Source organism: Oncorhynchus clarkii, chromosome 9, assembly GCF_045791955.1.
Source record: "Oncorhynchus clarkii lewisi isolate Uvic-CL-2024 chromosome 9, UVic_Ocla_1.0, whole genome shotgun sequence".
NCBI classification, from domain to species: domain Eukaryota; kingdom Metazoa; phylum Chordata; class Actinopteri; order Salmoniformes; family Salmonidae; genus Oncorhynchus; species Oncorhynchus clarkii.
The window spans coordinates 14,778,873-14,850,961 of record NC_092155.1 but is presented as its reverse complement, the minus strand read 5'-3'; the positions used below and the strand labels follow the sequence as shown (position 1 = coordinate 14,850,961).

Genomic DNA, 72,089 nt, shown 5'->3' with positions numbered 1-72,089 from the left:
GCGCTTTTGACACTCCCACTCCTTCCACACGCCCACCACTTTCCTTTCGACACACCCACTCGCCCATACTCCAGTTGCCATATTGGGATGTAGTTACCCCCTTCCGTATTCATTGCAGTGTGTAATGCAGTGTAGACTAGTTTGTTTTACAACATCCCAGCAGGGCAAAGGACTCGGGGCTGAGACAAAATCATTCAGGGCGGAAGGCCCGAAAGCCAGAGTCTGGTGACATCAATGGTGCCTGTCAAGAAAATAAAATGTATATATATAAGTTTTATATACGTAATTTAGATGTATAATTTAGATAAATGCTCAATTTCCGTTGGGGAGGTGGCTTGTGATGATTGTTCGACAAGAAAGCTCAAGGCCCTGAAGTCCTGTCTGGTGTGTCTCACCTCTTACTGTGAGACTCACCTGGAGCATCATCAGAGAGTGGTGAATCTGAAGAGACACAAGCTGATCGACCCAGCGGAGAACCTGGAGGACAGAATGAGTAAGAAGCACGAAAGACTCCTGGAGCTGTTCTGTAGGACTGACCAGATGTGTGTGTGTTTTGTTCCCCCCGAGACAGACCACAAGTCTCATGATACTGTGCCCATTGAAGACATGGGAGCACACCAGAAGGTGAGATTTGTTGAAACCACACAGTTAACATTTATTTTTCTGCAAAAACTGTTTATTAAATTGATTTATTTCAATATTGTCTGTCTATAGGGTGAGCTTGCGGCCGCTAAAGCAGAGGTTGAAAAGATGGTCCAGGTCAGACAGAAGAAGGTGGATGAAATCAAACACTCAGTGGAGATCAGTAGGGTAAGTCTTTAGAAATGTCATCATAAAAAAATAATATCACCAATTCACAATGTCAATGTAATCAATGGGAAAATGGGTATAACAATTTAATCAGTTAATAAATAGTGTGTAAACATCTTTCCATTACATCAGAAAAGTACAAACAAAGATATTGAGGACAGTGAGAATCTCTTCACCAATCTGTCGCGTTCGGTTGAAGAAAGACGAACCAATCTAAAGCAGGTGATGGAGGCGATGCAAACAGCAGCAGAGAAAAGGGCTGAAGGGCTCGTCAATGACCTGGAGCAGGAAATCACTGAGTTACAGAGGAGAAGCACTGAGCTGGAGCAGCTCTCACACACTGAGGATCACCTCCACTTCCTACAGGCCAGTATCACTCTCAGTGGTTGATGTCAATGTATCAGAAGACTGCTATACATATCTTCATGTAAATAGCTTTCTGATCTCCTTTGCTGTATACTTACCTGGCCCTACGTGCCCCTCCACTCACCAAGGACTGGTCTGAGATCTGTGTGTACTCTGATCTGTGTGTTGGGACAGTGAGGAGGGCCTTGTCCATCAAAGTGGAGATATTCAAGAGAGTATTGAAAACACTTACAGACTTACAGTGTTGTTTGTAGTGTAATTGTTGAAAATAACTTTTACCTTAACTTCTGAATGTCAAGCAAGCTTGATCAATATCATTTTTTTTCAGAACTGAAGAGAATGAAAGGGTTCAAAGGTGAGAGGATACATTCTTGAACAACTACATTTAAATCAGATTATTGATTGTACTCAGCCATGAAAATAATAATTTTCAATTTCTTTCCACAGAGGACGTCACCCTGGAATTGAAAAGTCAGTGGCTATGTCTATCTGATGGTGGCAAACGTCTCAAAGGCACAAAAAACGCCCAGGTCTTATCCAACAACCCAGAGAGGTTTGACATCTACACCATAGTCTTGGGGTAGAAAGGCATTAACTCTGGATGTCATTACTGGGAGGTTCAGGTGGGCCTAAGAAATGACTGGGATGTAGGCATTGCCAAGGAAACAGTTAACTTCTTGCTCCTACTTGAGACGCAGATGTACTCTTTCACAAAACATTTCAAAATAATTTTGTAATCCAACTTTAGGTATTAGTAAACGTTTATAATTTATCAAAATGATTACAGGGCGATGTGTATTCAATAGCTCCTCGTCTTCAAATCAATGGCTGCCAATGTGCACATTCAAAACATCCTGGTGGAGACCGGAAGAAATTGAATCCAGTTAGTTGGATTTACCAAGAAAAAAGTCCCTGGAAAATGACGACAATGGCGACATCGTGTGGAATCTGTAGGAATTGCATGCAGGTCCATAATTAATTTTGTGCCCTTTTAACAACCCATGAAAGTGACGCATGGAAATAATTTTTAGCTTTCAGAGAGCAGTTTTTCTTGCGCTTTTCGATGAAACACACGATCTGTTATAGTCACAGCCGTGATTTAACCAGTTTTAGAAACTTCAGAGTGTTTTCTATCCACACATACTAATCATATGCATATACTATATTCCTAGCATGAGTAGCAGGACGCTGAAAAGTTGCGCGATTTTTAACAGAATGTTCGAAAAAGGAAGGGGTAGACTTAATTAACAGGAAGGAAGAGGTTCAAATTAACTCAGCGCATGGGTTCTTTGCACTGGGAAAATATGGATTTGATTATAAGGTTCATTCCTCCCCCCTTAAGAATCTTTATCTGAACCCCAGGCCTAGAAAAATTGGGATCTATGTGGACTATGAGAGGGGTCAGGTCTCCTTCTACGACGTGGATGAAAAATCTCACATCTACTCTTTCACAAACCAGTCTTTCACTGAGAAACTCTACCCTTACTTTTACGTGTATAGCAAGGCCAAAAAGTCAGAGGCATTGGTCATTTCCTGCATGGAGTAGTCCAAATGTGCCTCCCTTTAATCGACAGTGACAAGGTGTGTCCTCACCCTTTTGATTGGGTGAGGAGATCACCAATGAGTGTGCCACTTTACAGCACACACACTCACACACTTGTTGTGCCACCGTAGGCCTAGGGCTTGACTTTATATTCTCCTCCTTAAAGGACTGGTAGGTGACATTAGCTTATTATTATGTTTTAATATTATATGAATATCACAAGTATTCATAAATTAAAGTGTTAATATAATACTTTTCATTTTTGTTGTTTTCTACACTGGTGCCATGCTGTATATGCCTGTAGAAGGAGTGTTATACTAGGAGCCAGAGACAGATAAAGCTGCAGAGGTTCTGTCATGTCCTGACCTTAGTTCCTTTTTTATGTCTCTGTTTTAGTTTGGTCAGGGCGTGAGTTGGGGTGGGCATTCTATGTTGTGTTTTCTAGGTTTTCTATTTCTATGTGTTTGTCCTGGTATGATTCCCAATCAGAGGCAGCTGGCAATCGTTGTCTCTGATTGAGAACCATACTTAGGCAGCATGTTTGCCCTCTATGATTTGTGGGTAGTTGTTTTCTGTTGTGTGTCTGCACCAGCCAGAACTGTTTCGGTCGGTCGCGTGGTTATTTTTGTGATTTCAGTGTTCATTAAATAAATATGGACACATTCCACGCTGCACCTTGGTCCTCTCCTTCCAACAGCTGTTACAGGTTCTCAAAGAATGCGGTTGTCTTACACAGGTTTTCCATCAGAAATATATAAATATTAGGACGAGCAATGTCGGCGTGGCATTGACAAAAGTTCAGTAGCATAGAACACAGTATATCCATATGAGATGAGTAAGCACTATGTAAACATTATTAAAGTGACTAGTTTTCTGTTATTAAAGCAGACAGTGATTCCATGTCTATGTACATATGGCAGCAGCCTCTAAGGTGCAGGGTTGAGTAAGCGGGTGGTAGCCGGCTAGTGATGGCTATTTAACAGTCTGTTGGCCTTGAGCTAGAAGCTGATTTTCAGTCTCTTGGTCTCAGCTTTGATGCACCTGTACTGACATTACCTTCTGGATGATAGCAGGATGAACAGGCAGTGGCTCGGGTGGATGATGTTCTTGATGATCTTTTTGGCCTATCTGTGACATCGGGTGCCGTAGGTGTCCTGGAGGGCAAGCAGTGTGCCCCCGCTGATGCGTTGGGCAGACCGCACCACCCTCTGGTTACCATACCAGGCAGTGATACAGCCCGACAGGATGCTCTCAATTGTGCATCTGTAAAAGTATATGAGGGTCTTAGGGGCCAAGATTGATTTCTTCAGCCTCCTGAGGTTGAAGCGGCATTGTTGCGCCTTCTTCACCACACTGTCAGTGTGGGTGAACCTTTTCAGAATGTCATTGATGTGTACGCCTAGGAACTTGAAGCTTTCCACCTTCTCCACTACGGTCCTGTCGATGTGGATAGGGGCGTGCTCCATTTGTTGTTTCCTGAAGTCCACAATCAGCTCCCTTGTTTTTTTTACGTTGAGGGAGAGGTTATTTTCCTGGCACCACCTCGCCAGGGCCCTCAGGCTGTCTCGTCATGGGTCATAGGTGAACAGTGAGTATAGGAAGGGACTGTGCACACAACCTTGTGGTGAACCTGTGTTGAGGATCAACAATATGGAGGTGTTGTTTCCTACTTTCACCACCTGGGGGCAGCCTTTCAGGAAGTCCAGGATCCAGTTGCACCGGGAGGGGTTCAGACCCAGAGCCCCGAGCTCAATGATGAACTTGGAGGGTACTATGGTGTTGAAGACTGAGCTATAGTAAATGAAAAGCATTCAGACGCAAATATTTTCATCTTGTACAGATGGGATAGGGCAGTGTACAGTGCAATGGCGATTTCATTGTCTGTGGGTTTATTTGGACGGTAAGCAAATTGAAGTGGGTCTAGAGTATCAGGTAAGGTGGAGGTAATATGATCCTTAACTAGCCTCTTAAAAGCACCGCATGATAACCTGGTTGTAATGCTGGTGAGTTACCGTCACTCTTATATCCATATTCTTTCAGTCTGTATGTAATAACACAAAACACACAAAAAACGAAGTACTGCAAAGTTGCTCAGGAGCAGAGCTGCCATGTCTGTCGGCGCCATCTTCCTAATAGGCCTATGGAATGTCCAGGAAAATGTAGTCTACTGTCTAGATGGGTTACATGGAAACTTAAATCTGGACACTGACTGTATGTCTATAACCTCTCACATAGCCTTATTAAAAAAATTAATAAATTAATGAAAATTATACATCAAATGTAGGCAGAATTTGGACTTGGGAACAGGAGTGGAGAAATGTGATTTATTTAATTAAGAGAATACAATGCTCAGTTTGACACCAACTGTAGAGGTGCAGTCTTCATCATAAAAGCTGATAGTATTTCAACCACATAAAGTAGGCTATTTGTATTTGTATTAAAGATCCCCATTAGCTGCTACCAAGGCAGCAGCTACTCTTCCTGGGGTCCAGAAACTTTAAGGAAGTTATATATACTTTAAATATTACATGACATTACATTTCCTAACACTTTACCCAATACATTTAGTGTGTTCCCTCAGGCCACTACTCCGTTATCACAAATTTTCAATACAACATCCATGTGTACGTTTGTGTAGAGTGCTTGTCTTATCATCTGTATGTGTGTCTCTTCACAATCTCTGCTGTTCCATAAGGTGTATTTGTATCTGTTTTTTAAATCTGATTCTACTGCTTACATCAGTTACCTGATGTGGAATAGTTACATGCATCCATGGCTCTAAGTAGTACTGTGAGCCTCCCATAGTCTGTTCTTGACATGGTGATTGTGAAGAGACCTTTGGTGACATGTCTTGTGGGGTATGCATGGGTGTCCGAGCTGTGCGCTAGTAGTTTAAACAGACACCATGGTGCATTCAGCCTGTCAACACTTCTTTCAAAAACAATTAGCTCTCCATGTGCATTTAAGGGCCAGCCGTGCTGCCCTGTTCTGAGCCAATTGTAATTTTTCGAGGTCCCTCTTTGTGGTACCTGACCACACGACTAAACAGTAGTCCAGAGCTTGTAGTACCTGCCTTGTTGATAGTGTTGTTAAAAAGGCAGAGCAGAGCTTTATTATGGACAGATTCCTCCCCATCTTAGCTACTGTTGTGTCAACATGTTTTGAACATGACAGTTTACAGTCCAAAAATTTGTCACCTTAACTTGCTCAATTTCAACATTATTTACTTCAAGATTTAGTTTAGGTCAAATCAAATCAAATCAACTCAAATACAATTTTATTTGTCACATACACATGGTTAGCAGATGTTAATGCGAGTGTAGCGAAAAATCAAATTTTATTTGTCACACATACACATGGTTAGCAGATGTTAATGCGAGTGTAGCGAAATGCTTGTGCTTCTAGTTCCGACAATGCAGTAATAACCAACAAGTAATCTAACTAACAATTCCAGGTTTAGGGTTTAGTGAGTGATTTGTCCCAAATAAAATGTGTTCAGTTTTAGAAATATTTAGGACTAACTTTTTCCTTGCCATCATTTCTGAAACTAGCTGCAGCTCTTTGTTAAGTGTTGCAGTCATTTCACTCGCTGTGAAATAGACACACAGGCTACACTCAACGCTAGTGGCATGTCATTAGTAAAGATTGAAAAAAGTAAGGCTCCTAGACAGCTGCTCTGGAGAATTCCTTATTCTACCTGGATTATGTTGGAGAGGCTTCCATTAAAGAACACCATCTGAGTTCTGTTGGGCAGGTAACTCTTTATCCACAGCAGACTATGGTGGATAATGTCAAAGGCTGCACTGAAGTCTAACAAAACAGCCCCCACAATCTTTTTATCGTACATTTCTCTCAGCTAATCATCAGTCATTTATGTAAGTGCCGTGCTTGTTGAATGTCCTTCCCTATAAGCGTGTTGAAAATCTGAAAGTAAAATAGCATTGTATCTGGTCAAACACAATTTTTTTCAAAAGTTTACTAAGGGTTGGTAACAAGCTGATTGGTCAGCTACTTGAGCCAGTAAAGGGGGCTTTCCTATTCTTGGGTAGCAGAAGTACTTTTGCTTCCCTCCAGGCCTAAGGGCAAACACTTTCTAATCATTTGTTCACTTTTTCCAAACTCACTCATGGGTGCATGCTTAATAGTAACTGGAATAAGCAATTTTCAGAAATGTGTCAAGTGCAGCATCTGGTTCCTCCTCATTACACACCACAGACCAACAAACATTATTTATCAACAACATAGGAATCCCTATTGTGTTACCTTTTATTCTTAGACCAGCCTTTGGAACTTTGGTTTTCCTATCTATGGCTGCTATATTGTGATCACTGCATTCAATGGATTTTGATACTGTTTTAAAGCAAATTTCTACAGCATTAGTAAAGATGAGATCAATACATGCTGTTTGTAACTACCCTGGTAGGTTGACTGATAACCTGGACAAGGTTACAAGCTCTAGTTACAGTTTGAAGCTTTTTCTTGAGTGGGCAGCTTGATGAAAGCCAGTCAATATTGAAATCACTCAGAAAATATACCTCTCTGTTGATATCACATACATTATCAAGTATTTCACACGTTATCCAGAGACTGTCTGCTAGACATTGGTGGTCTATAGCAGCTTCCCACCAGAATGGGCTTAGGTGAGGCAGATGAATTTGAAGACATTTCTTCAACAGTATTTAATATGAGATCCTCTCTAAGCTTCATAGGAACGTGGTTCTGAATATAAACGGCAACAGATATTATGTATTGCTACCACTGTATCATCAATCCTGAAATTCCAAGATGGCGTAGCAGTCAGACGTCTATGTCCTGTCGTGTCCCTTGTATATATGGTTTTACATCTTTTTCTTCACATATCTTTACAAATATTTAGCTAAACCTCAACATCTAAATACTCTCCTGCAACCCGCCTCACCCAATGTGGCGTGGATCTGCTTTTTTTTCTAAAGTATTCATATTTACTTCGGATCTGGAATCCCTCAACTGAAGCTAGCCAGCTAACTACCAGCTATCAGTCAGCAAACCATTGCCAGCGGTCATCAGCTAACCTTCAGCTCGGAAAGCTCTCGCCAGTTTGAACAATGTGACTCTAACCAGAGCATAATGGACCTATTATTTTTACCCCCGGATCCCTACCGCAACCTGAACATTTTCATCTGGATCTTCACAACTAGCTAACCGCAATCCCGGATGACTACTCCTGGCTAGCGTTTCCATCCCAGAGCAAGCACCAGTTAGCTTGAAGCTAGCCCGGCCAGGGCTCCTGTGCTACCACCGTAGCAGACTCCTGGGCTACAATATCCGGACAGCTTCTACAGCCGGTATGGGGCATGGAACCCTGCAGATCCCCTACGACTGGAATACCAACATAATCTGCCCGAGGACTCGAACAGGCCCCTCAGGCGCAACGCCCGCTGAAGGCCCATTCTGCTAACCAGCTAGGCCTGCTAGCTACCTAGAGCTACTTGGAACCCTACTAATTCCACGACTGGTCTATCGATGTCACCGCACGAAGAGGCAAAAACAGACTTACCCCCATCGCGACATCCCCCAAAGGCTAACTTTCTAGCCCCTGCTATCTGCTTGCTTGCTAACCCGGTCTGCTAACTGCTAGCTTGCCTGCCCGGTCTGCTAATTACTAGCTTGCCTGCCCGGTCTGCTAACTGCTAGCCCCTGCTAACTGCTTGCTTGCTAACCCGGTCTGCTAACAGCTAGCTTGCCTGCCCGGTCTGTAACTGCTAGCCCCTGCTAACTGCTTGCTTGCTAACCCATTTTAAAAATCTGACTTGTTGGCTAGGTTCACAACGAGTGTAGCTTTAATTCAATACCCTGCATGTGCATTTTGATGAACGTTTGAGTTTTAACGAGTACATTTAGCATTTAGCGTAGGGCATTTGCATTTCCAGGTGTCTACTTGAGACATCTGCGTCTCAAGTAGGAGCAAGAAGTTAAACATCTCTAGAGACTATATCTCTCTCATCATTACTCAATGCCTAGGTTTACCTCCAATGTACTCAGATCCTACCTTGAAAATAAAAGAGCGCCGCACACTCTAGGAGCTCAGATGCAAACATTTTACTAAATTTTTGCATCTGAGCTCCTAGAGTGTGCGGCTCTCTTTTATTCCGCTAGCCAGCACCTCACCTAAATAGGTGTGCGTTTCTTTTTCTTCTAGATCTCACATCCTACCTTACCTTTGTCTGTACACTATGCCTTGAATATATGCTATCTTGCCCAGAAACCTGCTCCTTTTACTCTGTTCCGAACGTGCCAGACGGCCAGTTCGTATAGCGTTTAGCCGCACCCTTATCCTACTTCTCCTCTGTTCCTCTGGTGATGTGGAGGTTAATCCAGGTCCTGCAGTGCCTAACTCCACTCCCACCCCCCAGGTGCTCTCATTTGTTGACTTCTGTAACTGTAAAAGCCTTGGTTTCATGCATGTTAACATTAGAAGCTTACTCCCTAAGTTTGTTTTACTCACTGCAATAGCACACTCTACCAACCCAGATGTCTTAGCCGTGTCTGAATCCTGGCTTAGGAAAACCACCAAAAACCGTGAAATCTCCATCGCTAACTATAATGTTTTCCGCCAAGATAGAACTGCCAAAGGGGGCGGTGTTGCAATCTACTGCAAAGATAGAGAGTAATACAGAACTCTGCAGGCTAAGTATGTACCCAAACAATTTCAGCTTCTACTTCTAAAAATTCACCTTTCCAGAAACAAGTCACTCACTGCTGCCGCTTGCTATAGACCTCCCTCTGCCCCCAGCTGTGCCCTCGATACCATATGTGAATTGATTTCCCCCATCTATCTTCTGAGCTCGTTCTACTAGGTGACCTAAACTGGGACATGCTGAACACCCCGGCCATCCTACAATCTAAGCTTGATGCCCTCAATCTCACACAAATGATCAATGAAGCCACCAGGTACCACCCCAAATCAGTAAACACGGGCACCCTCATAGATGTCATCCTAACTAACTCACCCTCCAAATACACCTCTGCTGTTTTCAATCAAGATCTCAGCGATCACTGCCTCATTGCCTGCATCCGTGACGGGTCTGCGATCAAACGACCACCCCTCATCACTGTCAAACGCTCACTAAAACACTTCTGCGAGCAGGCCTTTCTAATCGACCTGGCCGGGTTATCCTGGAATGACATTGACCTTATCCCGTCAGTAGATGATGCCTGGCTATTCTTTAAAAGTGCCTTCCTCACCATCTTAAATAAGCATGCCCCTCTCAAAAAATGTAGAACTAGGAATAGATATAGTCCTTGGTTCACGCCAGACCTGTCTGCCCTTCACCAGCACAAAAACATCCTGTGGCGTTCTGCATTAGCATCGAATAGCCCCCGTGATATGCAACTTTTCAGGGAAGTTAGGAACAAATATACACAGGCAGTTAGAAAAGCTAAGGCAAGCTTTTTCAAACAGAAATTTGCATCATGTAGTACTAACTTAAAAAAGGTCTGGGACACTGTAAAGTCCATGGAGAATAAGGGCACCTCTTCCCAGCTGCCCACTGCACTGAGGCTAGGAAACACTGTCACCACCGATAAATCCACTATAATTGAGCATTTCAATAAGCATTTCTCTACGGCTGGCCATGCTTCCCACATGGCTACCCCTACCCCGGTCAACTGCCCGGCACCCTCCACAGCAACCCGCCAAAGCCCCCACCATTTCTCCTTTACCCAAATCCAGATAGCTGATGTTCTGAAAGAGCTGCAAAATCTGGACCCCTACAAATCAGCCTGGCTAGACAATCTGGACCCTCTCTTTCTAAAATGATCTGCCGAAATTGTTGCAACCCCTATTCCTAGCCTGTTCAACCTCTCTTTCGTATGATCTGAGATTCCCAAAGATTGGAAAGCTGCCGCGGTCATCTCCCTCTTCAAAGGGGGTGACACTCTAGACCCAAACTGCTACAGACCTATATCTACCCTACCCTGTCTTTCTAAGGTCTTCGAAAGCCAAGTTAACAAACAGATTACTGACCATTTCGAATCCCACCATACCTTCTCCACTATGCAATCTGGTTTCAGAGCTGGTCATGGGTGCACCTCAGCAAAGCTCAGGATTCTAAACAACATCATAATCGCCATCGATAAGAGACATTACTGTGCAGCCGTATTGATCGACCTGGCCAAGGCTTTCGACCTTGTCAATCACAACATTCTTATTGGCAGACTCGACAGCTTTGGTTTCTCAAATGATTGCCTAGCCTGGTTTACCAACTACAGTGGGGCAAAAAAGTACTTAGTCAGCCACCAACTGTGCAAGTTCTCCCACTTAAAAAGATGAGAGAGGCCTGTAATTTTCATCATAGGTACACTTCAACTATGACAGAGAAAATGAGAAAAGAAATCCAGAAAATCACATTGTAGGATTTTAATGAATTTATTTGCAAATTATGGTGGAAAATAAGTATTGGGTCACCTACAAACAAGCAAGATTTCTGGCTCTCACAGACCTGTAACTTCTTCTTTAAGAGGCTCCTCTGTCCTCCACTCGTTACCTGTATTAATGGCACCTGTTTGAACTTGTTATCAGTATAAAAGACACCTGTCCACAACCTCAAACAGTCACACTCCAAACTCCACTATGGCCAAGACCAAAAAGCTGTCAAAGGACACCAGAAACAAAATTGTAGACCTGCATCAGGCTGGGAAGACTGAATCTGCAATAGGTAAGCAGCTTGGTTTGAAGAAATCAACTGTGGGAGCAATTATTAGGAAATGGAAGACATACAAGACCACTGATAATCTCCCTCGATCTGGGGCTCCACGCACGATCTCACCTCGTGGGGTCAAAATGATCACTAGAACGGTGAGCAAAAATCCCAGAAACACACGGGGGGACCTAGTGAATGACCTGCAGAGAGCTGGGACATAAGTAACAAAGCCTAAAAGTACCATTAGTAACAGAGAGCATTTGGATGATCCAGAAGAAGATTGGGAGAATGTCATATGGTCAGATGAAACCAAAATATAACTTTTTGCTAAAAACTCAACTCGTCGTGTTTGGAGGACAAAGAATGCTGAGTTGCATCCAAAGAACACCATACCTACTGTGAAGCATGGGGGTGGAAACATCATGCTTTGGGGCTGTTTTTCTGCAAAGGGACCAGGACGACTGATCCGTGTAAAGGAAAGAATGAATGGGGCCATGTATCGTGAGATTTTGAATGAAAACCTCCTTCCATCAGCAAGGGCATTGAAGATGAAACGTGGCTGGGTCTTTCAGCATGACTATGATCCCAAACACACCGCCCGGGCAACGAAGGAGTGGCTTCGTAAGAAGCATTTCAAGATCCTGGATTGGCCTAGCCAGTCTCCAGATCTCAACCCCATAGAAAATCTTTGGAGGGAGTTGAAGTCCGTGTTGCCCAGCAACAGCCCCAAAACATCACTGCTCTAGAGGAATGGGCCAAAATACCAGCAACAGTGTGTGAAAACCTTGTGAAGACTTACAGAAAACTTTTGACCTCTGTCATTGCAAACTAAGGGTATATAACAAAGTATTGAGATAAACTTTTGTTATTGACCAAATACTTATTTTCCGCCATCATTTGCAAAAGAATTCATAAAAAATCCTACAATATGATTTTCTGGATTTTTTTTTCTCATTTTGTCTGTCATAGTTGAAGTGTACCTATGATTAAAATTACAGGCCTCTCATCTTTTTAAGTGGGAGAACTTGCACAATTGGTGGCTGACTAAATACTTTTTGCCCCACTGTAAACCCATGTGTAATCAGTATAGTGTAACTATACTCATATTAAGTAATGTATAATCAGTATACTGTAGCTATACTCGTGAATTCTTAACTGTGTTATGTCATAAATACACAAACATAAGATACGAGAGTTGCATAAATAAATAGCTTACGAGAAATTAATAAGCCTAGCTATACAATTTAAAACCAATGCTGCTGGTAGACCTAGTTTTATGCAACTAAGGGCTTTATTCAGTCCTTATAGCGAGAGTTACGTGATTACAATTTAAAAACAATGTTCCCACGTTAGCGGAGATTGCATTCACGGTTAACACTGCATATGTCAGCTCAATCGGAAATTACTTTTAAAAAGCTATCGCGCAATCCGTAACGCTTCAATGATACAGATTGAATAGAGCCCCAGGAAACAATTGTACTATATACTTACTAGTAGCAGTAAGCCAACATATTTGTTGTATAATGCAAACAAGTACAGGAAAAGATGATGTTGACAATAATTCACACATCAGTTTTAGGATCATCCCATAACATTTTAGTGTACGAATTCTCCCAGGTGGTGTCAGTGTTTTCCCACTAATATATAGAAGGCCCTTCGGTATGCTCAAATGGATTTTGAGCAAGATAACGAGAATGGCATCAGACAGAACAACTCCAGGTCAAATTTTTGGGAGGAAGAGAATGTGTAAGGATTCCGTAGTGAGGCCAGGTTGGGGTCAATCGGAATTGACGGCAGTCAATTTAGGAAGCAAACTTAAATTACAATTCGAAAATTTGAAAAAAGTCAACTATTTTCAAATGACTTCTCAATAAACTAAAAAGTAGAAACAATTCATTTCAAAAGTTTTTCTATTTTTGAATTTCAAATCAAAATAACCTAAAATTTGAATTGACCCCAAACCTAATGTAGGCCTATTACAGTTTAACATACTTTCATTTACATGATCTAACTATTTCCTTCCTTCCTTCTCTCTCTTTCTCTCTCTCTGGTCAAAGCAGACAGAATGAACATCACTCGTCTCACTGCAATCCTTCTTTTGGCTATCACTCACGTCACTCAAGGAGAGCTCATGCAGCAGTGACCAGAACAACAACAAATGACAGCAACGAGACAATCAGCATCGCTCAGCCTCCCTACAACCGCCGACCATGTCAGAGGACGTGCCACAACAACAACAGTTACAACAACTTTGTCCTTCAACACCAATTCCCGGCATAAGTGGAGAAGGTACCCGACTGACTACATAGCTTATAGATAAAAGACTACAAGTAACGTAAACTCACGTAAACTCGTACATCGCCTTGGTCCGTACAATTGCCCTTATTTTAGCACCCAAAAAGTAATACTTCCAGATCAACTGTAATGTCAATACCATTGTAAAGCACAATTTCTCCCCTTTCCAACAGAATCAATTACATGACCTAAACGCTGCCCGGTTCTGCAATTCAAGCAGGCAATGAGCCCCGTCGGGTCTTTTTAAAAATGTTGGGTGGGGTAGCGAAACTAAGGCGTGATAGTGAGAAGGAGAGATGATGTGTGGGAAAATAGCTTTTTTTCACTCGATCTGTCCAACTTATCACCTTATCGCCTCTAAAATGTAAATAAAACACAATAAAGAGTTTATATAATGTGTCATTACATACCTATTTGAAGGTTTGTGTCGAATTTGAAGCAGGTTTTTAGGGCGGTGATAAGTAAACAGCGGCTTTGGGAATGATGATCGCATGCAATGATGACGCAAAAAATGAGAAGGTAACCCCCCCTTACTGTCCATTTCTTGTTTTTAAACGATGAGAGAAGTGCTACACCAAGTGGAGAGAGATTGTATAACAGAAATAGTTGCTTTATGCATGCTGTACAATACGACATGACACGTCACGATGTAACAGAGGGTCCGTTTTTTCAACTTTTCTCCAATACTATAGAGCCATTACCATGTCGATCAACACTTGAATAGAAACCTAGTTCACACCCCTGATTTTGAAGTCAACACAGTCGCTACAGTCCCATTAGTTTTCTTTGTAGCCTCGTTTGAATGTTGCGGTTGCGCACATTTGCACGGAATGGGGTGAGTTTACGTTATATATTGTTTATTGTGTTTTTTTTTTTTTTTACCTTTATTTAACTAGACAAGTCAGTTAAGAACAGATTCTTATTTTCAATGGTGGCCTAGGAACAGTGGGTTAACTGCCTGTTCAGGGGCAGGAAGACAGATTTGTACCTTGTCAGTTCAGGGATTTGAACTTGCAACATTCCGGTTACTAGTCCAACACTCTAACCACTAGGCTACCCAATATTTGAGGAAAACAGAGAAACTACATGGATTAATAACAGTAAGTGCAACATTAACATCTGGACTAAGATTGCTAGGCTAGCTAAGTGATAGTGAGCTAGCTGTAACTAGTGTTAAATATATTGTTTGAGAAGTTGGGATCATTACCCTGAAACACACTACACCTGAAGAGAAACTGCCTCTGCGGAAGAACCAGTACCAGAAACACGACCTTGACGTCCAGCAGATCTGCAAAGGCCATGGCACCAGCCTGTGGACCCACCAGGGCACGTACAACCGCAACAAGTTGAATCAGCGCCAGGCCGCTTGCTGTGTACACGGTTTACATCAACACGTCCTACAAGAAGTAGGCTAGCATTCATTTTAATGTCCCAGAGGGGAAATTGTCTTAGAGGCAGAGTACTGCTGTAAACAAAATACATTCAACATAATACATACATTGTCTCGTACAGCCACATGCATTATACATATTGCACACATACTGCAGGTCCTCTTGGCTGACGAGTTTCTGCGTGTACTCCCCAGCCTGTTATCGTGGCCTGTGATGTCATCCGTAACCGTTGTCTTCCTGGTTACTTTGAAAGGTATCGCCAGAAGCTGCCTGACAGGAGAGCTCCTCGCTATCGCCCACGTGGCTAACACGGTAACGCCTAGTTCTAGAATTGTTCTTCATAAAATCTGATTTTAAACGTAACCTTAACCACACCTCTAGCTAACGAACAGGAAAATAAAGGTAGCTATATTTGATTATGGATGGTTTTTACACAAATTACTTCAGCTATTTGCTATAGCCCAACAACATCTGACCTCAACACAGAAGCAAGCTATTGATAGCTAGCTCAATTCCAAATGCCAGTCCTACAGTTTCCCACAAAACATGGCTAGCTAGCGAATGTAAATCAGTTCAAAACCAACATCCAACTTATTCAAATTGTCACCTTACAATGCATACAATGGTATTTTGAAACACTATCTAGCTAGCTACTCCATTGTCCAAGCTACGGTATGACACATCTCAAACTGCTGAGAAAAATTTCTAGCCGACGTTACAATTAAACAAACAGCGCATCTGTCTGTTGTGCATTGACTGCAGTGTGCAAATGCATACTTGTTAGCTATTTTTCCCCAACATCGGACACCCCCTAATTTAGGACACTCTAGAGGTTAAAGGATTATATCACATCGAGCTCAACATTTAAATGGACTGGAAAATGAAGGTAACTTTTGCAACTACAGACAACCTTCTAGCTAATTAGCTGACCACCGATTTTCATTGCAATTTATGTACGTTGGGTTTTGAGAGTTTTCAATTTTTTGGGGACACGCTGTATATTTAAACATTTGACTGTACGACAGACCACACATCCTTTAAAATCAAACTTTTTACCTCCTAAATGTAGCTAGCGGATTTCACACAAGTCATGTTTTGTTTTATCGGAAGGCTAGCCAACTATCTAGTAAACACTTCGGATACGAGGTTGGTCACTATTTTTGTATCAAAATTAAACGGACATATCTTGTAATTGAACAAAACAGTAAGGTGGCCAATAATACTGGACATATTTTTTTGCTAAACCGTTTATCAAAAATCTGCTAGTCGTAGTATTTCCACTGAAATGTTAAACATGCTAATTTCTAACACGTTAGCTAACATTTTTACAACACCAATAATCACAAAACATTGATGGCTTGATCACAAGATAACAGTGTTGAAGGTAATATGTCTTAAAAGCTGTTGAATATGCCGATAATACGGGTTGCTACTCTATCATTAGAAAAACTCACCAGTTTTTAACATGCATAACACATTCCGCTACGCTCCTTCTCCTGTCTTCTGGACATTTTAATCCAAATGTGTGCTGATCAACAGTGCCAAATTAACAACTGCGCCATGTGTTGGACATTTGTCAACATCTCTGCCATGCATACCTGTGTGAAGTTGGATACAACAAGGACTAGCCACAATATTGGAATTTGTGGTTCGCTTTCAAAATTAAAGTCCCCCATTGAAAGTAATTCAAACGGATACATATAGTGGAATCATGCCATATTTGAACTAGATAATGATTACCAAGATCGGGGTGTTATATAAATTAAACAAAATGCAATAATTAGTTAATTTCAAACTGTGAATGTAATAGCATTTAGAATTGCATTGGGGACAAACGTACACTGAACATCTTCAGGTATGGATCGTGCACCCATGAAATGGATTATCAGCCTACTCAGTGACACAGAACACAAATGTGTAGAGTTTACACAAATATTAGCATCTTAGTTCTTATTGCAGGACTTTGACTATAAAGCCTATTGTGGGTATTCAACATACATCTTGGACTGTACAGCCTGAGCTAGAGATTGTGCACTCATGACATGGGGTATCAGCATTCCAGTGCCAGTCAGAGAACACAACTATGTAGAGTTTACATAGCATGCCCTGCTGAAGGACTATTATGTCGAATAGGTGGTTGGAGTTCGTTAGTCCCCAGTGCAGTGTTGCTGAGTATACCGGTAGCTAGACCATAGACTGACTGCTGGTTATGTATCTGGTTATATATATTTGAAAAGTTGTATTCAAAAATACCTTGCTTGATAAACTAGTAGGCAAATTTGCCAGCCAAGCATTTACAGCTAGTAGAGTCATTTTGTTTGTGGAAGTGCATTAGCAAAAAGATTAGTCCTTTCTTTATAACAAAATGCAATTTACCATTTGGCTGTCTATTATATCACAGGGTCTCCCCGTTAACCCCACCTCATACGATTGCCTGCTGAAAAACACTTATTTTGTTGATGTAGAATAGACATGAGATTTGAAATGAGTATTTGGTTTAATTTGGCATAAGGATGTAACTCAGTTGTCCTGATACAAGCATCCTATTCTTGTTTAGAGACAAAAAATATTACTCAGACTCAGAAGTGACATATTAACAGTATGAGTAGCATGATGATTAACAGTCATTTGTTGTAATCTTGTCTTATCATCTTTTGTAAACTTTTGTGTTTGAATGTGGACTTGAAACCACAACCCTGGTGCTACCTACTGAAACTAGAATCTAACATGTTTTTTTCAACAAGAATCAACCTCAGTGATCTCATTCACACTAAACTACTTGACTGTAATGCCAAATATCAGGGTTAATGTGTAACTTAGTCTTTAGACTGAATCAGCCTCCAGAGGGAGCCTCTTGACCGTTCATTCTAGAATATGAGTATAGTATGTGATGTCTGGGATGCCAGACTACAATATGAATGTTAGTTGTGTTCTCGTGTGTGTCACTGAAATGCTGATACCATGTCATGGGTGCACAATTGCTGGCTTAGGCTGTACAGTCCAAGATGTATGTTGAATACGCATAGCAGGCTTCATAGTGAGCTGATTTCCCACAGTCAAAGTCTTGCGCTAAGAGCTAAGAAGATAATATTCGTGTAAACTCTACACAGTTGTGTTCTGTGTGTGTCACTAAGTAGGTTGATACCCCATTTCACGGGTGCACGATCCATAGGTTAGGCTGTACGTTGCAATATGAATGTTCATTACTCAAGGGTAGTTCATGGAGCCATCTTCTTAGCCCTTTGACCTCCTCCTCCTCGCTCTTACTTATAAAGTACCTACATTACAGTGGCACTATGCAAAATAGTGTTTTGAAGATCTGTTTAGTCATGATTGGGGCGGCAGGGAGCCTAATGGTTAGAGAGTTGGGCCAATAACTGAAAGGTTGCTAGATCAAATCCCTGAGCTGACAAGGTAAAAATCTGTTGTTTTGCCCCTGAACAAGGCAGTTAACCCACTGTTCCTAGGCCATTGTTGTAAATAAGAATTTGTTCTTAACTGGCTTGCCTAGTTAAATCAAGGTTAAATAAATAAAAAATGACTGCTCATACCTTCACTCTTCAGACTCCTCCAGAGGGAGCCTCTAAACCACATATTTGGAATTGAAGTTATGCAAAAGGTAACTTAATATACAAGTTGTGTTTATTATGGTCTATGCATAGTAAATAAAGGTATTCTAACTTTAAAACCCATCTGCTTGAACCTTAGTTTCTTCAAACCATTTCACACTTTTGTTGGATTCGATTTAACCTGTTGTTGTTTTCTATGATTCCCCATTTCAGCTCAACGTTGGAAGCTCCAGACACATTGATTGCTCAAGGATATCCAAAGTCCATTGATGGTTAAACATTAATCATTGTAATAAAATGCTCAACGGAGAAAAGGAAAGAGTTTAACTTATCTTCAACAGACTCTCCATTTTAAACATGCTGTAGCAGCGTTCAGGTAACAATTTCTATCTATCCATTAATTTATAAATGCATATGATGAGTTTCATTCCATAATGCTATATATCCATTTTCAGAAATGTTGGTAAATTCACTTTTATTGTTTCAAAAATGTTGAAAGAGATTGGTGTGGTGTGTTTTTTCACTATCTAATCATGGCATGGGGTTGTTCAATGACTGACATGTTTTTCTTTAAAATCTATCACTTAATGGTTTCATTCCAGAGAGACAAAACATCATGTTATAAAAATGCTATACAGTATCCGTCAAAAGATTGGACCCACCTAATTATTCAAGGGAGTGTGCAAAGCTGTCAAGGGTGGCTACTTTGAAGAATCTCAAATGTAAATATATTTAATTTGTTTAACACTTTTTTGGTTACTGCATGATTCCACATGTTTTTTCATGGTTTTGATGTCTTCACTGTTATTCTACAATGTAGAAAATAGAAAAATAAAGAAAAACCCTTGATTCAGTAGGTGTGTCCAAACTTTTGGCTGGTACTGTATGTCCGCCTCACTCTGCTAGGTTTTACAAAGTCAATTTGAACAAATAACAAAACATTTGATATGAACTGTACAAATTATACATTTGTGACATTATTTAAATAAAAGTATTCAATATAGTAATATGATATCTGTACGGTATGTAAACCATTTACATTTAACATTTTATCCAGGGCAACTAACAGTAGGTGCATTCCTCTTAAAATAAATAGATGAGAACCTCATTTCACAGTCATATATATATATATATATATATATTTATATATTTGATACAATCATTCCAATCCAGCTAAACAATGGATATACAGATTTCTGAGAAAAAAAAAGAAAATGAATCATACACATCTAAAATCTATCAATACAAAATCTAAGAACAGTAATATTTTACACACACATAAAGTGACCCATAAGATATAATTTCTGATGAAAAAACACCACTTAGAAAAATGTGTAGATATAGAGATAATATATTTAGATATGCTAGTCTTGTCATCTGTTGCAACAGGACTTTTTAGATTCACCACATCCTTGTTTTGGTCTGTAATACATCTCTTCTTCTTTGGTGAGGTTTAACGGTGGTTGGCATCCAATATATGTTGCATTACCACCACCAACTAGACTGGAGTATACAGTATATATTCATTATACTCTGTGATACAAAATGGGAACAGGAAAAAAACTACCATGCCAACTAACCCTACACTCATTAAAAACCCACAATCCTATTCCCCTATATAATCCTACACCAGGCCTACCGCCTGGGAGGACGGAACACTACCACTCATCACCCGCTGCAACGCTTCTGCAGTAAAACTTCTCTGCAGCTGCCACCACAACCTCTACCTTCTATAACTAACGTTCCATTTCTGCAGTAGAGTTGATAACCATGGCTATGGATGCTAAGACCTCACTGAAGCACATATTATTCCTATCACCTCCCATTGGCCTACTCACCGGAATCCTCTCAGTATCCCTCGCCCTGTACCCATCATCCTCTACCACTGCCTCAGCATGACACCTTCTGTACTACTCTGACCCTGGCAACCTCAACCTGCCATTCTCTCACCAGACACATCCAACTGCCAGCATACCTATAACAACGTAATGGGTTCGGGACAAAAGCTGTCACGGGATAACTGACACATCCTAACTTAACTTTGTCGGGTAAAAACTCATCAGGACAGACAGTCTTCCCTGTCACCACGCTCTCCACCAGGTCTGCTTCGCACCAAACGTTGGGCAACACATACACCAGGAATCTTCCATTTCAATTGCTCCTCAACACTTAATGCCACCCAGTTATAACTCCTTTCAATGGCACCATGCTCCGGAGTTCTTGTCCCTAGGCGCTTGGTTCGGAGTGCCCACTCCCTCTGGACAAAAAGACCATCATGAGTCTACCTCAAGTTACTTTCATTGACTCAGAAGTCCCCTACCTCTTCTCCACCCAACCTGACACCACACATGGATCCGCCAGAAGGCAAGGATCCATTCTCTCCAAAGATCTCATTCCAACTCATCCTCATCATCATTGGGACGAGGCTCAACCTCGACCATCTTCACCACACCTGCCACCGCAGGTAATTCATCGTCAGTCTTGACAGATTCATTTTCGTCCTCCACCCAAGTGTTGTGATTTATCCAACGTCCTCACTTTGACTTCGGTATATTTCTTTCTTCCTCAGTTCCCTTTCTGTCGTCAGAATAAATTGTTTTTTTTTGTGAGAAATCAAATGTATATGAATTGCTGTGTTTTCACACATGGATGTCAATGCATAATTCATTTTAAATATCCTCAACGAAAATGTGTGATACAAAGTAAGTTCATGGTATCATGTGATTTTTAAAAATCTTAATATTTGTTTTTGTAGATTAATGAACTGTGCGTTTAACGGGACCTGGATTTATGTTCCCTGTCAGGTGCATCATGGGACCTTTGATTCAGCAAGTCTGTTTGTTAACATTACTCATCTTCTTTAATGCCTGTTCATCTGTTGCAGGTAATTACAATTACAAGTAATATTTTGTCCATGTTAACATTTACCTACACCTACAACTTAAGTATAATAAATGTATGTTTGAGATTGACTGCATTGCGGATCTAAAAATCACCTTGCATCTTAAAAAACAGTAAAATATTATTATATGTACGGTAGATCAATCAGATTTTCCTTGCGTAGCACAAAGCCTTACAAATTCTTGAATCGCTCAAACATTTGTGTCATGTTGTATTCAGCACGGCTTTCTATTAAGTAGGCTTATAGATTTGTAAAACAATGTAGATGTCTATTTCTTTGGTATTAGTGGTATATATAGTAGTATGATATACACTTTTGGTGAAACGTTGTGTAAATGTCTTGATACATGTGCAAATGTCTTGATATGAGCCGCTCTTATGTTTGTCCTTCAGACTGATATTGCAACACTTTCTCGTCTCTCCACTCAGATAAGCAGCTTGTTGTCCCTCCTGACCCTGTAGTTACCTCTGCTGGTCATGATGTCATCCTTCCTTGTCATCTCTCTCCTCAAACCAGTGCTGTTAACATGGAAATCAGGTGGTTTAAGGAAGGAGAATTCGCTAGCCCCCTGTACCTGTATGATGGTGGAAAGGTAACAGAGGGGAAAGGCTATGAGGCTAGAGTGAGTGTGTTCACTCAGGAGTTGGAGAAAGGCAATATATCACTGCTGCTGAATAATGTCATGGCTTCTGAAAAGGGAATCTACAAATGCCATGCCAGCTACATGGACTGGATTCAGGAACTGCCTGTTGTGCTACAGGTTAAACGTAAGTAAATATGAACTTACTCAGTAAGAAGATCATTTTAATCCATTACTGTCTAGTGCAGAATCATCAAAGCAGATCAACAGAATGTAGAGTATTTTATATTTCACAATAGGGTAAAACTATTCTTTCACCTGTTTCTTTACAGAGCAGGGCAGTGTCCCCAGGATCTCCATGAGGAAGCACCACAGAGTGTTCATCCAGCTCAGCTGTAGCTCAGAGAACTGGTACCCAGAGCCTAACATGTTGTGGACAGACAGCAGTGGGAAGGAGATCACCTCAGCAGAGACAGAGAGACCCAAACAGAAGGAGGGGGGCGTCCTGTACTCTATAACCAGTCACATGAGAATAGGGATGGACGAACTGGAGGGGGTCACATGTGTGGTGATTTCACAGTACCAGGGAACCAAGATGGAGTCTAAACTGCAGATGACTGGTGAGTTTAGGAACTGGAATATACTGTAGACCAGGAATTGACAACTGGCAGCCCCCCTTGTGTTGGACCAATTTGACCACCTCCAAAAAATCTAAATTTACTGTTTAGAGATGAATAATAAAATACTGGAGGTGAAATTTATAAACTTGGTTGTGCATCAGCAGTCACTCAATTATCCCATGTCATCTATTTTATTATTTATTTGTAAATTAGTCTAGTAACCAGCTATCTAAACATGTAGTAAGCATAGTTGAATTATTGATTGGCGTGGGGCCTATTGATCATAAAAAACTGCAAACATTTGCCTCCACCTTATGGCAAAATGATCAGTTCTGTTTCTTTGTGGCCCCCACCCTCATCACAGTTGCACACCCCTGCTGTAGACCAATGCCTTTAACAAGTGGTCTATGGGATGTTAATAATGTGTAAAGTTCAGACTCAAGGTACGGCTTATATAAGACAAAGATTAGGTTGGAGTGTGATTAGGTAACATTTGGAAAAATGTGGAATGTTGAACCTTATATAATTTGCAGGACTAATGTATTGCAATGGTAATCAAATCTAATCTTTAACCCTGCTTGTGTTACAGAGGAATTCTACATGAGCAGTCTGCCTGACAGGGTGTATATCTCTGCATTTATGATTCCTGTGTTTCTGGGACTGCTGTGTATTACTGCATCTGTGCTCTCCTTAATCCATCAGAGAAGAGGTCGGTCTTACTTGTTGTTAAAATATGATATCAGGTTATAATTATAGATCACCATGTTTATTAGTAGGTTCTATGATTCAACATTGTTGTAGGCCATTTCAGATGTTATTGGAATTAAATTCCATATACTTTCATTATTGCATGCAATACTGTTGTGCAAGTACTTTGTGCAATGATGACATTATATTTTCACCTCCAGTTGTTCGAGAAAAACTGAAGCCTTTGGGTAAGAACCGATACTGGAAGATGCATTAACTGAGTTTTGTAACACTTTTGAAAACACTAACATCTCAAGTTTCATTCTTTATAAATAAATAAAAAGCAATTGTCAAAAAGGAATTAAAATATCAAGTAATATGCTGTATATAGAACTCATTTACAAATATATATTAATATTATTATTGTTTTTACAATAGATGATATGAATACAAAATTAAAAGCTATGGATCAAGGTATGCAATATTTATATTACCTATATACAGTATTTCCTTAAAATGAATCATTTCAAACTGTTTTAATTCAAACCAAAATAACAACTTTCCTCTACTGTATATTACAGAGCTCATCAAAAAGACAGAGGAACTCACTTATAAGGATAAGTTAATGGGTACGTATTATGTGTTTTACAGTTGATGGACCATTATTTTTTTCACAAGTATTAAAAGTGAATTGATACAGAAACATGATTTTGTATTTTCACAGGAATTACTGAAACAATCCCAGACTCTGGTAACTATCGGCTACTTTCACATTAACGCTGCACAAACCTCAAGTGATTTGTCATCTAAGCATATAATCCATGCAGTTTCTTTTTCATATATACAGTGTGGTACCGAATTATTGACACCCTTGATAAAGATGAGCAACAATGACTGGATAAAATAAATAATTCAGATACTGAGCTATGTTTTATGTTCAAATAAATTGGAAATTATATTATTTTATACTAATACAATTGCTCAGAGAAAGAGATTTTGTTTAAGAACTACTCTTTTTTTTCAAAAATGTAGATGTCAAAATTATTTACACTCCTTTTTTCAATATGTTTCAATACCTAAACCTTGCGAAGATTATGACACTGAGACTATTTCTAAAATGTTTTTTTTTAGTTGGAAAACACATTGGGAGGGATCTCCATACAGAAACCTTCCAGATATTTGATATAGTTCGTCTGGACTTCCCTCTTCAATTCAAACCATAGGTTTTCAACGGGTTTCAAGTCCGGAGACTGACATTGTCGTGTGCTTGGGTTCATTGTCTTGCTGAAAGGTCCACTTGCGGCCGAGTGTCAGCCTTCTGGCAGAGGCAACCAGGTTTCTGGCTAAAATGTCCTGGTTCTTGATAAATTTCATGATGTCGTTGCACCTTAACTTGGGCCCGAAGACCATTGGAACAAAATAACCCCATAACATCAATAATCCACCATATTTTATAGTAGTTATGGGGTTATTTTCTGATCATGAATTCTAATTTCGTCACCAAACCCACCACAGGTGTACGTGGCCATATAGCTCTATTTTCATGGAATCTGAACAAAGCACTGGTTCCAATCCAAATGTCAATGTAGTTTAGAAAACTACAGGCTTTTACAATTCATGGATGAAAATCGAGCTCTTTGGCCACATGTACAAGTGGTGAGTTTGGTGTCGAAATGAGAATGTGTGAGCAGAAAATATTACTTCTTAGCAGGGTCTGCAATTATTGACACCCTTGATAGTGATGAGCAATAAAAACTGTATACAACACAACTCAGTATTTGAAATGTTTATAGAATTGAAAAAGTAATTATTATTATTTATTGTCAAAAAGGTAGGGGTCAAAATTATTGACAATTATTATTGACATCCATAAAGATTCTTATGAATAAAGTAGTAAAATGTTTAGTATTCGGTCCCATATTCCTAGAACGCAATGACTACATCAAGCTTGTGACTCTACAAACTTGTTGGATACATTTTCAATTAGTTTGGTTATATTTCAGATTATTTTGTGCCCAATAGATATTTATGGTAAATAATGTCTTGTGTCATTTTGGAGTCACTTTTATTACAAATAAGAATAAAATGTGCTTCTATACACTTCTACATGCTACCATGATTAGGGAATATCCTGAATGAATTGTTAATAATGATGAGTAAGAAAGTTACAGAGGGTCACATATATCCTAAAGACATGCTAATGTTAGCATGTCTTGGGGGTAATGTTCTCACCCATCATTATTCATAATTGTATCAGGATTATCCGTAATCCTGGTAGCATCCACATTAATGTAAAAGTGTATAGAAGCACAATGTATTCTTATAAAAGTGACTCCAAAATGTTTAAATTCATTTTTTAGTATTCATTTCTATTGGGCACATAATGATCTGAAACACAACCAAAACTATGTTTTTAGAAATATTTTCTATTCTTATTTACAATAAAGGTGTATCCACAATGACTCTCATAACCTCATTGTCATTATATCATTTCAAATCCAAAGGGTTGGATTACAGAGCTAAAACAACCAAAAATGTGTCACTGTCCCAATACTTTTGTATACATATATACTTACATCAATTCCTTTTGTTGTCCCTTCATAGTTTGGAGCTTGATGGTTGATCATGCAGGTAATTATGAACACTTTTATATTTCCTATGTGTCATGAAGTTTGACGCTAATATAATGTGCAGGCACACACATCTATATCATTTTTGTTTCAATTTGACATATGATCACATTTCCTACCACAAATAAGATTATATTGTATTGTTTTTTTCAATAATCATGTTAATTCATTATGGAACAAATATAACATTTTGAAATATACTAATGTTATTGGATTCATATTTTGTGTGAAATGTATCGGAATTCTTTTTAACATTGAAAAAAAAAATAACACAAAAATATTTTCAGTGGATGTGACTTTCGATCCTGACACTGCACATCTCAGACTATCTTTATTTGATGATAACAAATCTCTCAGATTTGGAGAATTAAATGAAAAAAAGGATTGTGAGAATTTCAAAGATAAATGCAAAGGAAGCGGCAGCATGAAGTTTGAAGAAGAACACAAAGAAGAAGACACAGAGCGTTTTGGAGGAAAACCTACAGAAAATAGTATGTTAAATGTTTCAGGAAAAGACAAAGACAAGAAAACTGGATTATTTAACAGGATGATGAAAAAAGGACAAAACAACGAAGGTACTCTGAAGGTTGAGGAAGTACGCAAAGACGAGGCCACTGAGAATTTAGAAGAAAAATGCAAAGGAACTAAAATTAGGTTTAATCAAAATTCGTGTGTCTTGGGAATGGAAGGATATGACAAAGGTACACATTACTGGGAGGTTGACCTGGGGAAGAAGAGCCAGTGGAGTGTTGGGATCGCTCAGGACACAGAGAAGAGAGACAACATCCAAATGTATCCAGATACTGGCTTCTGGAGCATATGTTACAAAGATGGAGAACTGAAAACAGTTGAACCGTCTTCCACTTTCCTTCCCATTGAACTGACACCTGAGAAGCTGGGAGTTTTCATGGACTATGAAGGGGGACAGATAACATTTTTCAACGTGGAGAAAAAATGCCACATACACTCCTTCTATGGCAAGTTTACTAAGAAACTCTATCCATTCTTTGGTCCTTTGATTGATTGTAAAGAGGAACTCAACATCTCACCTGTGGTAAAAAGAGACAAACCCTCAACCTCCAAGAACTGTTAGTGTAAATAATGGAAGATGACAAAGTCAGTGAAAACAGAAAGGTATTTAGAACCCAAAGTATATTATAGACACTTAAATTTAAGATGAAAATGTAAATCCTAAAATGTTGTTTAGCATGAAAAGTTCAAGCCGGTGCGCCTGGTACCTTCTACCATACCCCGTTCAAATACACCTCAATCTTTTGTCTTGCCCATTCACCATCTGAATGGAACACATACACAATCCATGTCTTAATTGTCTTAGGTTAAAGAAGGATTTTTAAGCATTGTCTCCCACTTTTATCTAAACTGGTATAACAGGTGACATCAATAAGGGATTATAGCTTCACCTGGATTCACCTGGTCAGTCTATGTCATGGAAAGAGCAGGTGTTCTTAATGTTTTGTACACTGTGTTAATCTATTTAAATGTAAAGTCTTAGTTGTTTTAATTACAATATGTATGACAATATAGAATAATTGACTCACTCACTGTAATTATGTGTAATATTCTGTTTAAAAGCTTTTCACTCACATTTTTACAAAATCTGTAAAAATGTAAACAGTTTTGTGACAATAATAAAAGGCATTTTAATAAAAATGTGTCATGAAAAGTCCTTGTATGTTAGCGGATATTGGTTTAAAGGCCCAAAGGCCTCATTTGCTAAGTATTATTTGTTTTTACATTTATTAAAATGTGTGTTCATCACAAAAAAAAACATGTTTAATTTATAAATCCAAAAATGTATTGCAGAATTTATGTAAATTCCATACTTTCATTTCAAGTTCACGATTTATAAATCACAGGTTCCTGTAGATGTTATATGTACAATTTACAATCAAATCTGTGGGTGCAAACATTTTATTAATGAGGTCCCAGAATAGCAGTCTTTACGAAGGCCACTGTTGCTTGTGCTGACCAATGGCTGATTACAAACCTTCCTAATCTAACAAACTGATACACATACAAGTCTTAAAAGCAATATTTTGTTTTTCACAAATCAATACAGTGTCCAGTATATATGTGTATGAAAGGAGGCATAACATTACCTGTGCATTATGCATGATTTCTCTGACAATATCCGTGTGGTTTGAGAAAAATACAACTGAAATAGCTGTTTTACGTTCAACAAAGTTGAAGAATATAAAGTAAATTTGAGGAAAAAAATATCATACATTTTCAACAATTTCAAGCATATGCCTAAATATTACTGAAGTGACAATTATTCACATTCAATATATATATTGACCATTATTACTGTAAGACCACTCAGCCAAGTTAAGCTTTCTATCACAATAAAGTATCCTACTGACAGGTGTAGAGGGGATCCTTTCATGTTTTACATTATTTCCAGTTTTTAGTTGAAATTGACAAAATTCTGATGGGCTGTTTTTCATACTTCCAGGGTGAGAAAAGTGGGCGGACATCATCCTCATAACTTGGTCCATTTGTAAATGAGTATATTAGTGAGCTGTCTTCTGCATTGTAGAAAGTCACCTTCCTTTCCTGATAATCCACATAGATACCCACTCGGTGTGGAATTATTTCTTTAAGGACATCATCACCCATGAATGTTTTAAGGTTTTCGCCATTGGAGATCCTGACTACCCAGAAGCCATTGTCAGGGCTGAGAACCAACTGTCCTTTCCTGTTAGCTGTTGCGCTAGTAACACCAAGTACCCAGTCCTTGTTCTCCTTTACACACACCTCCCAGTAGGCCCTCATAGCACGGCCCATACTGCCCAACACGTAGGGGTCTTCATCAAAATGCTTGTCAATGTCATTCTTGTCAATCTCTGTCTGTGGTTCTCCTTTTTGTGTCACCCACTCCACAACTTTCCCATTGTGTGATATCTTCAGCTGAGAGTGAGCTGTTTTTCCATCTAGAATAACATCCACTGATAATAACAAAAAAAAAGAGTCAACCAATTATGTCATATTTGGTAAGACTTCATTTTAAGGTACACATATTAGCAACTGATTTGTGGTTCATAAGTGTGTATATGAGTAGCTAATAAGGCCCGGAGTATGTCTTACTAGCCATATAGTAGGCCTTAATCCAGTGTTTTCTTATTCAAACATTATACCTTTAAAGGGGCAGTGCAGTCAAAAACGTGATTCTCCTGTTTTGATAATAATATTTCCACACTATGAAGTCAAAATAAGACTCTGAAATTGCGAAAATTATGATAATGCCATTTTAGTGTAAGAGCTTGGAATTTCAGCCAGTTCAGGTAGGATGGAGTTTTTGTCCTACAGCATGACATCACGATCTGTTCTGATTCTTATCTTTAATTTGCATAATGTATCCTCCTACTTTGAAGGGGCTAGCGAGGTAGGCTCTGAGTCTAGACGATCCTATCCACCAATCAACGCTGTTTATGTTAATATATTTACATTTGTATCATCATCATCAGGCTGAGCATTTATTTGGCAAAATGAGTATCAGGGAAATACATGTATATACATTTATACACACCGTTATTTTCATGAAATAAACACATTTACCAGATATACAGTGATGATTTGAAAATAAAAATAAAAACTGCACTCTTAAAGAGCAAGTTAGATGAGATACAGATTGCTAGGAAGCTGTCTCAACATGGGACTAATAAGGGCATGGCAGCTTAAAATGTCTTTCCACATGCTAACCTCTCATCATTACCAATAACAGGGGAGGTTAGCATGTCTTGGAGGTATGATCTTTGACCCTCTGTAACTTTCTCACTCAACATTATTCACAATTCATTCAGGATTTTCCCTAATGGTAGCATCCACATTCATGTAGATATGTTTCAATTCATATTTGATTGTTATTTGTCATAAAAGTGACTCCAAAATGAGAAAATACATAATTTACCATTAATTTATATTGTGCACAACATCATTTTGGTTGAAGATCTGATAATATTCAGTGTAAATCCTTTGCAAAAATAGAGAAAATCAGAACAGGAAATACTTTTTCACAGCAGGGTTGAATATTTAGACATAGAAAGAATATGATTAAAGCTGATTACCTTCATGTGAGCGCGCCTCTAGAAAAGAAAAGGAAACAGACAGGTTTAACATGTTTCAGTCTTATTATAGTACTATGTTTTGTTAACCCTATCAGTCCCAAGGCCGCAGCAAAAATCATAATTTTCCTTTATCTGACTTTCATTTATCTTCATGTCCAACACTTCTATTTAGTCTCACGATTAAGTGTTTTACCATTTCCTTTTCATGACAACCAGGGCTACAAATAGAACACAAAACAAGTTGACATAAACAGTTGCACTCATGAGTTGTATTGACAAATGTCAATAATAAAAAAAAGGTCAGCCAAAACAACAACCTGATAAAATAAATGTATATGAATGCTGTATGTACAGAAATGGTTTGCTCACAAGGAAATGGATATCCAACTAGTCAGTGACAACTGTGTAGAGTTTGAAGTTTGTGACAGAAACTATGTGAGCTTATTACAGTGTTATAGACACTATGTCCTGGGATTTCCTATGATGTTCACTGTAGAACAACCCTTTACCTTCTAACAATTATTGTGTAGCTTGTGAGGTCATAGAGCAAAACATGTTACATGTGCATGTTTGTGAGAGTCTCAGATTTTCAACCCTGGCCCCGGGCCCCTTCGGGACCTGCCCTTGTCTCATCAACACTGCTCTAGCTCAGCCCCCGTTAATCACACAGACTAATGGTTGGTATTTACAGATGTGGAAGAAACAATCAAGGAGTTTAAAAGGGGTTATGTGACACAAAATGTGTCAGTGATATGGTGGGACTCATTGGGTTAAGTTAATGTATGTATCGTAAATACAATGGTTAATACTGATTAGCACATTACCATTATGTGGGAGGTCCAAATTCGTATTCGTATCTGGAAAAAATACAATACAATTAGAACATAATAAAAATACATTAGAAAAGTAATACATCTCACAATTCACTCTTATTCTAGTACTGTTATTTATTTTGTAAACTGTACTTGAAACAGATTCATTTCTGGTTGACTGTTGCTTATTCAAGATGTTCTTCATTGAAGTGTCCTGTGACAAAATGATTATTTCCTAATGATATCAGCATGGTTAAGTAACCTTCATTTAGCCTCATCTTTCATTGAAACTGCCTTAGGCATCTTGGGATGGGGAGAGATATTTGTGTCTGTAATGGCAGTATATCCATCCATGTGACCAACTGAAAATATACAGTACCAGTCAAAAGTATGAACACATCTACTAATTCAAGGGTTTTTCTTTATTTGTACTATTTTCTACATGTAGTCAATTAGTGAAGACATCTAAACTATGAAATAACACATATGAAATCATGTAGTAACCAAAAAAAGTGTTTTAAAAAATGAAAATATATTTGAATATTTGAGATTCTTCAAAGTAGCCACCCTTTGCCTTGATGACAGCTTTGCATACTTTTGCCATTCTCTCAACCAACTTCACCTGGAATACTTTTCCAACAGTCTTGAAGGAGTTCCAGTTTGCTCACAAGGAAATGGATATCCAACTAGTCAGTTACAACTGTGTGGAGTTTGAAGTTTGTGACAGAAACTATGTGAGCTTATTACAGTGTTATAGACACTATGTCCTGGGATTTCCTAGGATGTTCATTGTAGAACAACCCCTTATCTTCTAACAACTCTTATGTAGCTTGTGAGGTCATAGAGCAAAACATGTTACACGTGCATGTTTGTGAGAGTCTCAGATTTTCAACCCTGGCCCCGGGCCCCTTCAGGACCTGCCCTTGTCTCATCAACACTGCTCTAGCTCAGCCCCCGTTAATCACACAGACTAATGGTTGGTATTTACGGATGTGGAAGAAACAATCAAGGAGTTTAAAAGGGGTTAGAAGTCCAAAATGTGTCAGTGATATGGTGGGACTCATTGGGTTAAGTTAATTTATGTATCGTAAATACAATGGTTAATACTGATTAGCACATTACCATTATGTGGGAGGTCCAAATTCATATTCCTATCTGAAAAAAATACAATACAATTAGAACACATAAAAAAATATGAAAAAAGTAATACATCTCACAATTCACTCTTATTCTAGTACTGTTATTTATTTTGTAAACTGTACTTGAAACAGATTCATTTCTGGTTGACTGTTGCTTATTCAAGATGTTCTTCATTGAAGTGTCCTGTGACAAAAGGATTATTTCCTATTGATATCAGCATGGTTAAGTAACCTTCATTTAGCCTCATCTTTCATTGAAACTGCCTTAGGCATCTTGGGATGGGGAGAGATATTTTTGTCTGTAATGGCAGTATATCCATGTGACCAACTGAAAATATAGAGTACCGGTCAAAAGTTTGAACACACCTACTAATTCAAGGGTTTTTCTTTATTTGTACTAGTTTCTACATTGTAGAATAATAGTGAAGACATCTAAACTATGAAACAACACATATGGAATCATGTAGTAACCAAAAAAGTATTAAACAAATCAAAAGATATTGTATATTTGAGATTCTTCAAAGTAGCCACCCTTTGCCTTGATGACAGCTTTGCACACTTTTGCCATTCTCTCAACCAGCTTCACATGGAATTATTTTTCACCAGTCTTGAAGGAGTTCCTACATATTCTGAGCACTTGTTGGCTACTTTTTCTTCACTCTGCGGTCCATCTCATCCCTAACCATCTCAATCGATTGAGGTCAGGTGATTGTGGAGGCCAGGTAACTCCATCACTCCCCTTGGTCAAATAGTCCTTACACAGACTGGAGGTGTGTTTTGGGTCATTGTCCTGTTGAAAAACAAATGATAGTCCCAGAAAGTGCAAAATAGATGGGATGGCAATTCGCTGCAGAATGCTGTGGTAGCCATGCTGGTTAAGTGTACCTTGAATTCTAAATGAATCACCAGCAAAGCACCCCCACACCTCCTCCTCCTCCATGCTTCACGGTAGGAACCACACATGCGGAGATCATCCGTTCACCTACTCTGCATCTCATAAAGAAAGACATGCCGGTTGGAACCAAAAATCTATGTTCATTGCTCGTGTTTCTTGGCCCAAGCAAGTCTATTATTCTTATGGGTGTCCTTTAATAGTGATTTCTTTGCAGCAAATTGACCACGAAGGCCTGATTCACACAGTCTCCTCTGAACAGGTGATGTTTTGATGTGTCTGTTACTTGAACTCTGTGAGGCATTTATTTGGGCTGCGTGGCAGTTGTACTTAACTCAGTTATCCTCTGCAGCAGAGGTAACTCTGTGTCTTCCTTTCCTGTGGCAGTCTTCATGATAGACTGTTTTATGTTAGCGCCTGATGGTTTTTTGCAACTGCACTTGATGAAACTTTCAACGTTTTTGACTGACCTTCATGTCTTAAAGTAATGATGGACTGTCATTAGTCTTTGCTTATTTGAGCTGTTCTTGCCATAATATCGACTTGGTCTTTGACCAAATAGGGCTATCTTCTGTATACCACTCCTACCTTTCACAACTCAACTGATTGGCTCAAACGCAATAAGAAGAAAAAAAATCTACAAATTAACTTTTAACAAGGAGGCAATGTTGATTGAAATGCATTCATGAACTTGGTTGAGAGAATGCCAAGAGTGTGGAAAGCTGTCATCAAGGCAAAGGGTGGCTACTTTGAAGAATCTCAAAAGTAAATTATACTGATTTATTTAACACTTTCTTGGTTACTACAGGATTCCAAATGTGTTATTTAATTGTGTTGATTTCTTCTCTATTATTCTACAATGTAGAAAATAGTAAACATAGAAAAACCCTTAAATGAGTTGATGTGTCCAAACTTTTGACTGGTACTGTATAACCAAACCAAAAAAACATGTTTTTTATTTGAAGGTAAACATACACAGTACATCTTCTCACATCACATTTTTGTTGAATACTCAATTCTAAATTACTGAAGGGCAGTCCACTGTGCATTTATAATCTTTTACTGCATTGGGCTATATCAGGGTCACGCAGAGTCTTTCTTGGTAGTCTTAAACAAATCTACTTTGAATGAAAAGTATAAACCTCATATACAGTGCCTTGCGAAAGTATTCGGCCCCCTTGAACTTTGCGACCTTTTGCCACATTTCAGGCTTCAAACATAAAGATATAAAACTGTATTTTTTGTGAAGAATCAACAAAAAGTGGGACACAATCATGAAGTGGAACGACATTTATTGGATATTTCAAACTTTTTTAACAAATCAAAAACTGAAAAATTGGGCGTGCAAAATTATTCAGCCCCCTTAAGTTAATACCTTGTAGCGCCACCTTTTGCTGCGATTACAGCTGTAAGTCGCTTGGGGAATGTCTCTATCAGTTTTGCACATCGAGAGACTGACATTTTTTCCCATTCCTCCTTGCAAAACAGCTCGAGCTCAGTGAGGTTGGATGGAGAGCATTTGTGAACAGCAGTTTTCAGTTGTTTCCACAGATTCTCGATTGGATTCAGGACTGGACTTTGACTTGGCCATTCTAACACCTGGATATGTTTATTTTTGAACCATTCCATTGTAGATTTTGCTTTATGTTTTGGATCATTGTCTTGTTGGAAGACAAATCTCCGTCCCAGTCTCAGGTCTTTTGCAGACTCCATCAGGTTTTCTTCCAGAATGGTCCTGTATTTGGCTCCATCCATCTTCCCATCAATTTTAACCATCTTCCCTGTCCCTGCTGAAGAAAAGCAGGCCCAAACCATGATGCTGCCACCACCATGTTTGACAGTGGGGATGGTGTGTTCAGGGTGATGAGCTGTGTTGCTTTTACGCCAAACATAACGTTTTGCATTGTTGCCAAAAAGTTCAATTTTGGTTTCATCTGACCAGAGCACCTTCTTCCACATGTTTGGTGTGTCTCCCAGGTGGCTTGTGGCAAACTTTAAACGACACTTTTTATGGATATCTTTAAGAAATGGCTTTCTTCTTGCCACTCTTCCATAAAGGCCAGATTTGTGCAATATACGACTGATTGTTGTCCTATGGACAGAGTCTCCCACCTCAGCTGTAGATCTCTGCAGTTCATCCAGAGTGATCATGGGCCTCTTGGCTGCATCTCTGATCAGTCTTCTCCTTGTATGAGCTGAAAGTTTAGAGGGACGGCCAGGTCTTGGTAGATTTGCAGTGGTCTGATACTCCTTCCATTTCAATATTATCGCTTGCACAGTGCTCCTTGGGATGTTTAAAGCTTGGGAAATCTTTTTGTATCCAAATCCGGCTTTAAACTTCTTCACAACAGTATCTCGGACCTGCCTGGTGTGTTCCTTGTTCTTCATGATGCTCTCTGCGCTTTTGACGGACCTCTGAGACTATCACAGTGCAGGTGCATTTAAACGGAGACTTGATTACACACAGGTGGATTGTATTTATCATCATTAGTCATTTAGGTCAACATTGGATCATTCAGAGATCCTCACTGAACTTCTGGAGAGAGTTTGCTGCACTGAAAGTAAAGGGGCTGAATAATTTTGCACGCCCAATTTTTCAGTTTTTGAATTGTTAAAAAAGTTTGAAATATCCAATAAATGTCGTTCCACTTCATGATTGTGTCCCACTTGTTGTTGATTCTTCACAAAAAAATACAGTTTTATATCTTTATGTTTGAAGCCTGAAATGTGGCAAAAGGTCGCAAAGTTCAAGGGGGCCGAATACTTTCGCAAGGCACTGTACATGGTTATGGGCTTTTAAAAAAGAAGACCTGTACCATGGCAGATATAAAACTTAAATGTATTCAATTTTGGGTTTGCATTCCAATATTACACTTTATATACATCACAGAAGACTGAAATATAACTAAACCATTTGACATAGAAACACCAGATTTCGGTTTTTGTTATGAATGTTTATTCATTATGAAATTATAAAAAATATGAATAACATTCCACTCATGAGGCCAGTAGAGAGCGATTTGGTCATTTGACTGCAGGAAAGGGCTGCAGAAGCAACGTAACATTTTAGCCATACATTCAAAATTGGTCACTCACCGTCTCCTCCAATGACATTAAATCTTCCCAGCAGCTTTTGATTTGCATCTGTTAAAAATGACAACACATGTCATTTAAGTGTATCCTTTTCTAAAGTAATTTTTTTAAGATAAACTGGGAATTTTATATTTTTTACTAATATTATGATTGTCTGCTTGTTTCATATCTGCAAAAGAGTTGAAAAAGCTGTCAGTTTTAATTTAAGGGTATTTCCACTACTTTATAACCTCATAGTCTAAACATGCTGAAGATAATGAAAATTATGTTAAAAAGTAATGTGGTGGGATTCCCTGATTTAAGTGATAAATCTATTGTTTTAAAAAGTAATAAAGTATAATGAATTAAGCTTTACCTCCACAGCACTTATACCATACCAAGAAAACCACTCCCAGGATAATAATGATCCCAAATGTAACACATCCAGCAAACCACACAGTGCAATTCAAACCATACAGTGTACTGGTTGACTCGCAAGTTGATTGCCTCTCAGTCTCTGTTCCATCTGCAACTGCAATAGTTAATCAGAATTAGGTCTTGAACTCAACATTTAAATACGTGTCCTCTTTGTTAGAAAATAAACAATCTCTCAGCTGTTGATTAAAATAAGTGGTGTGGGACATGATATGTTGTTTTTTGATGTTGCTTTATGGTTCAAATGGAGACTGACAACCAACATTTGGACATGTGGTACCTAGATGAATGACTTAGTCTGCCCTCATAGCCCTTCCTTATACTTTACTATGAGCTTATTACCTGGAGCAGATGAACAGGCAAAAAAGATAAGGAATGTTACCAAACAGATATGCTGGATCAAAGGTCCCATGATGCACCTGCCTGGGAACATAAAAACATGACCTGCATCAAGATTATTAAACTAATGTTGTAAAATAATAAGTATGGATAGCATTCCTTTATTTTACAAATACTCTTTCAACAAAATCTTTGTCAACAAGTTTACTCAGATATACTTTTGTGCCAGTACTTCAATGCTTAATTTGAGCCAGAACCTGTCAGAAGAGGATCCGGCACCTCTCCATTTTGGACTGTTTTGTTTGGAACATAATTGGCCGGATCCAGTACCTATCGTGGCATGACAAATCATTTATAAATAAAAGCTATCGAATATCATTCGAGTTGCCTCCTCTTTAATATTCCTTTCGCCACAAATAACGTCATGTGAAAAAGTAGATTTTCAGACCGGGCCTAATATCATATGAGTTGATTTGGGTTGGGCCGGCCCGGGTTTATGGTTTTCGCAGCATTGTAACCATATATGTTTAAGACCAACGCGTGGTTGTGTGAGAAGCGCGCCAGTATCTCTCACATAACTGGAATGAGATTAACTTTCTATGAACTCTCTCCCTCTCTGCCCTGGTAGACATGAGCCTGCAACTCTCATTTCTCCAGCATTGCACTTCATCATTTATTTCCGTATAGAATCACAGCTGCGCGAAGGTTTCTGGGGGAACTGCAGTACCACAGCCTGGCAGTACACCTGATACATTGAAATACATTTGCCAAAGTTATATAATTACCTCTGGCTGTTCAGAAATAAATGAAATCATTCAGAATAGCCCACTACACAAAGAGAAGGCCTATAATTTAGCCACATAGGTTAAATAGTTTAATTTAGCCTAGTTGTGGATTGTAGCCCAATAATAAGGCATAGCCTACAGTCGGGAACGCATGGCAAATCGGTCAGTGAAAAAACAGCATGCAGACAAAACATTTCATATACAAATGAAAGAATACAGGTTGAAAAGCTACGACTCCTGATGAAAAGAGAAGACTCTATGCTGTAGGCCACCAAAATATTTGATCAACTTGAAAATATATTTTACAAAAGAAAGAGAGAGGGAGATAAGTTTTTGTGAACTGCGCATCATTGGGTGAGTCAGTGAATCTGGAAAGCATTTTTAGGACTATAATATCCTCATATTGTAGCCTACAACTATTGTAGGTTAAATTGCATTTAACTTTTATTTAACCTAGGTGTAGGCTATTGATGGATTCAAGACAAGGTCGTTTTTATTGATCTCAGTTTGTCAGTGTCAAAGTAACCTGCCATTTTGATCAGTTGTGCGATATTAAAAATGTGATTCTGACAAAGTCTCCGGTCAAGTAAAATGACGTAGAATTGCATGATATGCATTTTTAAAAGGCCAACATTTTCCCGGACCGTAGGTTACAAAAAATGTTCCCCATTTGTTCAATTTCTGTAAGTGCCTCTACTCTACTGCTCAATGCCACTACGAAAATGCGATGATATGCATGAAATGCTTTATGACAAAGGTGTTGTTTTCCCCTCATGCGTGCGGGTATCTCAGAACTCCCCAGTTCAGCCCCCTCTACCACTCACTTTTTGTGGTTCACTATGAACCAGAGTAATATACAATTAAACCATCAAGACATTTGAAAGCATTATTAAATGTAAGTTACATATCACATTATTTCGCAATAGATAAAGACACGCTTTTAGAAATGAATTAATTCACTAGAATCTCTTACCTGAATGCAGATAACAGAGTACGGAGCTATAACGGAGTTTCAGATATGAAATAAACGTTATTTTCTCCCCAGAGCTTCTTATAACAATGAGAGTAGTGTTTAACCACACCTACTGTGGACTTTGACGCTCAAAGGTTCAGAGGCTCCATCTAGAGGTTTCTTTCAGCAGTACACGTTAAAACAGGATTGGCCATACAACTGTAATTAAATGTTTAACAATGGCCCTCTTCACATTTAACAAATCATTTAATTACATAAAAATCGCAGATACTGAAAAGTTATGCTGAAAAAGTGCATTATTATAGCAAAAATTATGCCTTCAAGCTTCCACTAAAGAGATACAACTTCCACTTTGATTTTGGCTGAACTATGCCTCTTTTAACCTCCCCAAGAGCATAAAATCACTAGGTGTTGTTAAGTGTTGAACTAGGGTTGCTATAGCAACAAGAGGATCTACTTTATTTATTTATTTTTCTGTTGCTTGCCTCACTTAATAAACAAACGAAGAAATCTGTTCAACATTTAATACCATGTGTATGGCCTTATGGCCAAACAGATGCAGTACACTCTGACTGGCAAAGTAACACAATCACGTAAATGTCCAACATTTCGTCTTTGCTTATTTCATATGTCTGTTAACATGGAAGTACGCTAATCACTCAAGGAGAAGTAATTAGTGTTCAGTAATGCTTTCTATTGTCAGAAATGTAAGAGTTGTCATTTTAAATTATTCTTCCTCTTGCAAAACCTGTTAAATAATTTAAAAAATATATGTATTTAATTTATGCAAGCAGAATTTGGAATGTACTGTAATGAAACAGCAGGGAGCAGGTCTCGAACCCTCGACCTTCGAGCCCGAAGTCCGGAGCGCTATCTACTGTGCAGCAAAAGCATGTTCAAGCGGTAGAGTCGATTTCCACGCTTATAAACACAGGGTCGTTACAGTACATTGTCATCTGTAGATAAGATACACATTTCCTGTTCCTTTATTGATTATTTTGGTTAAGTGTTGCCTGTGATAGTTCTCAGAGCTTGAGGGGTTTATTAAATGCTAGATATGTACAGGCACAGACTGTTTGAACTAGCATGTCGGTAGAAATATCTCTAATAAAAATATGGGTCAATATATTGTGTCAAGTCTCTGGCTAACTAGCTTTCATTCTTGGTCATTGTAAAGATTATTATCTTCACAATGACCAAGATAGTATTTTTAATGTGATGGATGATTACCAAATGTGTCAAAACAACTACATACAACCAGTAGAAGGTAGTTGTTTCTCTCAATCCTAGTCATCAATAGATCAAACACAGGGTCGATAATGTACTACATCCAGATACCAAATAACATCTTGTATTTTTCACAAATAAACGCTTGTTTAACGTCACACACAAACTACTGAAATAATTTATGTATAAAATGTTTGTTTTTTTACCCTCATGTAAACTAGCCAAGTCAGTTAAGAACAAATTCTTATTTTCAATGATGTCCTAGGAACAGTGGGTTAACTGCCTTGTTCAGGGGCAGAAAAACAGATTTTTACCTGGACCTTGATCTCTCTTTTAACATATCAATACTGTTTCGAGGACCAATTTTTTCCATCTACGTAACATTGCAAAAATCAGAAACTTTCTGTCCAAAAATTATGCAGAAAATGAATCCATGCTTTTTTGCTACTTCTATGTTAGACTACTGCAATGTTCTACTTTCCAGCTACCCAGATAAACAAATAAACTTCAGTTAGTACTAAATACGGCGGCTAGAATCCTGACTAGAACCAAAACATTTGATCATATAACTCCAGTGCTAGCCTCCCTACACTGGCTTCCTGTTAAGGCAAGGGCTGATTTCAAGGTTTTACTGCTAACCTACAAAGCATTACATAGGCTTGCTCTTACCTATCTTTCCGATTTGGTCCTGCCGTACATACCTACACGTACGCTACGGTCACAAGACGCTGGCCTCCTAATTGTCCCTAGAATTTCTAAGCAAACAGCTGGGCCTTCTCCTATAGAGCTCCATTTTTATGGAATGGTCTGCCTACCCATGTGAGAGACTCAGACTCGGTCTCAACCTTTAAGTCTTTACTGAAGACTCATCTCTTCAGTGGGTTATATGATTGACTGTAGTCTGGCCCAGGAGTGTGTAGGTGAACGAAAAGGCTCTGGAGCAACGAACCGCCCTTGCTGTCTCTGCCTTGCCGGTTCCCCTCTCTCCACTGGGATTCTCTGCCTCTAACCCTATTACAGGGGCTGAGTCACTGGCTTACTGGTGCTCTTTCATGCCGTCCCTAGGAGGGGTGCATCACTTGAGTGGGTTGAGTCACTGACGTCATCTTCCTGTCTGGGTTGGCGCCCCCCCTTGGGTGGTGCCTTGGCGAAGATCTTTGTGGGCTATTCTCGGCCTTGTCTCAGGATGGTAAATTGGTGGTTGAAGATATCCCTCTAGTGGTGTGGGGGCTGTGCTTTGGCAAAGTGGGTGAGGTTATATCCTTCCTGTTTGGCCCTGTCCGGAGGTATCATCGGATGGGGCCACAGTGTCTCCTGACCCCTCCTGTCTCAGCCTCCAGTATTTATGCTGCAGTAGTTTGTGTCGGGGGCTAGGGTCAGTTTGTTATATCTGGAGTACTTCTCCTGTCTTATCCGGTGTCCTGTGTGAATTTAAGTAGGCTCTCTCTATCTTTTTCTCTTTCGGAGGACCTGAGCCCTAGGACCATGCCTCAGGACTACCTGGCATGATGACTCCTTGAGGTCCCTAGTCCACCTGGCCGTGCTGCTGCTCCAGTTCCAACTGTTCTGTCTGCGGCTAGGGAACCCTGACCTGTTCACCGGACGTGCTACCTTTCCCAGACCTGCTGTTTTCAACTCTCTAGAGACAGCTGGAGCGGTAGAAATACTCTTAATGATCGGCTATGAAAAGCCTACTGACATATACTCCTGAGGTGCTGACTTGCTGCACCCTCAACAACTACTGTGATTATTATTATTTGACCATTTTGGTAATTTATAAACATTTGAACATCTTGGCCATGTTCTGTTATAATCTCCACCCAGCACAGCCAGAACAGGATTGGCCAGCCCTAATAGCCTGGTTCCTCTCTAGGTTTCTTCCTAGGTTTTGGCCTTTCTAGGGAGTTTTTCCTGGCCACTGTGCTTCTACACCTGCATTGCTTGCTGTTTTGGGTTTTAGACTGGGTTTCTGTACAGCACTTTGAGATATCAGCTGACGTAAGAAGGGCTATATAAATAAATGTGATTTGATTTGATATGGCGGGTGTTCTGCAGTGTCATCTAAAAATTTTGTGGTACATTGATGTCTAGAAAATTAGGCTTTAGGAAATTCCGACATGTGTAAACCCTGTAGCTCTACTCAAGTATGTGGGGATACTGCAGTGACGTCTAAAATGCTTGAAATGAATTAGCGAGAGTGCTGTCCTTTTCACCACCATAGATAGTAGGCTACTTGGCTGCTATGTTGTGTTTGACACTTTTTTTTCTCAATGTGTTCCAGCCCGGATAACCCCCCCACCCTCTCACGCTCACTACATGTTCCAGCACCTCCCGATTTACACATTAAGCACCTGGTATCAGTCTACTCAGTGACACTCACAGAACACAACCTTGTAGAGTTTACACAAATATTAGCATCTTAGCTCTTATTGCAGGACTTTGACTATAAAGCCTATTATGCGTATTCAACATACATCTTGGACTGTACAGTCTAAGCTAGAGATTGTGCACTCATGACATGGGGTATCAGCCTACTCAGAGAACACAACTTTGTAGAGTTTACAGAAATATTTGTGTATTATTTTGTCTGTGAAGTGCATTAGCTAAAAGATTAGTCCTTTCTTTTTAACAAAATACAATTTACCTCTTGGCTGTCTATTATATCACAGGGTCTCCCCGTCAACCCCACCTCATAAGATTGCCTGATGAAAACACTTATTTTATTGATGTAGAATAGACATGAGATTTGAAATTAGTATTTGGTTTAATTTTGCATAAGGATGTAACTCAGTTGTCCTGATACGAGCATCCTATTCTTGTTAGAGACAAGGAATATTACTCAGACTCAGAAGTTACTTATTAACAGTATGAGTAACATGGTGATTAACAGTCATTTGTTGTAATCTTGTTTTATCATCTTTTGTACACTTTTGTGTTTGAATGTGGACCTGAAACCAAAACCTTGGTGCTACCTACTGAGACTAGAATCTAACATAAAAAAAATGTCAACAAGAATCAACCTCAGTGATCTCATTTACACTGAACTACTTGACTGTAATGCCAAATATCAGGGTTAATGTGTAACTTAGTCTTTAGACTGAATCAGCCTCCAGAGGGAGCCTCTTGGCCGTTCATTCTAGAATATGAGTATAGTATGAGATCTCTGGGATACCAGACTACAGGCTAGGTTACTCATTACATAGGGGTAATTAATGGAGCAAATTGGATAGGCCTTTGACCTCCTCTCTCTTACCTATAAAGTACCCAGTGGTGTAAAAATACTTGAAAGTACTGAGTGTTGAAGGATGCCACTGGATATCCGGAAATGTAATAAAATAAAAAATGGTGCTGTCTGGTTTGAATTTGTAATGATTAATTATTTTACTTTTGATTCTAAAATATAATTTACCAATTACATTTACTTTTGATAAGGAAGTATAATTTAGCAATTACATTTACTTTAGATACTGAAGTATATTTACAACAAACTTTTCAACTTTTGTTCAAGTTTTTACTGGTGACTTTGGGTACTTTCCCCATTACAGTGGCACTATGCAAATCTGTTTAGATCTGTTTAGTCATGACTGCACTCACCTTCACTCTTCAGACTCCTCCAGAGGGAGCCTCTAAACCACATATTTGGAAGTTAAGTTATGCGAAAGGTAACTTAATATACAAGTTGGTGTTTATTATGGTCTATGCAGAGTAAATAAAGACATTCTAACTTTAAAACCCATCTGCTTGAACCTTAGTTTCTTCAAACCATTTCACACTTTTGTTGGATTCGATTTAACCTTGTTGTTTTCTATGATTCCCCATTTCAGCTCAACGTTGGAAGCTCCCGACACATTAATTGCTCAAGGATATCCAAAGTCTATTGATGGTTAAACATTAATCTTTGCAATAAAATGTTCAACGGAGAAAAGGAAAGAGTTTAACTTATCTTCAACAGACTCTCCATTTTAAACATGCTGTAGCAGCGTTCAGGTAACAATTTCTATCCATTCATTTATAAATGCATATGATGAGTTTCATTCCATAACGCTATATATCCATTTTCAGAAATGATAGTAAATTCGCGTTTATTGTTTCAAGAAATTGATGTGAGAGATTGATTTGTGGTGTTTTTTCACTATTTAGTCATGCCCTGGAGTTGTTCAATGACAGACATACATTTGTTTAAAATCTATCACTTGATGGGTTACATTCCAGAGTCAAATAATCATTTTTTAAAAATTGGTACAAAATGCTATATATCCTCCTCACTCTCAGGGAACAAATTATACATTTGTGACATCATAAATAAATAGTATTCAATAGAGTAATGTGAGATCTGTACTGTATGTAAAACATTTAGATTTGACATTTTAGTCATTTAGCAGATGCTCTTACCCAGAGTGACTTACAGTAAGTGCAATCATCTTAACCACATATCACAGTCAAATATACAGGATACAAACATTCCACCTCAGCTAAACAATGCATATACAGCATTCTACAACACAAATAAATACAAAAATATTGTAGATATGGAAATAATAGATTTAGAGATGGTAATCTTGTCATCTGCTCAAAAGGTATTTTTATACCTTCTAATACATTCAACCATTTTTGTATTCACCACATCCTTGTTTTGGTCTGTAATACATTGCTTCTTCTTCTTTGGTGAGGTTTAACGGTGGTTGGCATCCAATATATGTTGCATTACCACCACCAGCTAGACTATAATGGATATACAGTGCATTCAGAAAGTACTCAGACCTGTCACGTCAACTCCCACTCCCGCTCCACCTCTCCGGCGCACAACGTTGCCGGTCTACTAACCACCGGTCCTGCCAACACATCTTTACACACACCTGGCAACCATCAGTATGCACACCGGCGTCTAATCATCACTCACACCTGGACTTCATCACACCCTTGATTACTTACCCATTATAAAGCACTCTTTTGTTATCAGTCATCGGGTGGTAGTGTATTTGTTTCTATGTCAGACGCTTCGCTTGCGGTGTATCGCGCGATGTACATTATTAGTGAACTCACTAACTGCATTTACTTTCTGACTCCTTGTGTCTATATTACAAGACCCCTTGACTTTGTCCACATTTTGTTACGTTTATACCTTATACTGAAATTGATTAAATGAATAAAAGGTCAATCTACACCAAATACCCAATAATGACAACACGAAAACAGGTTTTTAGAAATTCAATTGACTGGACATGATTTGGAAAGGCACACACTGTCACGATCGTCGTCTGGAGTAGACCAAAGCGCAGCGTGGTTAGAATACATACTTCTTTATTGAAGGAAGAACACTTAAACAAAACAACAAAACGATAAGACTACAGTGACTGCTAACGAATCACTGAGCTAACGTGCAACATAACATAGACAATAACCCACGAAATACCCAAAGAAGATGGCTGCCTAAATATGGTTCCCAATCAGAGACAACGATAAACACCTGCCTCTAATTGAGAACCAATCTAGGCAACCATAGACCTACAAAAACACCTCGATGGAAACAACCCCATCTACAAAACCCCTAGACAGTACAAAAACCCTAGATGAGACAAAAACACACATACCACCCTCGTCACACCCTGACCTAACCAAAATATATAAAGAAAACAAAGAATACTCAGGTCAGGGCGTGACGCACACCTGTCTATATAAGGTCCCACAATTAACAGTGCATGTCAGAGCATTAACCATGCCATGATGTCCCAAGAACACAGTGGCCTCCATCATTCTTAAATGGAAGAAGTTTGGAACCACTAAGACTCTTCCTAGAGCTGGCCACCCTGCGAAACTGAAACATCGGTGGATAAGGGCCTTGGTCAGGGAGGTGATCAAGAACCTCTTACAGAGCTCTAGAGTTCTTCTGTGGAGATGGGAGAACCTTCCAGAAGGACAACCATCTCTGCAGCACTCCATCAACCAGGCCTTTATGGTAGAGTGGCCAGACGGAAGCCACTCCTCAGTAAAAGACTCCTAAAGACTCATAGACCATGAGAAACAAGGTTCTCTGGTCTGATGAAACCAAGATTGGACAATATGGCCTGAATGCCAAGCGTCACGTCTGGTGGAAACATGGACCCATCCCTACAGTGAAACATGGTGATGGCAGCGTCATGCTGTGGGGATGTTTTTCAGTGGCAAGGACTAGGAGACTAGTCAGGATCGAGGAAAAGATTAACAGAGCAAAGTACAGATAAATCCTTAATGAAGATCTGCTCCAGAGTGCTCAGGACCTCAGACTGGGGCAAAGGTTCACATTCCAACAGGTAGCAATGCTTCCAATCAAACCTGACAGAAACTCCCCAAATAAATGTGTGCCATACTTGTATCGTCATACCCAAGAAGACTCAAGGATTTATTTGCTGCCAAAGGTGCTTCAACAAAGTACTGAGTAAAGGGTATGAATACTTATGTAAATGTGATATTTCCATTATTTTTTTTACATTTCCAAAAAATTCTAAAGAACAGTTTTTCCTTTGTCATTATGGGTATTGTGTGTAGATTGAGTAAATAAGTAATGTAAAACATTTTAGAAGAACGCTGTAACCTTTTCACACATGGATGTCAATTCATTTTAAATATCCTCCCCACAGAATGCTTTTTTTGTGATACCAAGTAAAATATTGGTATCTTTTGACTTTTTAATAGCTTAATATATATTTTTGTAGACCTAATGAACCATGTGATTAACAGGACCTGGTTTTATGTTCCATGTCAGGTGCATCATGGGACCTTTGATCCGGCAAGTCTGTTTGTTAACATTCCTCATCTTCTTTAATGCCTGTTCATCTGTTGCAGGTAATTAAGATTACAAGCAATGTTTTATCCATGTAAACGTTTACCTACAACTTAAATATAATAAACACATTTAAATGTGTCAGTGGTTTTGTTTGAGATTGACTGCATTGCAGTCGGCGATTGCAGAGTGATCTACAAATCACTTTGCATCTTATTAAACAACAGTTTATTATTATATGTAAATGCATCACCAATTTGATGCTCTTGAACGTTATTATCATGTTGTATTCAGTAGGTCTTACTAATAAGTTAGCCTATTGATAAAAAATATAGATGTCTACTTCTTTGGTATTAGTAGTACGCTATATACATTAGTTTGATAGTCACCTATGTTAAAAGCAAACTTTGTGTAAATGTCTTGATAAGTTATTGCCCGATATGAGCCGCTCTTATGTTTTTGTCCGTCAGACTGATATTGCAACACTTTCTCGTCTCTCCCTCCAGATAAGCAGCTTGTTGTCCCTCCTGACCCTGTAGTTACCTCTGCTGGTCATGATGTCATCCTTCCTTGTCATCTCTCTCCTCAAACCAGTGCTGTTAACATGGATATCAGGTGGTTTAAGGAAGGAGAATTCGCTAGCCCCCTGTACCTGTATTTGGGTGGAAAGGTAACAGAGGGGAAAGGCTATGAGGGAAGAGTGAGTGTGTTCACTCAGGAGTTGGAGAAAGGCAATATGTCACTGCTGCTGAATAATGTCATGGCTTCTGAAAGGGGAATCTACAAATGCCAAGCCAGCTACATGGACTGGATTCAGGAACTGCCTGTTGTGCTACAGGTTAAACGTAAGTAAATATGAACTTACTCAGTAAGAAGATCATTTTAATCCATTCCTGTCTAGTGCAGAATCATCAAAGCAGATCAACAGAATGTAGAGTATTTTAGATTTCACAATAGGGTAAAACTATTCTTTCACCTGTTTCTTTACAGAGCAGGGCAGTGTCCCCAGGATCTCCATGAGGAAGCACCACAGAGTGTTCATCCAGCTCAGCTGCAGCTCAGAGAACTGGTTCCCAGAGCCTAACATGTTGTGGACAGACAGCAGTGGGAAGGAGATCACCTCAGCAGAGACAGAGAGACCCAAACAGAAGGAGGGGGGCGTCCTGTACTCCATAACCAGTCACATGAGAATAGGGATGGACGAACTGGAAGGGATCACCTGTGTAGTGATGTCACAGAACCAGGAAACCAAGATGGAGTCTGCGCTGCAGATGACTGGTGAGTTTAGGAACTTTAGGTCTCAACTTACTGTTGAGAGTTAGAATAATAGAATACACAAGGTGTAATTTCTAAATTTGATTGTGCATCAGCAGTCACTCAATTAGCCCATGTCAGCAAACATTTTGATTGGTAAGTTAGTCTTGCGGCCAGCTATCTAAACTTGTTGTAAGCATGGTCGAATTACTGACCGAATTATCACATTAAAAACTTTTAACATTTGCCTCCACCCTATGGCAAAATGTTGAGTTCTGTTTTTTGTGGCCTATACCCCCATCAAAGTTGCCCATCCCTGCTGTAGACCAATGCCCTTAACAAGTGGTCCAGGGTCCAGGGTTTGTTCATCATGGTGATAATGTGTAAAGTAACCAACTCAAGGTACATCTTATATAAGACTAAGATTAGGTTTGAGTGTAATTATGTGACATTTGTAAAAATGTGGAATGCTGAACCTCATACATTTTGCAGGACTAATGTATTGCAATGGTAATCTAATCTAATCTTTAACCCTGCTTGTGTTACAGAGGAATTCTACATGAGCAGTCTGCCTGACAGGGTGTATATCTCTGCATTTATGATTCCTGTGTTTTTGGGACTGCTGTGTATCACTGCATCTGTGCTCTCCTTATTCCATCAGAGAAGAGGTGGATCTCACTTGTTATCTAAATATGATATCAGGTTATAATTATACACAATCATGTTTATTAGTAGGTTCTGTGATACAACATTGTTGTAGGCAATTTCAGATGTTATTGGAATTAAATTCTATATACTTTCATTGTGGAATGCAATATTGTTGTGCAAGTACTTTGTGCAATGATGATGACATTATATATTCACCTCCAGTTGTTCGAGAAACACTGAAGCCTTTGGGTAAGAACAGATACTGGAAGATGCATTAACTGAGTTTGTAACATATTTGAAAAACACTAACATCTCAAGTATCATTCTTTATAAATAAAAAACTATTGTCAAAAAGGAATTAAAATATTAAGTCATATGCTGTATATTGAACTTTCACAAATATATATTTATATATATTTTTTTACAATAGATGATATGAATGCAAAATTAAAAGCTATGGATCAAGGTATGCAATATTTATATTACCTATATACAGTATTTCCTTAAAATGAATCATTTAAAACTGTTTTAATTCAAACCAAAATAACAACTTTCCTCTACTGTATATTACTGTATATTACAGAGCTCATCAAAAAGACAGAGGAACTCACTTATAAGGATAAGTTAATGGGTACGTATTATGTGTTTTACAGTTGATGGACCATTATTTTTTTTCACAAGTATTAAAAGTGGATTGATACAGAAACATGATTTTGTATTTTCACAGGAATTACTGAAACAATCCCAGAGTCTGGTAACTATCGGCTACTTTCACATTAATGCTGCACAAACTTCAAGTAATTTGTCATCTTGTAATGAAACAGCAGGGAGCAGGTCTCGAACCCTCAAACCTTCTAGCCCGAGGTCTGGCGCGCTATCGACTGTTCCGCAAAAGCATGCTCGTGCTGCCGAGTCGATTTCCGCGCTTATAAACCCAGGGTCGTTACATTACTCTCTCCTTTCAAGGAGCGCGTCCTCGCGCTAGCTTGCGGCTCTATGTCTTACGGGAACGCGCTCACCGGCCAAGCACACGCACTGTCGTGGATGCAAGGTCCGATCACTTCTGACACCAATGTAATGAAACAGCAGGGAGCAGGTCTCGAATCCTCGACCTTCGAGCCCGAGGACCGGTGCCCTATCGACTGTGTCGCAAAAGCATGCTCATACGGCAGAGTAGATTTCCGCGTTTATAAACCCAGGGTCGTTATATTATAATCCATGCAGTTTGGTTTTCATATATATAATGTGGTACGAAATTATTGACACCCTTGATAAAGATGTGCAACAATGATTGGATAAAAAAAAATCTAATACTGAGTAATATTGTATGCTCAAAGGAATTGTATTATTTAATTTCACAGAGAAACAGATTTTGATTAACAATAACTTTTTTTCTCAAAAATGCAGAGGTAAAAATGATTGACTCACCTGTTTTCCATACATTTCATTACCTCACCTTGCGAGGATTAGTTGGAAAACACATTGGGAGGGATTTCCATACAGAAACCTTCCAGATATTTGATATAGTTCGTCTGGACTTCCCTCTTCAATTCAAACCATAGGTTTTCAATGGGTTTCAAGTCCGGAGACTGAGATTGTCGTGTGCTTGTCTTGCTGAAAAGTTCACTTGCGGCCAAGTGTCAGCCTCCTGGCAGAGGAAACCAGGTTTTTTTGATAAAATGTCATGGTACTTGGTAAAGTTCATGATGCCGTTGCACCTTAACAAGGGCCCCAGGACCATTGGAACAAAATAACCCCAATAATATCAAAGATCCACAATATATTATTGCAGTTATGGGGTTATTTTCTGCTCATGAATTATCTTTTCGACACCAAACCCACCACAGCTGTGCGTGGCCATATAGCTCTATTTTCATGGAATCTGAACAAAGCACTGGTTCCAATCCAAATGCCAGTGTAGTTTAGCAAACTGCAGTTTTTTACATTTGATGGATGACATAAAAATAGAGCTCTTTGGCCACGTGCACCAGTGGTGGGTTTGGTGTCAAAATGAGAATGCATAAGCAGAAAAGATTACTTCTTAAAGGGGACTGCAATTATTGACACCCTTGATAAAGATGAGCAATAATAACTGTATTCCAAAAATAATTCAGATACTGAGCTATATTGTACGTTAAAAAAATCCTGAAATTATATTATTTTATACAGATACAATATCTCAGAGAAATAGATTTTGTTGAACAAGTGATTTACCATTTTCTTTTGTCAAAAAGGTAGAGGTCAACATTTTTGATAATTATTGTTGACACCCATAAAGATTCTTATGAATAAAGTAGTTTAATATTTAGTATTTGGTGCCATATTCCTAGAACGTAATGAGTACATCAAGCTTGTGAATCTACATACTTGTTGGATACATTTTCAATTCGTTTTGGTTGTGTTTTAGATTATTTTGTGCCCAATAGAAATGAATGGTAAATAATGTATCGTGTCATTTTGGAGTCACATTTATTAGAAATAAGAATAAAATGTGCTTTTATACACTTCTAATTGTATTCTTATAAAAGTGACTCTAAAATGACACAATACATGATTTGCCATTCATTTCTATTGGGCACAAAATGATCTGAAACACAACCAAAACTAAGTGTTTAGAAACATTTTCTATTCTTATTTACAATAAAATTGTCTCCAAAATGACCCTCATAACCGAATACTCATTGTGTCTTTTAAAATCCAAAGTGTTGGAATACAGAGCTAAAACAACCAAAAATGTGTCACTGTCCCAATACTTTTGTATGTATACTTACATCAATTCCTTTTGTTGTCTCCTACATAGTTTGGAGCTTGATGGTTGATCATGCAGGTAATTATGAACACTTTTATATTTCCTATGTGTCATGATGTTTGGCACTAATAGAATATATATACACACACACACACACACACACACACACACGCCTATATCATTGTATGTTTCATTTTTAACATGTGATCACATTTCCAACCACAAATAAGATTCAATTCAATAACAATGTTTGATATTTTATCTTTTTAACATTAACGTGATCACATTGCCTACCATAAATTCAATTAAATTGTATTGTTTTTTCAATGGTCATGCTAATTCATTTATAGAACAAACATAGCATGTTGAAATATGCTAATGTTATAGGATTTATATCTTGTGTTAAAATATCAGAATTATTTTTAACATTGAAACAAAAATTACATTGACATTTTTTTTCAGTGGATGTGACATTCGACGCTGACACTGCACATGTCAAACTCTCTTTATCTGATGATAACAAATGTCTCAAATTTGTTGAATTAAAAGAAAAAAAGGATTGTGAGAATTTCAAAGATAAATGCAAAGGAAGCGGCAGCATGAAGTTTGAAGAAGAACACAAAGAAGAAGACACAGAGCGTTTTGGAGGAAAACCTACAGAAAATAGTATGTTAAATGTTTCAGGAATAGACAAAGACAAGAAAACTGGATTATTTAACTGGATGATGAAAAAAGGACAAAACAACGAAGGTACTCTGAAGGTTGAGGAAGTACGCAAAGACGAGGCCACTGAGAATTTAGAAGAAAAATGCAAAGGCACTAAAAACAAGTTTAAATATAATCAATGTGTCTTGGGAATGGAAGGATATGACAAAGGTACACATTACTGGGAGGTTGACCTGGGGAAGAAGAGCCAGTGGAGTGTTGGGATCGCTCAGGACACAGAGAAGAGAGACAACATCCAAATGTATCCAGATACTGGCTTCTGGAGCATATGTTACAAAGATGGAGAACTGAAAACAATTGAACCGTCTTCCACTTTCCTTCCCATTGAACTGACACCTGAGAAGCTGGGAGTTTTCATGGACTATGAAGGGGGACAGATAACATTTTTCAACGTGGAGAAGAAATGCCACATACACTCCTTCTGTGGCAAGTTTACTAAGAAACTCTATCCATTATTTGGTCCTTTGATTGATTGTAAAGAGGAACTCAAAATCTCACCTGTGGTAAAAAGAGACAAACCCTCAACCTCCAAGAACTGTTAGTGTAAATAATGGAAGATGACAAAGTCAGTGAAAACAGAAAGGTATTTAGAACCCAAAGTATATTATAGACACTTAAATTTAAGATGAAAATGTAAATCCTAAAATGTTGTTTAGCATGAAAAGTTCAAGCCGGTGCGCCTGGTACCTTCTACCATACCCCGTTCAAATACACCTCAGTCTTTTGTCTTGCCCATTCACCATCTGAATGGAACACATACACAATCCATGTCTTAATTGTCTTAGGTTAAAGAAGGATTTTTAAGCATTGTCTCCCGCTTTCATCTAAACTGGTATGATGAGGTGACATCAACAAGGGATTATAGCTTCACCTGGATTCACCTGGTCAGTCTATGTCATGGAAAGAGCAGGTGTTCTTAATGTTTTGTACACTGTGTTAATCTATTTAAATGTAAAGTCGCAGTTGTTTTAATTACAATACATATGACATTATAGAATAATTGACTCACTCACTGTAATTATGTGTAATATTCTGTTTAAAAGCTTTTCACTCACATTTTTACAAAATCTGTAAAAATGTAAACAGTTTTGTGACAATAATAAAAGGCATTTTAATAAAAATGTGTCATGAAAAGTCCTTGTATGTTAGCGGATATTGGTTTAAAGGCCCAAAGGCCTCATTTGCTAAGTATTATTTGTTTTTACATTTATTAAAATGTGTGTTCATCACAAAAAAACATGTTTCATTTATAAATCCCAAAATTTATTGCAGAATTTATGTAAATTCCATATTTTCATTTCAAGTTCACGATTTATGAATCACATGTTCCTGTAGATGTTATATGTACAATTTACAATCAAATCTGTGGGTGCAAACATTTTATTAATGAGGTCCCAGAATAGCAGTCTTTACGAAGGCCACTGATGCTTGTGCTGACCAATGGCTGATTACAAACCTTCCTAATCTAACAAACTGATTGATCCTCATGATCGCAAGGTATAAACTGATACACATCCAAGTCTTTAAAGCAATATTACATTTTTCACAAATCAATACAGTGTACAGTATATGTGTATGAAAGGAGGCATGACATTACCTATTCACTATGCATGATTTCTCTGACAATATCCTCGTGGTTTGAAAAAACAACTGAAATAGCAGTTCAATTTTATTCAAGTCAAAGACAACAAATATAAAGTCAATGTGAGAAAGCAACACATTTCTATAATAAGCAAAAAAGTATCATAACATTTAAACAACTTCAAGCAAAGTGTAAATATTACTGAAGTGACAATCATTAGTGATTGACCACCATTAGTCAATCACTACTCAAGTTTAGCTCTCCAACACAAAGTAACCTATTGATTGATGTAGAGGTGATCCTTAATGCTTCAGATGATTTAGATTGTTTAGTTTCAATGGACAAAATTGTGATTGGATCTGCATCGTTATTCCAGGGTGAGAAAAGTGGGCGGATATCATCCTCATAACTTGGTCCTTTGGTGAATGAATAGATGAGTGAATTATCTTCTGCATTGTAGAAAGTCACCTTCCCTTCCTGATAATCCACATAGATACCCACTCGGTGTGGAATTCTTTCTTTATGGACATCATCATCATCATCATCATCATCCATGAATGCTGTAAAGTCTTTGCCATCTGAGATCCCGATTACCCAGAAGCCATTAGCTGGGATGAGAACCAACTGTCCTTTCCTGTTAGCTGTTGCCCTGGTAACACCAAGTACCCAGTCCTTTTTCTCCTTGACCAGCCCAGCGGGTGTGTCAGTGAAACTGGAACACATTTTAAAGACATCATTTCCTCATATTGTAGCCTACAATGTGTCTCCACAAAACTATTTGTATTTGTTTATTTAACCTTTATTTAACCTAGGCCTGGGCTATTGACTTTTTTCTCATGCGTAGCTCAGAACTCTCCAAGTCACCCCCTTCTAGCGCTCACTTTTTGTCACAGCACCTCCCGATTTACAAATTAAGCACTGCAGTACTTCTGAGGTACAATAAATTACATGTATGTATTTGTTCACGCGGTATTATACAATTAAACCATCAAGACATTTCAAAGCATTATTACATGTACTTTACATATCACATGATTTCGCAATAGATAAAGATAAGCTTTCAGAAATTAATGAATTAACTAGAACCTCTTACCTGAATGCAGATATCAGAGCACGGAGCTATAACGGAGTGTATGTTTCAGATATGAAATAAACGTTATATTCTCTCCAGAGCTTCTTATAACAATGAGAATAGTGTTTAACCACAATGAGACTTTTGAGGCTCGAAGGTTCAGAGGCTCCCTCTAGAGGTTTCTCCAGCAGTACACGTTAAAACAGGTCAGGCCATTCAAATGTAATTATATTTTTAACGAATGACCCTCTTCACGTTTGACAAATAATTTTATTAAATACAAATTGAAGATATTGAAAATTGTACTGAAAAAGTGCATTATTATAGCAAAAATGATTCCCTCAAGCTTCCATTAAAGAGATACAACTTCCACTTTGATTATGGCTGAACTATGCCTCTTTTAACCTCCCCAAGAGCATAAAATCACTAAGTGTCATTGTGTTGATCTAAGGTTGCTATAGCAACAAGAGGATCTACTTTATTATGTATTTCTTTATCCCTGGTTTGCCTCACGCTAGCAGAATTTAGAATGTACATGTCCATCTATAGATAAGATACTACTCCAACACATTTGATATTCCTTTATAAAGTATTTTGGTTTACTGTGGTCTTGCATCTCACCTGTCATCAGTTCTCAGAGCTTGAGGGGTTTACTAGATATTAGATACAGGTGACAGAATATTACAGAACTACATTACAACACTACAAACAACACAGTCACTCAATACTTATATTTTGTAAAATTGTTCAATTAAAGAGAATCCGAGTGGTGGAACAGTCTTTTATTTTATTTTTACAAATTAAAGATGTGTAGCTTTAATGGATGAGCATAAATTACAATTTACATTTTCATCTTTGGATGAAGTTTCCCAATATACATTTATGCATTTATGCAAAGATTTTGAGTTACTCTTTACAAATTTCATTAGGGCCAAAGAAAGATAGACTATCTTAGTCCATGTTCCAAAAAGGAGTGGATGTGGCACCTCTTCTCCACGTTGAAAAATGGTATCTGTCCTCCCTACTAGTCCACTAACACTCACAGCTTCTCAGGTTCCAGTTCTATGGGAAGCTCATCAACACTTCTCAGTTCTCCATGATAACATGCTCCAGTAGCCATTCTCTGGATAATATAGCATCCAGTAGCTGTTCTCTGGATCCTGTGTGACTCCAACACTTCACTGAGTCTTCCTCCCCAAGTCAACCTCCCACTAATGTTTACCTGTATCATATCCCTCCATTCCCAAGACAAACTTCCTTCCCAAAAACCTCTCCCAGGACCCTTTTCTTCGTTGTTCTTCCCAGGTGTCCCAGTACTCTCTTCTTTGTGTTTTTCTTTAAACTTCACACATTTGTCCTGTCCTGATTTACTGTGAGACTGGGGTTGCGCAATGTCAGGGTCGATCCACTGAAATAAAGTAGTTTCAGATGCTTTGCGATTCAACACCCCCCATCATAAACTGGTAATCCAAATGCTTAAAAACATATTTAGTGTCTTTAGAACTATTATATATTTAAAAAGCATATAATAAAATATGATAAGTAATATTTTGAAAAAAAAACTATATATATATTTATAAAACACTGGTGTGTGTGTGTGTGTGTGTGTGTGTGTGTGTGTGTGTGTGTGTGTGTGTGTGTGTGTGTGTGTGCGTGTGCGTGTGCGTGTGCGTGTGCGTGTGTGTGTGTGTGTGTGTGCGTGCGTGCGTGCGTGCTGTGCGTGTGTGTGTGTGTGTGTGTGTGTGTGTGTGTGTGTGTGTGTGTGTGAAAAGAAAGTGGTTGGTTTGAAATCAACTGCATGATCAACAAATAGACTCCAAACTATGATGGAAAAGACAATTGCTCATCTAAATGGTATGGTAAACAAAATGATAAATAACATTTATTTTTCCAAATAACATAAAAGCCAGAAATGTTTCCAGTAAGTCCTGTATACATAACCATATTTACATCAATGCTCAATACTATATAAATAAGTCCTGTATACATAACCATATTTACATCAATGCTCAATACTATTTAAATAAGTCCTCTATACATAATCATATTTACATCAATGCTCAATACTATATAAATAAGTACTGGGCATTGATGTAAGAAATGATGGTAACTATCATTTATAATACTGTGTATACTCATAGCATTGTTTTTAAGGACTGTATCTTTTTTGGTGATTTCTGCAAGAACTTGCTTTCTCTTCATCTTTAATGATATCTAATCAGAAAATGGATTTAGTGAAAACTCTTGGAATTGAAAAGAGTGAAATAAATATTTTAAAAAACAAATTAAGCCTCAATTGCTTAAAAAATCATGTTAATTCACGTAATTAACTTTGCATGTACTGTAACACAAATAGAAATGGGAGTTTTGTCCCCAAAATTAATCACAAATGTGTTGCATCATGTACAGTATCTGCCAGATCTTACTGAATTACTTATTTTTCTCCTGACAAACTGGAAGTGAAGAAATATATATGTTTATGTTCTAGACAAAATATGGCACACAACAATGACATAATGTAATAATAGTAATAATATCGACATTTGTGAAATACCTAACTGAATACATTAAAGAAAAACGTCACTGTAGAATCTGTGTGATTTTCTTGTCACTGTCCAAATACAATGTCTGCGAGGTGCGGTTTGTGTGTGTCAATTTAGATTCTAAGTGAACCTACGGTATGTTCTAGGCCTTTATCTGTAACTGAACATATTGGGGCCTAACATACTGTAAACCCAGTCAGGCAGACTGCTGAGGTAAAGCTCCTCCATAGGAAACAATCAGGGTCAAATGACAACTAAGTGTACCACCACATGTACCAAACTTAAGCATGACAAACTTCATTACAAAAAGGACCTAGATAATTTGTTTAAGGGTATCAGCTGACAATACAATCCAGTGCCTCAACTCACCAGTCATCTGCAGCGCAGACTCCATCTTGCTTCCCTGGTACTCTGACATCACCACACATGTGACCCCCTCCAGTTGGTCCATCCCTATTCTCATGTGACTGGTGATGAAGTACAGGTCACCCCCTCCTACTGTTTGGGTCTCTTTGTCTCTGCTGAGGTGATCTCCTTCCCACTGCTATCCGTCCACAGCATGTGAGGCTCTGGGTACCAGTTCTCTGAGCTACAGCTGAGCTGGATGAACACTCTGTGGTGCTTCCTCATGGAGATCCTGGGGACACTGCCCTGCTCTGCTCAAGATGGGCAGAAGAACAGTATTACCATATCATAACGGATCATTGTTGATGAATTGTGTACCAGACACACTGAATTACAGTAAGCACCACACTGAATTACAGTAAGCACCACACTGAATTACAGTAAGCACCACACTGAATTAAGAAGTTTAGCTTTGCTAAATACTTTGCCTTAACTTACGTGTAACCTGTAGCATAACGGCTGGTTCTTGAATCCAATCCAAGTAGCTAGCTTGGCATTTGTAATGCCCCCTATCTTACACCTTGACAATGTAGTGCCCACTATCTGACACCTTGACATTGTAGTGCCCCCTATCTGACACCTTGATATTCTTAAACCGCAGTGATACAGTATGTTGTCTCTTTCACTCTGTACATTTTACAGTGGCCTTTTATTGTACCCAGTACAAGGTGCACCTGTGTAATACTGTTTAATCAGCTTCTGGATCTGCCACACCTGTCAGATGGATGGATTATCTTGGCAAAGGAGAAATGCTCACTAACAGGGATGTAAACAAAATTGTGCACAACATTTTAGCGATATAAGCTTTTTGTGAATGTGGAACATTTCTGGGATCTTTAATTTCAGCTCATGAAACATGTGACAAACACTTTACATGTTGTGTTTATATTTTTGTTCAGTATAAATCACTTCAAGTAACTGTACTTAGATATGGTAGTGTAATGGGTGCCACAAACGTTTTGAGTAATGACAGCACACCAATTGGAGTTTACAGTGTGTGGACCTGAAGAGAATACTTACTGAAAACGCTCATGTACCTGGGTGAAGATGTTGAACACCTGATAAAATAGTACCTGGTAAGGATATATGTTCAATATTAATTCCCATTCCAAGTCAATTTATGAAATTGTGCAATATTCTTAAATACGTTCCCTGTTCATTAGTGAGGTGTACACACTATATGATTATTTGTAACTTCCAAGATCAGAGAATTAACTGTCCTTTTTAAAATTCGTTTTTTCTTTGTTTTCTTTTGCAGGACACTCAGAAAGGTAAGGCTGAGACGAAGCTGAAGCAGACCACCATAGCAATATTTGTCTTCCAGAAAGAAGGGGACTCTTTCCATTGAAGGTGTGTAAATGCTGAACGAGCTGACTTTGGTCGCATGTGCTTGCGCCATGCTGTTTGCTGACATGTATGCTCTAACTTGAACTATCCAAAGGTACTCCGGTTCACCTTTGAGGTCTTTCAAAAATAATCATAATGCAGCTTGATTGATGTACAGAAGATCTCTTAAAGTGCAGACCATAAGTACCAAGCATGTGCCGAATACAACAGGTGTTCACCTTACAGTGAAATGCTTACTTATGAGCAACTAACCAACATTGCAGTTAAAAAAAATTATGGATAAGAATAAGAGATAAAAGTAATTAAAGAGCAGCAGAAACAATATATACAGGGGGGTGCCCGCACAGAGTCAATGTGCAGGGGCACCGGTTAGTTGACGTAGTATGTACATGTAGGTAGAGTTTTTAAAGTGACTACATAGATGACAACAGAGAGGGGTAGTGGTGTGAAGGGTGGAGGGGGCGTAGCCATTTGACTAGATGTTCAGGAGTCTTATGGCTTAGGGGTAGAAGTTGTTTAGAAGCCTCTTGGACCTAGACGTGGCGCTCCAGTACCGCTTGCCGTGCAGTAGCAGCAGTGAGAACAGTCTATGACCAGGGTGGCTGGAGTCCTTGACCTTTTTAGGGCCTTCCCCTGACACCGACAGGTATAGAGGTCCTGGATGGCAGGGAGCATGGCCCCAGTGATGTACTGGGCCGTTCGCACTACCCTTGCAGTCGGAGACCGAGCAGTTGCCATACCAGGCAGTGATGCAACCATCTCGATGGTGGAGCTGTAGAAACTTTTGAGGATCTGAGGGCCCATGCCAAATCTTTTCAGTCTCCTGAGGGGTAATAGGCTTTGTCGTGCCCTCTTCCCGACTGTCTTGGTGTGTTTGGACCATCTTAGTTTGTTGGTGATGTGAACACCAAGGAACTTGAAGCTCTCAACCTGCTCCACTGCAGCCCCGTCAATGAGAATGGGGGCGTGCTCAGTCCTCTTTTTCCTGTAATCCACAATCATCTCCTTTGTCTTGATCACGTTGAGGTTGAGGTTGTTGTCCTGCCACCACACAGCCAGGCATCTGACCTCCTCCCTACAGGCTGTCTCATCGTTGTCGGTGATCAGGCATACCACTGTTAATGTCATCGACAAATTGAATGATGGTGTTGGAGTTGTGCCTGGCCGTGCAGTCATGAGTGAACAGGGAGTACAGGAAAGGGGCTGAGCACACACCCCTGAGGGACCCCTGTGTTGAGGATCAGCTGGCGGATGTGTTTTTACCTACCCTTACCACCTGGGGGCGGCCCGTCAGGAAGTCTAGGATCCAGTTGCAGAGATAGGTGTTTAGTCCCAGGGTCCTTAGCTTATTGATGACCTTTGAGGGCAATATGGTGTTGAACGCTGAGCTGTAGTCAATAAATGGCATTCTCATATAGGTGTTCCTTTTGTCCAGGTGGGAAAGGGCAGTGTGGAGTGCAATAGAGACTCCATCATCTGTAAATCTTTTGGGGTGGGTCTAGGGTTTCTGGGATTGATGGTGTTGATGTGAGCCATGACCAGTCTTTCAAAGCAGTTCATGGCTACAGACCGAATCACGCAGGGTTGTGACAGCTAAGGAGGATTCTTTCTTGTTTCTTGGGTTGATGTGGACCAGGAGTCTGTACAGCCATATATCCAGTAAGGTTAATGAAATCAATTGAGGCATTGATAAATACAAATAAGACAGCTAACTAATAAAACATTGCTATAGCATACACAATACCACAGATTATTTTACCAGATTCATACTATTTTCCTTTCTTTCTGTGCCACCAAACATTTGCATACGAATAATAAAGTGAACAGTGTTAACTAATATTGTAACATCATGGGAAAATGTTGTTTAGCGGGATGAGGCTATTCGGACACTCCTGGCCTGCAAAACAATGGCATATGTATATGACATCTAGATGGATACTAATATTATTTATTTATTTTGTAAACTGCAATACTATTTGAAATATAATCCTGGGAGGGAAAAATATTGTCCACATTTCTAGCTACTGCCAGCGACACTGTTACAGCTGCCCAGTGTCAAGCACCCTATAGCCGACAGGCACCTGATACAACACCGGTCCACTCGTCATTCACATTGGATTTAGTGGCTCGCGAGTAGTTTATCAGACCACGACAAGGTTTTATGTCAAATTAAGCCCGTCAATCTGTAAATACAATTTCGTGATAGTAATAATACAGTATGGGTCTTATCTTTTGAACTACTAGAAACACGCCATTTTCTCAGTAGTGAAAACATAACATGCACATATCTGCACTCAGTTTATTCTCTATATGAAACTCTGTCAGATTGGATTCTACGGTGCGCAGCAAGATATTTACAAGCAATTTAGATTTGACCGAAATGGCTGTGTCAACTTAAGTTAGCTAACTAGCTAGCTAGCTTGGAAACATTAGCCAACCAGATAGCTAGTTTAGATAAGAAAATATGCAGTAATTCAGGTTTGGCTCAACATTCAACATTGGCTAGAAACAAGTCAAGGCACCTTACCAGCAGCTGCTGGAAATATTCCTCCCCTTCACAGCCGCTAAAGAAAATATTTCTAAAATAGAATGAAGTTGGTGCATGAAAATGATAATTTGAATCTACAGTAGGCATATGCTTTTACTGTAAAGAAATATAGTATGTTAGAGTAATTTTTACAGGAGCCTTCCAATTACACTTAATAACAGTATCATTCAGCATTTTATCTACAGCATTAATGGTGTAAAACACATTGGTTTAATTACCAGTTTTGAAGACAAATTGTGATTGTATTTATGTAAATTTAATTTAGCTGGTATAATTTTAGCACTTGTAAGAGGCACAAATGGTTAATTGTCATGGCCAATGTGTGTTTAGAGTCAATATTTATGTATTTTGCTTGTAACCCAATTGAAGAAATTTGATTTTTGTTTATTTATAATTTATTTAACCTTTATTTAACTAGGCAAGTCAGTTAAGAACAAATTATTATTTACAATGACGGCTTACCAAAAGCAAAAGGCCTCCTGCGTGGACGGGGTCCAGGGATAAAAACTAAAATATTATATAAATATTGAACTAAACATACATCACAACAAGAGAGACACCACAACATAAAGACAGACCTAAGACAACAACATAGCAAGGCAGTGAAATGCTCCGGGTGTCGTGAGTGTGGAGTCAAACGCAGGAGACAGAGAGTGCAATGCTGTGCTCTTTAATTGCACCAACGCACCACAGGGTGCTCACAATAATAACGGCCCCAAACACGGGGAATGAAAAATGTACAACTGAAAAATGCACGACCAGGCACTAACACGTTCCTCTACAACAGAGCCGAAGGTTACAATGAATAATCCCGCACAACAAACAGGCGGCAGGCTGTCTAAAGAAGCCCAACTAATCATCACAAACAGGTGCTACAAATAAACATACAAGGAGGGGGAAGAAAGACAATCAGTGGCAGCTAATACCTCGGTCTGACTCGTGACAGGCAGCAACGCATGGTAGCACAAAACATGGTACCAACATGATTGGGCATAGACAACAGCACAAAGGGTAAGAAGGTAGAGACAACAATATATCACACAAAGCAGCCACAACTGTCAGTAAGAGTGTCCATGATTGAGTCTTTGAATGAAGAGATTGAGATAAAACGGTCCAGTTTGAGGGATGAGGAGGGTTAAAACGTTTAGATGGCGCTCAATATTTGATTTGTAGAAAAACAATCCTTTATCTAGTCTTTCCTGTTTTCAATTTGCTCCACTTTTTGGTTTGCTCCCTGTCTTTAAGTTTTGTTAGTGTTTTTTAATTTGGTTTGCCTATTATTGGGCCGATTTAGTGGGCGCTCACGTGTGGGTGTCTTTCAGGTCCGAATTGTTGTTGCTAGTGACTTTTCAGTGGACACCCCCATGAGTGTCTTTCACAAGCCCTCATAAAATCCTGGTTTGTGGCTAGGGAATGTAATCATCCGTTTAGGCTACTTGCTTCTTCAAGTGTGATCATTAGCTGGCTAGCCATAGCTTATTTAAAGAACCCATAAAGAATATAGGCTAGAAATAATTTTTATTATCTTTCATATTTTTTTATTATGTTTTATGTATGACAATTTTAGTTGAGAAAATATAGCCTCGTTGGTGCTTTTCATCTGCACAAATAGCCTAAGGTGAACATAGCCAAGTGGCTTTTGTAGGCTGCCATTTACTTTGACGATTTTACATTTGAGTGTCATTTCTATCACTTCACAGTATATCGCCGGTTAAGCTACTAACACGGTAGGGATATATATATATAGCCAGTTAAACTACTAACACGGTAGGGATATATATATACAATGGGGAGAACAAGTATTAGATACACTGCCGATTTTGCAGGTTTTCCCACTTAAAAGCATGTACAGGTCTGTAATTTTTATCATAGGTACACTTCAACTGTGAGAGACGGAATCTAAAACAAAAATCCAGAAAATCACACTATGATTTTTAAGTAATTAATTTGCATTTTATTGCATGACGTAAGTATTTGATCACCTACCAACCAGTAAGAATTCCGGCTCTCACAGACCTGTTAGTTTTTCTTTAAGAAGCCGTCCTGTTCTCCACTCATTACCTGTATTAACTGTGCCTGTTTGAACTCTTTACCTGTATAAAAGACACCTGTCCACACACTCAATGAAACAGACTCCAACCTCTCCACAATGGCCAAGACCAGGAGCTGTGTAAGGACATCATATGTTTTGTTATAATCTCCACCCGGCACAGCCAGAAGAGGACTGGCCACCCCACATAGCCTGGTTCCTATCAAGGTTTCTTCCTAGGTTTTGGCCTTTCTAGGGAGTTTTTCCTAGCCACCGTGCTTCTACACCTGCATTGCTTGCTGTTTGGGGTTTTAGGCTGGGTTTCTGTACAGCACTTTGAGATATCAGCTGATGTACGAAGGGCTATATAAATAAATTTGATTTGATTTGATTTGATCAGGGATAAAATTGTAGACCTGCACAAGGCTGGGATGGGCTACAGGACAATAGGCAAGCAGCTTGGTGAGAAGGCAACAACTGTTGGCGCAATTATTAGAAAATGGAAGAAGTTCAAGATGACGGTCAATCACCCTCGGTCTGTGGCTCCATGCAAGATCTCACCTCGTGGGGCATCAATGATCATGAGGCAGGTGGGGGATCAGCCAAGAACTACACGGCAGGACCTGGTCAATGACCTGAAGAGAGCTGGGACCACAGTCTCAAAGAAAACCATTAGTAACACACTACGCCGTCATGGATTAAAATCCTGCAGCGCACACAAGGTCCCCCTGCTCAAGCCAGCGCATGTCCAGGCCCGTCTGAAGTTTACCAATGACCATCTGGATGATCCAGAGGAGGAATGGGAGAAGCTCATGTGGTCTGATGAGACAAAAATAGAGCTTTTTGGTCTAAACTCCACTCGCTGTGTTTGGAGGAAGAAGGATGAGTACAACCCCAAGAACACCATCCAAACCGTGAAGCATGGAGGTGGAAACATCATTCTTTGGGGATGCTTTTCTGCAAAGGGGCCAGGACGACTGCACCGTATTGAGGAGAGGATGGATGAGGCAATGTATCGCGAGATCTTGGCCAACAACCTCCTTCCCTCAGTAAGAGCATTGAAGATGGGTCGTGGCTGGGTCTTCCAGCATGACAACGACCCAAAACACACAGCCAGAGCAACTAAGGAGTGGCTCCGTAAGAAGCATGTCAGGGTCCTGGAGTGGCCTAGCCAATCTCCAGACCTGAACCCAATAGAACATCTTTGGAGGGAGCTGAAAGTCCGTATTGCCCAGCGACAGCCCCGAAACCTGAAGGATCTGGAGGAGGTCTGTATGGAGGAGTGGGCCAAAATCCCTGCTGCAGTGTGTGCAAACCTGGTCAAGAACTACAGAAAACATATGATCTCTGTAATTGCAAACAAAGGTTTCTGTACCAACCTATTAAGTTCTGCTTTTCTGACATATCAAATACTTATGTCATGCAATAAAATGCAAATTAATGACTTAAAAATCATACAATGTGATTTTCTGGATTTTTGTTTTAGATTCCGTCTCTCACAGTTGAAGTGTACCTATGATAAAAATTACAGACCTCTACATGCTTTGTAAGTAGGAAAACATGCAAAAACCGGCAGTGATTCAAATACTTGTTCTCCCCACTGTATATAGCCAGTTAAACTACTAACACGGTAGGGATATATACATAGCCAGTTAAACTATTAACACGGTAGGGATATATATAGCTGGTTAAACTACTAATGCGGCAGGGATATATATTCAGATATACTACTAACGCAATAAGGAGGGGAGTGGTTTGTGACAAGATCCACAAGAGCAGCAGCTCACCTATTTGTCAACTCTTACCGCAGTTACACCTCCAACACTGCCAAAACAGAGCTATGCAGTTGTTGGCCAACGCAGGTTAATGCTGCAACTGATTGAAACCTGCCCTTAGTCACACATAAAATAATGTTTAATTTATAAATCACAACATTTCATGCAGAATCTATTTGAATTGCATATTTCCATGTCTAGTTCATGATTTCAAAATCACTTTGTTACAATATTTTTAAACAAACTATTTATGATTAAATCTGTGTATCATGACACAAGGCGAGACCCAGATGCAGACACAGGAGGCAGATGGTAGGAGTTTAAGATGTTTAATAAATCCAAAGGGAATAGGCAAGAGAATGGTCGTGGACAGGCAAAAAGTCAAAACCAGTTCAGAGTCCAGGAGGTACAGAGCAGCAGACAGGCTCGTGTTCAATGCAGGCAGAATGGTCAGGCAGGCGGGTACAGAGTCCAGAACAGTCAACAGTCAAAACCAGGAGGACTAGAAAAAGGAGAATAGCAAAGGCAGGAGTACGGGGGAAAAAACGCTGGTTGACTTGGAACATACAAGACACACTTTCACAGAGAGACAGGAAACACAGGGATAAATACACTTGTACAGAGGGACAGGAAATACAGGGATAAATAGACTGGAAAAAGCAAGTGACACCTGGAGGGGGTGGAGAGATTTTTATTTTACTAGGCAAGTCGGTTAAGAATAAATTCTTATTTTCAATGACAGCCTAGGGTTAACTGCCTGTTCAGGGGCAGAATGAAAGATTTGTACCTTGTCAGCTCAGGGATTTGAACTTGCAACCTTTTGGTTACAAGTCCAACGCTCTAACCACTAGCTACCCTGCCTACTCATTAATGAGGACAGGTGAAACAGATCAGGGTGTGACACTGTCTTCAAATGTATTTTTAAAATATGTATTAGATCGCAGAACAGCAGTCTTGACATTATAATGTGTGCTTACCTATGGCTAATATTGTGGTTTGATATCCGACCAAGTCCTACCAAAGGCTTTTAAAATGAGACCTGATGCGTCTCTACTTGTCTCTCAGCATCAAGGCGATGCATTTGGGACAAGGCCCTGCGATAGACTTGTGTCCAGTCTAGATGGTGTACTTGTACATCATGCTGCTTTTCGCTACAGAAACAGGAGATAGGCTCCTGCTTCTATGAGCCTTTCTTTGCTTGTACATGGTTACTTATTATAGCTTATTACAAACCCTCCAAATACATACTTTGTTATGTAAGAGCTGGCATAAACTGATTGATCCTCATGATCCCAAGACATGAACTGATACACATCCAAGTCTTAAAAGCAATATTTTCTTCTTCACAAATCAATAGTAAATGTGCATGAAGGGAGGTGTAACATGACCTGTTCACTATGATTTGTATTTGTAACATCCGTGTGGTTTGGAAAAAATACGATTGAAATAGCTGTCCATTATATTAGGACGAAGAATATGAAGTCAATTCCTTGCTGGTCCTGTGTGGCTCAGTTGGTAGAGCATGGTGATTGCAATGCCAGGGTTGTGGGTCTGATTCACAAAGGGGACCAGTTAAAAAAGGTATAAAACTATATGCACTCACTGTAAGTCACTCTGGAGAGGAGCGTCTGCAATTATTTTTTAGATGTGACGAATAGACACATTTTGATGAGCAGCACAAAGAATCATACAATTATATCCATAAAGCAAATGCCTAAATATTACTGTAGTGACAATTACTCCTATTCATGTATGGCATATTAATCATCATTAGTGTAGTTAAGACCAGTCAAGTTTACCTCTCCATCACAATAAAGTACCCTATTGATTGATGCAGAGGTGATCCTTCATGCTTTAGATGATTCAGATTTCAATGGACAATATTTTGATTGGATCTGCATCATTGTTGCAGGGTGAGAAAAGTGGGCGGACCTCATCCTGATAACTTGGTCCGTTGGTAAATGAGTAGATGAGTGAGCTTTCTTCTGCATTGTAGAAAGTCACCTTCCTTTCCTGATAATCTAGATAGATACCGACTTTACCTGGAATATCTTTGTCCCTGTCAAGAACATGCTCCTTATCATCCATGGCTTTCAGTGTTCCCCCATTGGACAGCCTGATTACCCAGAAGCCATTGGCAGGGCTGAGAACCAATTGTCCCTTCCTGTTAGATGTTACCTTGGTAACACCAAGTACCCAGTCATCCTTCTTCTCCACATTCACCTTCCAGTAGGCCCTCCAAGCACGGCCCATAATGCCCAGCACATAGGGATCTTCATCAAACATCTTCTCACTACACAGTCTCTGTGTGGTGTTTCCTTTATCCAGCTTACTGTTTTCCCATCTATCAGTAGGTTAGGGTGAGCTGTGTCCACATCCAGAGTTACATCCACTGAGGAAAGAAAACACATACATAATGTTGAAGAAACATTTTTCTTATTTTGATCTTAAAAACCTCTAAGCCGTTGGGGTGGAGGGGGAAGGGTACTAAGCTAACACATGGCACTGTTTTAAGACGGTAATACCATGGATCATTTAGCTGTTTGATTTAGAATTGTAGGACCCATTTAAAAGGTACAACAATTAGAAATCATATTTGATTAAAAAAATACCCGTCAAAAGTTTGGAGACACCGACTCATTTAAGGGTTTTTCTTAATTATTTATATTTTCTACATTGTAGAATAAGAGTGAAGACATCAAAACTATGAAATAACACATAGAATCATGTAATAACCATAAAAGTGTTAAACAAATTAAAATATATTTGTGATTCTTCAAAATAGCCACCCTTTGCCTTGATACAGCTTTGCACACTCTTAGCATTCTCTCAACCAGCTTAATGAAGAATTATTTTCCAACAGTCTTGAAGGAGTTCCCACATACGCTGAACACTTGTTGACTGCTTTTCCTTCACTCTGTGGTCCAACTCACCCCAAACCATCTCAATTGGGTTGAGGTCGGGTGATTGTGGAGACCAGGTCATCTGATGCAGCACTCCATCCCTCTCATTCATATAGCCCTTACACAGCCTGGAGTTGTGTTGGGTCATTGTCCTGTCGAAAAACAAAATATAGTCCCCCTAAGCGCAAACCAGATGGGATGGCGTATCGCTGCAGAATGCTTTGGCAGCCATGCTGGTTAAGTGTGACTTGAATTATAAACAAATCACTGACAGTGTCACCAGCAAAGCACCCCCACACCTCTTCCTCCATGCTTGCAACTTCACATTTGTTAAACCTTTATTTAACTAGGCAAGTTAATTAAGAACACATTCTTATTTACAATGACTGCCTACCGGGGAACAGTGGTTTAACTGCCATGTTCAGGGGCAGAACGACAGATTTTTACATTGTCAGCTCGGGGATTCGATCCAAAAACCTTTCGGTTACTGGCCCAATGCTCTAACCACTAGGGTGCCTTCCGACCCACACATGAGGAGATCATTCATTCATCTACTCTGCGTCTCACAAAGACACGGCGGTTGGAACCAAATATCTCAAATTTGAACTCATCAGACCAAAGAACAGATTTTCACCGGTCTAATGTCCTTTGCACGTGTTTCTTGGCCCAAGCAAGTTTCTTCTTATTATTGGTGTCCTTTAGTAGTGCTTCCTTTGTAGCAATTTGACCATGAAGGCCTGATTCACGTAGTCTCCTCTGAACAGTTGATGTTGAGATGTGTCTGTTACTTGAACTCTGTGAAGGATGTATTTGGGCTGCAATTTCTGAGGCTGATAACTCTAATTAACTTATCCTCTGCAGCAGAGGTAACTCTGGGTCTTCATTTCCTGTGGCGGTCCTCATGAGAGCCAGTTTCAGCGCTTGATGGTTTTTGCGACTGCACTTGAAGAAACTTTCCAAATTCTTGACATTTTCCAGATTGACTGACCTTCATGTCTTAAAGTAATGATGGACTGTTGTTTCTCTTTGCTTATTTGACCTGTTCTTGCCATAAAATGGACTTGGTCTTTTACCAAGTAGGGCTTTCTTCTGTATACGACCCCTACCTTGTCACAACACAACTGAATGTCTCAAATACTACATTAAGAAGAAAATAAATTCCACAAACTAACTTTTAACAAGGCACACCTGTTAATTGAAATGCATTCCAGGTGACCACCTTATGAAGCTGGTTGAGAGAATGCCAAGAGTGTGCAAAGCTGTCATCAAGGCAAAGGGTGGCTACTTTGAAGAATCTCAAATCTAACATGTATTTTGACTGGTTTAACACTTTTTTGGTTACTACATTATTCCATGTGTGCTATTTCAGAGTTTAGATAATATATTACAATGTAGAAAATAGTAAAAGTAAAGAATCACCCTGGAGTAGGTGTGTCAAAAACTTTTGACTGTTGATTAGAAAACGTGACAAAATATTAATAGCCACATGTAAGAAAAATGATAGTAAATATCTTAGTACCTTCATGTAACTTCTCATCTGAAAAGAAATTAAGAAATTGAAAACAGAGAAGTGCAATAGCAAAGCACTGATGCATCTACAAGTGAATCAAAAATAATTAAAATATATTAACCTGGAAATACACAGTAAATAACAGGTATTCCTATAATGCTGTACTTACTGTATGGTATATCTTGATTTAAATGTATGTCTTATCGTCGCATGTATGAGTGTGTAGTTTACATTCCTTACAGTACCTTGCTTACGGGGTGATGTGGTAGACGTCTTTGGCTGTTTAATAACTGCGGTGTTATATGAATCATGTAAAAAAAAAAAAAAGACTTCCTCATAATTTGATAAAACAGTTTTCATCTGAAATACTTAAATCCTAGAAATCATATTTTAAATGTACATGGGGATTCTCTACTTTTGAAGTAAAAAAATGTTCACTATAGTTATTTTGGATGTCTGCTACTGTACAACGTGTTGTTCAAATCACATAGTTATGACCAAATGTCCAAAGATATTACTTTGCTCTTTTGAACTAGACAATTACTAAATCCACCATTATGATTTTAATGCAGCAAATACAATCAACTTAATGTACCTGTGTCGTCTTCAACAGGTCTTCTACTGACAAAGCCACCTGTACAAGGAAGAAATTGCAGTGTAATCGTGATCTGATAAAGAGATATACAGTATGTACTTTCTTTAGTTCAAAATGTGTGCATCTTTCTTCATACATGAGTATATTAGTAATAGTGGATTAATGATATTAATTAGGGTGGGAGATATATTTTTGGGTTATACATTTCTTTTTTTACATTATTAAAAGGAAAACTCCACCCAAAACTATCTTTTAGTATTTATTTCATTAGTAAATTATTGATATAGTCCCAAAATGTTCTATATGTCAGCAATCGTTTTCAAGATATGTAACTTTCTAAACACAGACATCTGGCCTGCATTATGTAATTTGCATCACATGATGGAAAATGCATCATATGGGATAGATTTCTGTATTTTGAAAGTTACATTTCTTAAACTTGATTGCTGACTTATAGAACATTTTGGGACTATATCATTTTTGGGACTGAAATGTAAAACCCCAAAATATATCTCCCTCCCTAATTGGCTTTTTTTATTTTAAGAGTGTACAGTTTAATCTGTGCAGCAGATTTACCCATTATAGCTAACAGTAGATGGGGACCAAGTTCAGAAACAGCTGTGTACTGTATTATTCTTCTGTGGATAAAAACACAGGGAAGAAGTGAGGAGAGATACTGCTAAATTCAACAAGCAGTAGGACAAATGACAAAAAAATAGCTAAGGCAAAACAACTACAAGTTTTGCACTAAGTAGAGACATACAGTGCCTTCAGAAAGTGTTCACACCAAGTTTATTTTTTCCAAATTTTGTTGTTAAGGCCTGAATTTAAAATGTATTACATTTAGATTTTGTCAAATTGATCTACACACAGTACCCCAGATTGTCAAAGTGGAATTTTGTTTGTAGAATCTTTGGGAAATTAATAGAAAATAAGAACAAAAGTATTCAACCCCTTTTTTATGGCAAGCTTAAATAAGTTTGACCAAAAATGTGCTTAACAGGGAAAACCATTTAAAAAATGACATGCCCTCCTAAAACTGGTTATATCTCCAGTTCTGTCATGATATTAAGATTCTAACAACGGCAGTGTGTTAATAAATAGACAAACACTACATATACACAAAGGTATGTGGACAACCCTTCAAATTATTATTTCAGCCACACCCGTTGCTGACAGGTGTAAAAAAAAAATCAGGCACACAGCCATGCAATCTCCATAGACAAACATTGCCAGTAGAATGGCCCGTACTGAAGAGCTCAGTGACTTTCAACATGGCACCATCATAGGATGCCACCTTTCCAACAAGTCAGTTTGTCAAATTTCTGCCCTGCTAGAGCTGCACCGGTCAACTGTAAGTGCTGTGAATTGGAAACGTCTAGGAGCAACAACGGCTCAGCCGTGAAGTGGTAGGCCACATAAGCTCACAGAACGGTACCAATGAGTGCTGAACGTATAGCGTGTAAAAATTGTCTGTCCTCGGTTGCAACACTCACTACCGAGTTCCAAACTGCCTCTGGAAGCAACATCAGCACAATAACTGTTTGTCGGGAGCTTCATGAAATGGGTTTCCATGGCCTAGCAGCCACACACAAGCCTATGATCACCATGCGCAATGCCAAGTGTAGGCTGGAGTGGTGTAAAGCTTGCCGCCTTTGGACTCTGTAGCAGTGGAAACGCGTTCTCTGGTGTGATGAATCATCTGGGTTTTTGTCGGATGCCAAGAGAACTCTCCTGCCCGACTGCATAGTACCATTTGTAAAGTTTGGTGGAGGAGGAATAATGGTCTGGGGCTATTTTTTCATGG

At 39.0% G+C, this 72,089-nt stretch overlaps 4 protein-coding genes across 8 annotated transcripts; 3 read left to right on the top strand and 1 right to left on the bottom strand.

The window, feature by feature from the left end:
• Positions 1-291: 291 nt before the first annotated feature.
• On the top strand, positions 292-1,200 carry LOC139417463 (tripartite motif-containing protein 29-like). The gene is made up of 3 exons (XM_071166748.1): positions 292-624; positions 715-810; positions 943-1,200. Exons 1-3 carry the CDS (start codon positions 292-294, stop codon positions 1,198-1,200), a joined length of 687 nt encoding a protein of 228 aa, XP_071022849.1.
• Positions 1,201-18,810: 17,610 nt separating this feature from the next.
• On the top strand, positions 18,811-27,863 carry LOC139415932 (butyrophilin subfamily 2 member A1-like). Of its 4 annotated transcripts, XM_071164118.1 has the most exons (12): positions 18,811-19,031; positions 19,258-19,377; positions 21,460-21,539; positions 21,986-22,324; positions 22,470-22,757; positions 23,347-23,466; positions 23,666-23,692; positions 23,883-23,918; positions 24,026-24,073; positions 24,169-24,195; positions 26,049-26,075; positions 26,362-27,863. In XM_071164118.1, coding segments are annotated over exons 2-12 (1,800 nt in total). In that variant the 5' UTR covers positions 18,811-19,031; positions 19,258-19,375; the 3' UTR covers positions 27,168-27,863. The 4 variants fall into 4 exon arrangements, with proteins under 4 accessions (XP_071020219.1, XP_071020220.1, XP_071020218.1 ...); XM_071164119.1 differs by lacking the exon at positions 19,258-19,377; XM_071164117.1 differs by lacking the exon at positions 18,811-19,031 and having other exon boundaries at positions 19,128-19,377.
• A 127-nt stretch (positions 27,864-27,990) lies between these two features.
• Positions 27,991-38,702, bottom strand: LOC139415942 (butyrophilin subfamily 1 member A1-like). The gene is made up of 8 exons (XM_071164132.1): positions 38,610-38,702; positions 36,855-36,935; positions 36,454-36,609; positions 36,102-36,149; positions 32,097-32,129; positions 30,987-31,019; positions 30,163-30,180; positions 27,991-29,043 (listed from the first exon to the last, which is right to left on the bottom strand). The coding sequence occupies exons 2-8, from the start codon at positions 36,922-36,924 to the stop codon at positions 28,490-28,492; spliced, it is 912 nt and encodes a 303-aa protein (XP_071020233.1). The 5' UTR covers positions 36,925-36,935; positions 38,610-38,702; the 3' UTR covers positions 27,991-28,489.
• Positions 38,703-43,385: 4,683 nt separating this feature from the next.
• LOC139415933 (butyrophilin subfamily 2 member A1-like) lies at positions 43,386-53,210 on the top strand. 2 transcript variants are annotated; one of them, XM_071164121.1, is made up of 12 exons: positions 43,386-43,498; positions 43,661-43,823; positions 46,579-46,658; positions 47,103-47,441; positions 47,587-47,874; positions 48,399-48,518; positions 48,721-48,747; positions 48,929-48,964; positions 49,082-49,129; positions 49,226-49,252; positions 51,299-51,325; positions 51,710-53,210. In XM_071164121.1, exons 3-12 carry the CDS (start codon positions 46,586-46,588, stop codon positions 52,513-52,515), a joined length of 1,791 nt encoding a protein of 596 aa, XP_071020222.1. In that variant the 5' UTR covers positions 43,386-43,498; positions 43,661-43,823; positions 46,579-46,585; the 3' UTR covers positions 52,516-53,210. The 2 variants fall into 2 exon arrangements, with proteins under 2 accessions (XP_071020222.1, XP_071020221.1); XM_071164120.1 differs by lacking the exons at positions 43,386-43,498; positions 43,661-43,823 and having other exon boundaries at positions 46,506-46,658.
• The last annotated feature ends 18,879 nt before the right edge of the window (positions 53,211-72,089 follow it).

What these genes read in the sequence shown, in the direction of transcription:
- LOC139415942 (XM_071164132.1), bottom strand. Translation starts at nt 36,924, where the DNA reads ATGGGACCTTTGATCCAGCATATCTGTTTGGTAACATTCCTTATCTTT. An exon ending in TAATGTCATTGGAGGAGACG is followed by an intron (nt 32,130 to 36,101) that starts GTGAGTGACCAA and finishes TATTTTTTTCAG; the next exon opens with ATAGGAATATGAATTTGGAC. An exon ending in TTTGGACCTCCCACATAATG is followed by an intron (nt 31,020 to 32,096) that starts GTAATGTGCTAA and finishes TATTTTTTCCAG; the next exon opens with ATACGAATACGAATTTGGAC.
- LOC139417463 (XM_071166748.1), top strand. Translation starts at nt 292, where the DNA reads ATGTATAATTTAGATAAATGCTCAATTTCCGTTGGGGAGGTGGCTTGT. An exon ending in ACATGGGAGCACACCAGAAG is followed by an intron (nt 625 to 714) that starts GTGAGATTTGTT and finishes GTCTGTCTATAG; the next exon opens with GGTGAGCTTGCGGCCGCTAA. An exon ending in ACTCAGTGGAGATCAGTAGG is followed by an intron (nt 811 to 942) that starts GTAAGTCTTTAG and finishes CCATTACATCAG; the next exon opens with AAAAGTACAAACAAAGATAT.
- LOC139415933 (XM_071164120.1), top strand. Translation starts at nt 46,565, where the DNA reads ATGTTCCATGTCAGGTGCATCATGGGACCTTTGATCCGGCAAGTCTGT. An exon ending in TTATAAGGATAAGTTAATGG is followed by an intron (nt 49,130 to 49,225) that starts GTACGTATTATG and finishes GTATTTTCACAG; the next exon opens with GAATTACTGAAACAATCCCA. An exon ending in TGAAACAATCCCAGAGTCTG is followed by an intron (nt 49,253 to 51,298) that starts GTAACTATCGGC and finishes TCTCCTACATAG; the next exon opens with TTTGGAGCTTGATGGTTGAT.
- LOC139415932 (XM_071164116.1), top strand. Translation starts at nt 21,004, where the DNA reads ATGGATCCGCCAGAAGGCAAGGATCCATTCTCTCCAAAGATCTCATTC. An exon ending in AGAAAAACTGAAGCCTTTGG is followed by an intron (nt 23,693 to 23,882) that starts GTAAGAACCGAT and finishes TTTTTACAATAG; the next exon opens with ATGATATGAATACAAAATTA. An exon ending in ATTAAAAGCTATGGATCAAG is followed by an intron (nt 23,919 to 24,025) that starts GTATGCAATATT and finishes TGTATATTACAG; the next exon opens with AGCTCATCAAAAAGACAGAG.